At 40.0% G+C, this 72,089-nt stretch overlaps 1 protein-coding gene across 2 annotated transcripts; it reads left to right on the forward strand.

The window, feature by feature from the left end:
* The first annotated feature begins 35,492 nt into the window (after positions 1 to 35,492).
* On the forward strand, positions 35,493 to 57,511 carry map3k7 (mitogen-activated protein kinase kinase kinase 7). Of its 2 annotated transcripts, XM_044048930.1 has the most exons (18): positions 35,493 to 35,703; positions 36,234 to 36,353; positions 36,467 to 36,577; positions 38,218 to 38,283; positions 38,384 to 38,429; positions 39,317 to 39,455; positions 41,000 to 41,124; positions 42,324 to 42,452; positions 42,813 to 42,943; positions 44,367 to 44,448; positions 45,344 to 45,477; positions 45,620 to 45,767; positions 46,373 to 46,453; positions 48,871 to 48,938; positions 52,181 to 52,280; positions 54,166 to 54,227; positions 54,558 to 54,673; positions 55,946 to 57,511. In XM_044048930.1, the coding sequence occupies exons 2-18, from the start codon at positions 36,261 to 36,263 to the stop codon at positions 56,124 to 56,126; spliced, it is 1,812 nt and encodes a 603-aa protein (XP_043904865.1). In that variant the 5' UTR covers positions 35,493 to 35,703; positions 36,234 to 36,260; the 3' UTR covers positions 56,127 to 57,511. The 2 variants fall into 2 exon arrangements, with proteins under 2 accessions (XP_043904865.1, XP_043904866.1); XM_044048931.1 differs by lacking the exon at positions 46,373 to 46,453.
* The last annotated feature ends 14,578 nt before the right edge of the window (positions 57,512 to 72,089 follow it).

Here is a 72,089-nt window from a genome sequence, read left to right on the forward strand (position 1 = left end):
GAAGGCTTTTTTAGGCCAGTCCTCATTTTATGCGACACTTGTGCCTGAGAGAGAGCAACAATCTGTCACAAAAGTGTACAAGCACCTGCAGGATTAGAAATGGACACAATCTGGCTTGGTGATATTATGTAATAGTCACCCTTGGAGTCTGCCAGGTAAAGATAGCTTTGTCATCACTGTAAGGGTAAGGGGTTAGCATATACAACAGACAGAAGTGTAGCTAATTGCTGTGTTCCCAATGCTTGTCTTCCATGCTTGCTTCAACCCTTTTTTGATGCAGTAGCTCACCTCTGCCGTCTCTTGGGCTCTTTTGTGTTCCAGTAAAATGCTCTCCCTTTGTTTGTCCCCGACTGTTCCCAGGGGCACAACAACTACCTACCATCTTTACTTTTTTATGAATGCAGCTGCCAAAGAGATGAGTCACCTGGCAGATTTATAATAGTGCATCTGTCGTTACTTAAATTCCAACTGTTGTATGACGGGAGTGCGTGGCGTCAGCTACCAGAGCTCTTTTAGGCTTTTGTACCAATATCCCAGAAAACATGGCCGTGCGGAAAGTGGGACAGTGTGGGCAGGGCACACCCACACTAATCCCATTAGGGCCCAGCATGGGCAAACCCAATATAATAATGGCAAGCCATGTAATAATATTATTACATGGCTTGATTGAATTTGACCATTCAGTCAAAACTGAATGGTCAGTTACAATACTCATTGTTTCAGAGAGACTGTCCTCCAATAAAACGTACATATAGGTCGTATGCAGGAATTACGACCTACATTTACGTTTTCAAAACATGCGCCCCTAGCGGTTATATATATAACAGCAACCACTTCCGCCTTAGACGCTGTATCTAGTGGCTTCGCTGCTGTCAGCACCGGCAGTCGGCTCAGTAGCGAGAGCGCCGCGCCGGAGCGCGGTCGACTATGGTTCGGTCCCTTACTATACCACCTTTTTAATATATTTTTTAAATTTTTACTACCTAACCCTGTCTTTTTTGCCCTAACCCTACCCTCAGTAACATCTGTGCATATTCGAGTTGGAAAATACTACCTTTACGTCGCATTCAGGGGTTTGAAAAAAACGACCCACAGTCACGTTTTCAGAAAACGACCTATATGTACGTTTTCAGGGGTTGAAAAAACGACCTATATGTACGTTTCAGTTGGAGGACAGGTTGGTTTCAGATTGTGCCGTGTATAACAGGCAGTTGCCAGGCTCGCTGTTCAGATCATATATGGTGGATCAGGTATCAACCTGCCAAAACAGGTCCAAAAGTACAACAACCAGGGTTAACAACTACTTGGATTGAATGGAAAGCAGCTAACAGTTGTCACTGGAACATGTTGTATGCTAATTAGCATATTTGTGACGTTTTCATGCTGTAATTGCCTTTTGCCTGTGTGAATGCCTAGCCATGTTTTCAAGAGTCAGTGATGTTTGGAGAACCAGCTCTCTGCCCTCAAAGAATAGAACCAGATGAAGCTCATTCTTGCGGCATAATTAACGACTTTCTTCCACGGAAAGTAGCTGAAGTTATGCCACAAAATCATTGGTTGATTTTCTTGGAACACCATGGAATATTTACAACAATACCATTTCCATTATAATGACATGTCACTGGTTGCAAAAATAACTCTTTATGAATGGAAGTCTATGAGAAAGCAAGCTTCTCACTTGGATTCTGGACTGTAGTTTTGGATCTTCAATAGAAGATGAAGTAGATTTGTGTCAACTTATATCGGCCAAAACCATGAATCTCAAGCCTTTACAACGGAGTTCACATCCGTATGGTTGATGTCACGACCAGCTGCAAATTGCTGTACGCCAATTCTTCCATCTCATCAAAGTGAAGTGCAATGAAGTGCAGTTAGACCGCAGTGATATCATGGCTGGAAAGCCCATAACAAGACCCCATACCCCCGGCTTGCTTTGGTTGGTTAACAGAAGCAAAATTAGTAGCAAATCATTAAAAATAAGTTTTTTATTCAATAGTCTGAATTATATTACTTTATATAATTTGACTAGGTAGATGGCAATTTATAAATCTATGTAGCCTTACAACCACCTTGATGTTCCATATAACCTGTTACATCATTTCTACTTCCTACATCCTCAATTGGCTTTAACTCCCTTTGATACATACACTGGTATAAACCTGTAACCCGAGAACTTGCACCCCCGACCCTTTCACTCTTCAACTCCCAGGACATAGACAAGACCTTCTTTGTTTCTGAATAACTATTCAGGGCGCCTGCGTCATCACAAAGACATAAAAGCTCCACATCCCAGTGTGTTCTCGTCTCGGTTGCCCACAGACACTGCTGTGCTGTCTGACTGTGCTTTGAGCCCATCTGCAGCTGATTACATGATTATTACACTTCACAAACCTGTTGCGTCCTGGTATGATTTTAACAGAACTGGTGGCGTACCCATTCAATATGTGACTCTTTTGTGTTTATTTGGTTTGTTTGAATTACCATTGACAGACACACGTCACTGCTATAGTAAGTCACGTGCCAAGTTTGAAGCCTTTCAAGTGAACCGTCGGACAGTTTTGCCATTAACAGACAGACGTCTGCATTTCTAGTCTCCTCTCTGTATTATAATGTAATATAAGTGGGATAATTTGCATTCAGTCAGTCATTATTGTGGAAAAAAGGAAATCCGGGACCCTGACGCATCCTAATCATGACATAATATATCTTTTATTACTGTTTAATACTTGTGCTACTGTCACTATCTGTTCGTCATTGATAAATAACTGTGTTTATCTTAGTGTTCTCAGTGTTCAGCGATGTGGTTTGTGGTTCCTTGTGTTTCATTGTGGGCAGATTTTCTGGGTTGTACGTATTTTACCCTTTCTTATTTGCTGCAGTCTTGTATTCTGATCCACCTGGTGTTGGTGTGAGATGTCCAAATGAAACCACAAAAGCCCAAACTTCACTTGAAAATGTCGGGAGTCTAACCGGAGCAGACCATGACGAACATACAGTATCATTTCACCAAATATCAGCATTTAGAGCAGGTAGACGTGCAGGGGCTTGGGTGTGCATTTTTAACAGGACACGTCATTCCATCACACTGATCAGTTTCTGACACCTGCTGTCAAAACCCCCCCGAACACATCTGTGGCTGCATTTGTGTGTGTGTGTGTGTGTGTGCTTCTTTGTTTCATGAGACTCCAGTGTGTCCTTTGTCATGTTTGATCATAGGGATTATTTGGAGGTTTAGTATTTTAAGTCCCATTTCATTTTGCCCGTCTAGCTTGTTAGCATTTAAATGACTTTTTGTAATTGCCTTGGCACATCTTGAAATAACACAAGGCAAATAGGTCCCCCCCCACACACACACACACACTCATCTTCTGCTCTCCTTCTTTGTTGTTAACCTCCCAATTCAGTCTCAATAACAAACAAACACAAAAATCCTCTGGATCCTTGTCAGGAATTCAGTTCATTTCAAATAGTTCATGTTGTGTCTGCTGGTCTGGCTTTGATGCTGTAACAGTTTGCAGGAATGCTTTGAATTTTGCAGGCTGTTCATGGGACCACGAGAGCTGTGTGTGTGTGTGTGTACGTGTGTGCACAACCAAAGCATCCAGCGTCTTGTTTTTCTATTTCAATTCAGTTTTGAAGTATTTCCTGTTTTATTTTGGTGCCACATACTGTTTACCTTTGTTACAAATACCTGCCTTCATGTTTCCTGCCCCACTGATTGTCCACTCCACCCTGATTTGTTGCATCTGTGTCACACTGTCTCCTTTTTTCTCTGTGCCAATTCCAGGAAGCAACTTACCATCACCTCACCCACTCTTGTTTTTGAGGCCTGGAATTTAGTATTTTGGAAAGCGCCATGCTGGCTCTTTTTAAATTCACTTTAGGCCAGCGTTGTTTCTCTGAGTGTGCCTGGTTGACTGCCTGCATATACCTTGACAATCATTTTTGGAAGCCTGTTTTTTTGAGTCTGTGTTGTGCAGTTGAGGCCTCAGCTTGTGGTTGAATTTAAAATCCTGCTGTTTGTTGATAAAGTTCTAACTCAGTATATCAAAGACACGAGTTGTTGTTTTAGCCATCCCATGTACCAGCTCTAAGTGCGGGTTTCTCAAACTGTGGCCCCTATGGGACATAGCAGAACTCCTTCCTCTTAAAATGTTCCACCATTGTTTCTTGTACTCTTGCCTTGCAGCAAGAAGACCCGGGTTCAAGACCCGGTGGCAACAATAGCCTTTCTGCATGGAGTTTGCATGTTCTCCCCGTGTGTGCGTGGGTTCTCTCCAGGTTCTCCAGTTTCCTACCACAGTCCAAAGACATGCAATATGGGGATTAGGTAAATTGGACACTGTAAATTGACCATGAAAATGTGAGTGAATGGTTGTTTGTCCCTGTGATGGACCTGCGATCTGTCCAGGGTGTGACCCCGCCTATCAATTTATGTCAGCTGAGATTGGCACGGCACCCCCCGCGACGGATGGCGGTGTCTTGTTAGTAGTACTTTCTGAGAGAATTGGCTTCCTTTTTACACCGACCTGCACATGCTGAATGTGTAAATGTAAAGAAAAAAAGAAAAAAAACTACTTTTAATACACCCAAGTAATAAATGTATACATTTCAGAATTTGAAATAGCAAATGTAAAATGTATGTAACCTCAAAAGTGAGCACAGTGAATGCTTGTGTGGTCTCAGTGTATTGGTCATGTGACAGGCTCATGTCCACGGTTTAAACTTCCCAGAGCTGAAATCAGCTCCAGCTCTTCCACGACCATCAAAGAATAAGCAGTGTATGTGATGGATGGAAATTTGTGAAGACAGTTCATTGTCACAGTCATAATCTCTACTATGAGACTTAATAAAAGTCTAAGCCTTGGTGGATTCCCTTAATCCAGTGCCTATACATCTTGTTCCTTCCCTCCTGTACATTCCTAAATGACTCCAGCCTTTTCTTCATTCACTGATTCCCCCACTGACTGTCTGTGGCTTCACTACGCTATTGTCTGTGTCTCACACGTCTCCTCTTGTTCTCCTGGGCAGCTCACTCACCTCCCCGTGAATTAAACAGTTTTCAAATGAAAAGCTACCAGCAGCTACTCACCGAGCGTCTCCTTCTCCTTCCTTTTCAACATCCCACACAAAACACGGAGGTGACCTCAGAGACTTGTGTGTAACTCAAATCCAAAAAAGCTGCATGAGAGAAAAACTGTCAAGGACCTTCACAGATGTTTCAAATATCCCAAGTGTGGGTAAAAAAAGACATTCAAAATATTTCTGTGTTTTTGCTTAGTCGCACTCTACGATTTGCCGTCACTTTACTTGAGTGCACAGTGAATGTAATTATAAAAAAAATGATATTGAAATACTTTTCTCTGGTGCTGATTGTTTTCAAGTTTGCTGAAACTTCACTCCATGAAAAAATGACAATCCCATCAGTGTTGCCAATTACTTTCAGTGGAAAGCAGCTAAAACTACGCTAATTTGAATATTTGTGACATGATAAAACAAAAGTCGCTAAACATAGCAACTGAATCCCAACCCTTTAGTAAGTGTTCTGTAAAAAGAAGTGGGTTTGATGGGAATTGTTCAAATCTCTCCCTAGTTTTTTTTTTATTCTTACAACCTAGTCACATTTAGAAGTTAAGACTTTTATTGCACTAACTTTTTGCTCAGAGCTGTGCTGCACCGTTCAGTTTAATTTAACCCTCTACTGATACACTCTTTACTGCTCCATTAAAAAGCAATAAGTCTCTTCAGAATCACAACAGCACACTTTTTCAGATCCTTGTCACTTCCTGTGCATATTAGCATAGAATCAACCTGTACTCCAACTAAAATGCATTTTGGCCAACGCCTGAATACAAGCCATAGATACATTTTAAGAATACAACCAAGGTATTTTAGCATAGGTAACATAGGTATTATTGTCATTCCCCCATATGACCCATAGTTAAGTTTCGCCGTCCAAATAAATAACATAAAAACAAGATGAGATCAAAGTACTGTTTAAGTACATGGTGCATTAACAGTTTCCTGCACATCTGTGTTACGTGTGTCATATACTGTTCTTTAGCCTGGAGCTAACAGAGGGCAGCAATGTAGACAGGTGGACTATAGCGCCCTGAAATGCTGCACTCTCAGGCTAAAGAACAGGTGAACTCTCCCACTCCCTTCCTCCCCCTCCACTAGGATAAAGGATGGTTTCATTCACACAGATATGCAATACGGTGTAGATGCATATGGAATCAATCATATCAAATTAATCAAATTAACAAACAGAGGTCAGATCACTTGGTTTACACGTTGCTGAAGGGTTTCTGTAGACTTGTTGGTCAATAATGTGAAAAATGTACCTTTAAGGCAATTCACTGATGTCAAGCATCATGGATTTATCTACGGTTTCGCCACAGTACCAGAGCAACCTTTGAGTCAATATTAATAAAGGAAAGTGTTGTAACCAGGCTGACAGAGTCTCAGCAGTAATAACTGTATACATTTGCTATTACAGTCAAGATTCAACCCCTCCTCTGAGGCTAACGACACCAAGTGCACGATTTTGAAAGATGCCAAGAAGCGGGTTGAGAGCTGAAGGACACTGAGGTGTGAGGTGTCAGTGGGTCGAGCCTCTCAATCGCTGTAGAGAGAACGTCAACATAAAAACAGGGGGAGGGGTCTGGGACGACAAGTCTCATGCTGATTATGTATCAGTGAAGCTGGAGTGGACTAAGAAAGCACTGGCAAATGTCAAACCTTTACACTAAACTGTGAAGACTGTTAGAGGTTAAATTACTATTTAAATTAGAGCTTTTATAAAACATACAAACCCGGTGTTTGTTTAGACTGCTTTACTCTAACTGAACTATAGCAATAAAAAAATATTCCTTTGTAACCAAGTCCTGGAAACTTTTTTTAACTTCTGCATCAGTGATGCCAGTTAAATGCCAGCGATTCACAAGGTGTAACACATGTTGCTGTCATTCCACAAATGTCATGAAAATGTCATTGTGTACATTAGCGGGTAATGACGCGCCACTCTTTGTCTTGTCCTCCCGCTCTGTCCTCTGACTGGTGTGCGCCCTCTGCTGGTATAAAGTGTAACGACACAGTGTGTGAGGGCCAAAAGAAATGACACGTAGGTTATAAATAATTAATGAACTCTTCATTTAACAAACAAAATCCTGGCACCTTCCAACACGTCTTCACCTTTACTTAAAAATAATACTTTACGGCTGTTGATCCTGAAATTAGATGCATGCAAACGTCAAGTGAAGGATATTAATCAGGGCATATGCAGAATATCATTATGTACACTAATCCATTTTGTACTTCTGTTAAGTCCAATAAGTGTATGGAAAATGTCTTTATTAAGTTCTGGTTATTTCCCTCTGGGCTTTTTCCACTTGGACATATCTGGAAGGGAACCTACGAGGCGTCCTGAGGCAACTCAAGCTCACCAGGAGGCATCAGATGTAACCTTCATAACCTCAGTTGATGTTTTTTGGACATGTGGATGTGTGAAATCCTCACCTTTTCTCTGTGTCTGTGCGTCATATTCCGGTCGCCTGAATCCTTGACCTCAGTCGTTTGATTACTACACGGAGCTCATGACCATTGGTGAGGGTTGGGACACGGATTGACAGGGAAAATCAAAAGTGTTGCTGCTTCACTCTTCCTGTTCACTCCATTTTTGCCCTCAGCTGTAAGCAGGCCTTGAGCGGCTTGAGTTCCTTGACTTGGTGCAGTGACTCTCACAGACCTATGGGAGCAGCTCAGTGCCGTTTGTCAAAGAACCGTGGCCTCTCACGTCAACGTGCTGCTGACCCTCATCCAACCTGCTTGACATTTGACTGCAAACGGGTCATCCCATAATGACTGTCACGGTCTGATGAAGCAGAAGAACCTGCAATGAATTAACTGAGACACATTACTCTTCTTCCTCTTTTCTCTGCGTCCCTTAAGGGGTCGCCACACTCCACACTCCTCTTCTTATAAACTGTTTTTCCCCAGCACCGTAACCATCATAAATTGTTTGATAATGTTTTCTGAAATTACTATAATATATATATATTACTTTGTTATTATCTTCATTGTCTTCATTGGTGCAGCTTGGATCAACCTTTATTTGACTTTTTAATTTAGTTTTGTATTGGTATGTATATGTTTAATGGCATTTGTCAAGTCTGAACTGTGTGTGAGATGTTTTTATTCTTAAATCCATGTATTGTTGTCGCGTGAACATGGGGATACAAAGATTCAGTGCAGGGTTATACTCAGTTCACTTCCGCTTGTCCACACCATGCGTCATTGAGAGCTGTCCTGCAACGTGCGCAATGACGGACGGAACGGAGCGGAGCAGTACCACCGCAAACCATGGGGGCAGTATAGAGTAAAGAGTCTAATCAGTCAGGAATAAGAGTCTATACCAGGGGTGTCAAACTCATTTTTGTTCAGGGGCCACATACAGCACAATTTGATCTCAAGGGGGCCGGACCAGTAAAAATAGTCAAATAATAGCATAATAACCTATGAACAACAAGAACCCCTTTGTTTTTTCTCCTTTGTTTTACATTTACTGAAGGATATTTTTACAAAACATGAAATTTCTTGAGAAATATAAGTGCAATTTCAACAATATCATGCCTAAATGTACTATTTACACAGCACACTGGATCTATAAAGGCACAAACATTTAGTCACAGGTATCTGGAGCATTTGACATTACGTTTAGGTTAGTGTGAAATTTTAACAAATTCATCCTGTGGGCCGGATTGGACCCTCTGGCGGGCCGGTTCTGGCCCCCGGGCCGTATGTTTGACACCCCTGGTCTATACGGTCTTTTAAAACTGGAGCCGGAAAACGGAGCGTGACTACCGGGCTATCCGGTGAAGCATGGTGTCAAAAGTTGTGGCAACAAGTGATTTTCCGCATTAATTTGAATGACACACACTATTTCAGATCAAGCACAATGGCCGCCATGTTTTTGGCCCTCTGCACTGCCCTCTAGAGTAAGTATTGTGTCAAGTCTGAGCAAAAGACGTAAAATAGACGAAAATGGACTTTAAATTATCTCCGTCAGCTCCATCCTCTGCAAGGACATCCTTCAGCATCTGCCGTGGAAACCCTCCCGGACAGAGGAGAACGCAGCAAAGACGTGCAATAAGGAGCGATGTCGACAAGGAGACGAGTGATGTCACCTCGTACTCAGTCATGGGGGAATTCATTTGGGGCGATGGAGGACGTCTAATCAGTCCTGCACGATCACCCGTGGATCCTTTTCTGTTCTCAACAGCGGCATCTGTTCCAGCTGCATGAAGCGTCGCGCTCTCGCCGGCGTCTCAGTGCTGAGCGTCGAGCCCTCGTTTCCCTTTTGTTCCTGTCAAAACACTATGTAATTATGTTGAAAGTTTCAATTTCAGAGAAGTGGCTCGTGTTTGGTTCTGTCTCTCAAGGCCCAGCTGCTCTGCTAATGTCTTGAAAAAAAAACAAATTACCACCGTGAATAATCACTTTGAACACACACACACACACTTTGTCATATGTCCCCGTCTCCTCACAGTTGTTTTGTTTTCTTCTGTGTTTTGCCTTTGACTATATTAAAAGAGATGGTATCACACAATCACTGTCTGAGTTAATCCAGCTCAGAAATGTACTCATTCTATATGGTAACCTATGATCCTCTGATGTTGCAGAACTCCTCCCTTTCAGTATGTTTGATCCGTGTTGTCCATGTGGACGTGGTGAATCTTAGAATATTGTAATCTCTGCAGCTCGTGTTGGAAGGGATTTTTATGAAGTCGCACGTCAAGTTGTTTCCTTCACGTTTTTTTCAGGGATATTAAAACTGCATCTGTTATTTTGTCTCGACTTCCTCTCTGAGCTTCTGTTTTCTCCATTTTCTGTCGCATTTTAGTCCTTTTGTTTTATGATTTTTTTTTTTGTTTTGTCGTTTCTTCACAGTATTCTTTTAATTTCCTGATGTATTTCTTTATTTTGAACATGAACAGCGTCATCGCGATTCCCTCGGTGCGTCTTTCGGCTGCTTGTCCATCTCAAGCTGGGGACACACGACAAGAACATTTGCCATATTTGACCCATGATTTACAGTTGGGCAGAGTCTGCACCAGTCAGCACTAGTCGGGGTTCGTCAGCAGCCAATGAAAAAGAGTAGGTGAGACACAGGAAATAGCATCACAAAACATTGTGTGTGTGTGTCTCCCTGTGTGTGTGTCTCTCTCCCTTCTTTTGATTAGTGTAGTGCTTTTTTATCTCTCTTAAAAAAGGGTTGTTTTTAGCCTACATTTATTTATTTGTACGACCCAAGCAGTAAAAGGGCAAAGGATGATTTTGTCTTGAGGAAAAGTCATTAATCTTCCCCCAAAATGTCAACATTAAGTAAAAATGTGGGCAGATTTCTAGATGATATTGCTTAACTAACAACGGCATTCACTCACCAAACTGGCTTGACAAGGGAGAATATAAAAAACATTTTATAATGTAATGTAATTCAATTCTGAAAGTTTTCATGTGAGTTTCTTTGTGTTTTCACTCACACACTGACCTGTTTGCAGTGGACTTGCTTAACTTGCACAAAGTTATACTTTTGTCACTGACAATCCTTTAAAGGAATATACGTTTTGTTAATATTTAAATGCACTACAGTTTTAAAAATGTGCTTCAACCACTGGTCTTATATCAAAATCAGGTGCATTTGATATTTCACTCCACAGCGGCGTCTTTTCCTCTGTAGAGAAATACTTTTCCGTCCATTGAACATGAAACAAAACTCTGTAAAGACCTCCGTCCCTGCCCAACCACACTGCTCTCACTTCTGAACTTGAAATCATCTTCACAGCTGTATTATCTGTGTGGTAATGGGAAGGTTCCTGGTTCAATCTCCTCCTCCAGAGAGTGTATCGAATCCGTGTTCACCTTATTCCTGGAGGCACAACTGGAGGAATGATTATGGGTGAAACTTGTGGAGTAGAAGTGGATGCAGCAGTAAACGTGTTCTTTCCAGTGGAAAAACACGGTGGTGGCTGCAGAACTGGGCTGTTCCTGCAATATTTGAACACCCTGTAGTTGGAAAATCACCTGATGTTGAGGGTAAAATCCGTGAGACTAAACTCTTTGTCTGTCCTTGAATAAAAAAGATGTGTTAATTTATTTATTATTATTGAGGAAATACAGACAGTGACACATGTTCTAATATGATTATTGTACTTGTTGCTTCACGACACTAAACTCACAGGTGAGTTTTTAAAACAGTGACGATAAAGCAGTGGATGTTTAAGGTGGTGAAATGTACAAAACTGTAGGGGGAGCTCTGTAGAGAAAAAGCCTTCTGTTAGACCTTCTGTTAGCAAAATGTCATCCTTCAAATTGTTCTCTGGATGTTCTCATTTAAATAGGAGTATTCGGACTCACTCAATAGTCCAGTGTGTCACATTTAGGGAGGTTTGTTTAAGTGTTTAATCACTTTAAATGTAAATGTTCATATGTACTTTAGTCATGGGCATTTGCTTCGTGCTTTAAGATGATTATGAAAACAAAGAAGAACAAATATGATCACATGAACCAAAAAAAGACGAGAATGTTTACATCCTGTCTGGGATGTGAAGGCCACCGTCATTTCTTTAAACACTTGAAAAAGGGAAGTCCTTTATTTGTTTGTTGTTGTTGTCTTCAGTGTCTATATTGTCACAATGTCTTTAACAGTGGACGTTTAAATCTAAGTCCAGTTACCGACAGGTACTTTAACACTCCACAAAAGCTTTTTTATGTATATGTATGTATATATATATATATATATATATATATATATATATATATATATATACATATGAAGTCATATAGTTGTTGTTATCGTTTTGTGTGTTTCACATAGTTTTATCTTGCTCTCTGTTTTCCTCACGTCTTATTTTTCATGTTTTTGTTTGTTGTTTTAATCTGGATTATTCGCCGGGCCTTTCACATTTTCACAGTTTTGGATTTTATTTCCCACCTCCACATTTAGTTTTATTGAATTTTGCAGCTAACAGGTCAAAAACAGATACTTTGTCCTTTCCTCAACTCCATCAAAGAAACATGTTCTGAAGAAGAAAAGATGATGTCTCTAAAACAAACAACATGACAAAGGATTCATGTCATTAAAATGTTGTTAATATTATACTCTTCACTTCTCTAGGTGCTCTAAGGTCACTGTGTGGCAGTTTCCACATCCTGTGCTGAACACAAGATAAAAAGCAAATCACTAGATAGCCACATACACATGGTTGTCACCTGTGAAAGTGCTTTAGAGATTTAGTTACACTTTAAAAACACAAGTCAGCATCACGAGCAAAGTTTTCAGTGAGAATAAAATGTTCTAAGGGGAAGAGGTGTGTTGTTGTATTCATGACACTCTCTGTGACCTCCTTCTAACAGCTTTGAACTGAAACTCTGAACTCCCCACAGAATTAAACACAACATCTGCTCCACAACAACAGACTTATCAAGGCAACCGCCTCATGGTAAAGACATACAAACATCACAGCTCTTGCTATATGGACCAAAATCTCCCAGTGGTGAGACAACGCTCTCGTGTTAGGATCCACGTGGAAGAACTATGAACTTCCTAGTGTCGCAGGCTCACGTACTAGATGATATTGTGACTGTATGTGTTGTTCCACATTAGAGTTAATAAAATGTACATGCTGTACTTAATCCTTAATAAACCTTCAAACATTGGCTGTCGCTGATGCGTGTGATCGTCCTTTTTCCCCAAAAAATGATCTCAGACAACAATATCACTTTTATTTGTGGCTATGCATAAACAAAATATTTCAATATAACCATCTTGAGCATGGTTTTTAGTTTTTAGTGAAATATGTCCTCACATTTCTCTCTCACTCACACACACACACACACACCTCCTCTCTGTTTATCTGTCTGTCTGTCTGTCTCTCTCTTTGTTCTTATTCCACAGGTGTCCCTGATTCCAGAGCTCAAATACTACAACTATAACTATATTATAAAGCTACTCATTACGGCTAACGTTAATGCTATCCTTTTCTGAGGGTCACAGCTGCAACCACTCAAGATCATAGTAATCATGATAATTGTTATTATTGATTTCTGAAAATGCTCCTTGTTTTTTTTATTTATTTATTTATTTATTTAAGTCAAGGGACAATGCTTTTTAATAAGCATTAAAATGTAAACATACCAGGTTGTAGCCCGAGGCTAATTTCCGCCTGTAGTCCCTTGGTAGGTTGATGTTTTAAGAAATAAAAATGAAAAATACATTCAGGGAAATAAAAACAGAAGGACAAGATAAAAATACGTTACATAAAAGAGGAAATACATATAAAAACAGCTGTTAATAAGATGCCAGTGACATTGATTAAAGTAAAGTGCTAATGTTTAAGACAGGTCAGTTAGGATGTGACACCTGCTGCACGTCTGTCCGTCCTGGAAGAGAGTTCCCTCCTCTGTGGCTCTTCCTGTGTTTTCTCCCATGTTTATTTGGTGAAGTTTTTAGAGGGCGTCGCCTGCTGCACAGACTCTAAAGCCCTTCGAGGCGATTTGTGCTTGTGATGTTGTAAGGTGCTATATAAATAAAGTTGGCTTGATGGTGACTGAGCGTTGGTAAGTCTGCATTCCTGATGAAATATTGGGCGCTCTGTGCGTGACTGCACATAACTCGTAGGCACACAAGTTCTGAATTAAAGCTAGGGTTGGAGATTGTTGTGTTAGTTTTAGTTCAGTGTCACTTCCTGTTTTATTTTGGTAAGGGGTTTCCCTACTTCCTGTGAGCACCTTGTCTGCCTTGGTCTGTGTCTCATCTGATTCCGTGATATTTTTCACCTGGTGCTCCTCACCCTCACTCCCTATATATACTCCCTTCTCCCATTCTCTGTTGCGGGTGTGTCTTACGTGTGTTGTCAGCGTTTGTGCCTCATCAGGTTTTTGAGCCAAGTCAGAGATCTTTTGTTGTGTTAATCTAGTTTATGTTCTTGTTTGTTTTCTCAGTTATTTTAAGTCAAGTTTAACTTTTCTGAGCTGTTCCAGCTCCCTTTGTTGTCTTGTAAAAGGAGAAACTCTTTAAACCAGTCTCCTGTTTCTGGCCTCGTGCATTTGGGTCCAAGCCTGCTGAGAGTTCCAAACACCGTTCTACAGTTAGCAGCTCGATTGATGCATCACCATTTAATGGATTTGTTCAGTATATGATTGGATGGTGTTTTACAGGACTGTCTGTTCCACAGCTGACTGACATTTGAAATCTTTGTTACAATGTGGTTGTGAAGAAGATTTTAAGCAATGCAGTAAAAAAAATGCTCCAGAAAATAATCCCCCATCCTACCTTTAATTTAATTTAATTTTGTCTTTTTAAGTTTGTCAACCATTTTCTTTGTTGAATCAGCATGTTACAAACTGCACATACTGAAATACACCGAACCAAGACAACACCCTGTTTCCTCTTTGCTTCATTCCAACAGGATGTCCACCATAAAGGCTAACATTATAAAACTGTGTCCAGTGTCGAGTGGAGGTCGACTCTTATTGTTTTTTTCTGCTTTCTTTTTGTTCCTCCATCGGATGGAACAGTTTAACAAATGAAAAAAAAAAATCAAATAAACAACACTGTGTCTCCAATTTGCATTTGTGTCTGCTCTGCGCTCCACTTACATATTTTTAATAAATAAAATAATGAATAAACTAGATATTAAATACATGGAAGGGTATATTAAAACTATATGAAAACAAAGGGAATTTGCATTTATACTCAAGAGGTGGCCGACAATCGGCATCAGTATTTTTAATAAACTGGTTTAACAGTATTTATACTTCCTTATATGTAAGTTTACATTTTTGTTCTCAGAAACTTCATAAATGCTATAAAGTGTTTGTGAAGGCACTTTGTCAGAGTTGCCACTACAACCCAAGTTTCTACCAGAAGGGGCAAAAAACTGGGCAATCATGTGGCGCGTCCCAATGTTTCACACAGATAGTGTTTTTGATTGTCTGGAGGGAGGAAATTGTATTTACTCTAAAATTGTCTTCCTCGATCCCATTTGGTGAACAAGCAAGACCAGACTAAATATTTTCTCTCTGCTGTGCGCCTCATATCCTCGACACAAGCTTTCTGTGAGTGAGACGCTATTAGAGGTGGAAGTCGACCGGCCGCCTCTCAGTGAGATGGCTGTATCAAAGGGCTTAGTGGAAGTACTTAAACACAGCAGGGTTTGAACACAAGACGTCTCCATAAAATGACTTCTCTGTGTCGGGATGAGCTGGAGTTTAGCCGTTTGAGTCCTCTCATCACTGACCACCAATGGGGGGAAGGATGATGGCTTCAGAAAGGACATTTTGTTTAATAAAATATCAATTAAACATTAAGATAATAGATATTTCCCATTTGTTTTCATTTCATGACACAAATAAATCACCACAGGTTTAAAGGGTATACATTAAAGTGTGAGTATTGAAATTATTAGTCGAAAGTACTGGATCTCCTGCCTCGCTGGTCAAACACCAGCTACAGCATTCAAATGTTGCATTGAGCTTTTTTATGCTGCAGTCACATAGTGAATTTTTCACAACGCACAAACAGAAGTACGTGCACATCTCGCACTGAGGCGGCATGAATGGCACAAATAGCGTGACAGGTCGACCAGTGAAGAGGTTATTTTAATGTGCTTGAAACGAGAAGCACAAGCGGATACCGCAGTAATGTCAGACTCTGTAAGACGAAGTTTGTCTCCTTCTACCTAAGTCATGCAAGAGTGTCTTACGAGACTTTGAAGCAGCAGTGAGGACGTAACAGCAGCTTATGCAGATTTATGGCATTAAAAGGTGATCATTTTTGGGTTCACGTGCATTTAGATTAACAATTTGTCTGGTGTCTGATTTCAAACTTCTGTGGTCATATACAGCATCACAGAGCATCTGTTGCCGGCGTGGACAACCAAGTGTGAAAATGTTGCCGTTCAATGGTTGAGTAAAACTCCAAAGGACAGACGGAAAAAAGACGCTGAATCTATGTCTTCTTCTTCTTCTGGCATCAGAGCTCAAGATTTCAGCAAGGGTAGAAAACACATCCCTGAGAACTGATCTGACATGATGACTGTATTTGGATTGCAAGCGAAGTTCCCTTGAAATGTCAGCCCATCGAATTTTTCCGAGCTGGGAGACCATGAGCAGAATATTCTGTCTGAAAAAGCCACGGAGGAGGAGGAGGAGGAGGAGGAGGTTGAGCTTCCTTATCAGCTAAATTGCTCTAATAATCAATGTCAATAAGCTGAAGGCTGCACGAGAATATCTGTTCTTCTTAACACTGTATCCTTCCACAACAAATGGCAATTAATTCCTAATTATGTACAAGAAAGCACCTACACATATGACGGCTGCTGCTGTCTGTGCACATTTGGTTGTTAATGAAGCTGTGTAAAGTGTCATGCACTGTTACAGTCTTGCACATTGTTCAGTTACAAGCCACCATGTATAATGTACTGCATTATGTATGCCAGGTTTTATACTTTCATGTAGTAATATTATTATAGTTATTTAACATTTTTCCAATATTTCAATGGCTAAATATTGACATTGTTACATCTGCTTTAACTGTTATATATATACTGTCATTTTATTTTAGCAGGAAAAGCACAGCTGTTACTGATCACAATAACAAAATCAGGTATGTTTGTGTTTCATAAAATGAGGTCAAAACCCTAGTCATGAGGCGGTCACACATGTCCATCCCATAAACAGTAAATACATACAGTAGCTGCATATTTTTTGCAGGAATGTTCCCTAGTGACTGCAGTAAAAGTCAGTTTGTGCTTTTTTAACAAACTCTGTACATTTATCCGTATGGAACCACACAGTTAAACACAATCTCATGACGTGGGAAATCATAAGGAAAAGCAGATTTATTTTTAACCTGCATGTAATGCATTCACAGTGTGAGACAGGGAGATAAATAAAGTGAATCTGACGCTCAGAAGAAAAAAAAGAAAAAAAAAAGGGGGCCTAGTGGGAAATCTTTTCCCAGTGATATGTTTTTTTATTATAGTCAGACACAGCCCACATACATGTGTGGCAGCTTGCAGTTATGATGACATACAGTAAGAGATAAGCAGTTATTGGCCATATATTTGCATTCATGATCATGCTATCTAGTAAATGCACATAAAAAAATGTTGCATGGAGGAAGCTCTGGGTTTGCATGCTAGTTTACGTATGAACTTTATATAAAACTAACGGCACTAGTGCTGGTTTCAAGCTTGAAGAGATCACTGCACACTTTAAATCCACAAATACCGCTCTGCGAAGCGGATCGGCACTTCCTTAATTTGATGTCGTCATCAGAAATCCTCACCACACTAGTCCGGGCACATCCGGTTGCGTACATTCAACCGCAGAAGAAGAAGAACTACTCTCGTTGTAGCTGCTTAGATGCAGAGCATCCACCGTGCCAGAAGGGGGAGCTGTGTATCTGAGAGCTGGCCTATCTATTACGTCACTTCCAGGTACCTGGCCAATCACAGGACAGTGGGAAAGCTCTCGTTGGCTGGCCAATCACAACACAGTCCACATTCTGGGGGTGTGGTTTTGGTCTGAAACAGCGCGGCTGACGAGAGCGTCAGTGAGGAGATATTTTGTTTGGCTCGTTTGCAGCGATTAGGAGGTTTTTAACCATGAAAACAAGTTAATATATGTAAGTAGACCTCCATAACTAACATATATATGTGTGATACAAGCATTCTATGTCACCTTTAAGAATATGGAAATGATTACAAACCTACAGCATTACGACGTCGTCCACTTTCTGATAAAATTTCACCTCATTGTCGTCGACACTGATTCATCCAGATTTGCAGCTTCCCAGTCTGCAGTTAAGGGGAAACAATGATCGCGCTCCTAGTTTTGTCATAGAAAATAAAGGTTTGAATGATATTATCGAGTGGCTTAAGATGCAGTAAAACTTTACATACACATAATTTAACATCAGAAGTGTAAAAATGATGACAATGAATTTATGTGATATATTGCCAGCTATATACATGGTTATTGCATGTCAAGAGATGTGAACAACGTCATTGCCCTGCCAAAATGCTGTTACAGGCTGTCGATATGGCCCCACATGGGCTTCCCTTTCAGGGCCCATCCATCCATCTTCTACCGCTGTATCTTCCACACAAGGGTTGTGGGGGGTGCTGTGCCAATCTTAACTGACATAGGGCAAAAGGCGGGGAACACCCTGGACAGATCGCTAGTCCATCACAGGGACACATATAGAGACAAACAGCCTCTTCAAGCCCAGGTCCACTTAGTACCCATGTAGCCTGGAAAGGATACTAAGTGGGCCTGGGCTTGAAGTGGGCCTGCTTTCATAATGGGGCCCACATGGCCAGGCTGGCAGGGATATCATTGTCTTGTGTATCTGATGGGCTTAGAGTGGACTTAAGGTCCTGCTGGACCATGTGGTAATTACTTCAGGTGGTCTGATGTGCTTCTGGGTTGTATGTTTTGAAAAGTGCACATTTAACTGTATGTTATAGACTATATGACAGTCAGGAAATGTGCTGATCTACACGCTCTTCATTCAACATAAGCCCCAGGAATAATTAAGGGGAAATATTTCCTGTGCACACCCACACTCTTGGCTTTGCTGTATCTCCAGCTGAACGGCAGTGGAGACACACACAGCCTCGGAGGCTGCTGACTGTCTCCAACACCCTGCAAACATGCACACAGGATGATAAATGGTTAAAAATGGTTTTAAAGAAGAGTGTTGGTCGTGAATCATATGAGTCCTTGACTGTATTGTGCGTCTGCAGCGCGTGTGGGCGCTCGTATACGAAGGTCCGTCATCTGACAGGTAAAGGTGAACTTTGAGCAGGAATCATCAAATTCATGGCGTTTCTGCTGAGCTCTACCTCCACTGTGTTTCTACACACACAGCATAGCATTATACAAATACATTGTGCCAGATAATTTTATTTCCTGTGTTTTCAAAAGCAAGATGAAAAGATCAATATCAATCTCATCGCGTGTGCAGAATCGTGGAGGTGGTGTCGAGGTTGGCATAAAAACTGAAAGCATGGGGGGGGTATTAAAATAGAAATGGAAAATAAGCATTCTATAGTTTTAGAGAGTTGCATCCTGTAACTTTTTCTGGTTTATTATGAGTGCAGCACTTCTGTATTAGGCTAGTCACTGTATATACATATGTGTATATATATTTGTATCTCTATACATATGTGTGTATATATATACTGCATGTATCTCTCTCTCTCTCTCTCTCTCCCTATATATATATATATATATATATATATATATATATATATATATATATAATCATGAGGATTATCAGCTGAAATCAGTTTATAAGGTAATTCATTTTGTCAAACATAAATATTAGTTTTTGTCATCTGACAAACTGAAGTGTTTATCCAGTTTCAAAAGGAGGTTTTAGAAACTGTACCGTGCCTTCTTGCCACAGGTAAATAAATATCTGTTTGACTAAAGTGCAGCACAGTACAAAGCAGATTATTTTTTTTATCAGCTTCTCTGTCACTCACATTGTTGCAGAATAGATGAACTGCTTTAATAACAGTTTTTCGAGTGTCTGCAACTAAGAAAACAAGTAAGAATACATTTGATATTTGCAGTGGGTCATGTCCCCCGGATCAATTTAAAGTTGCCCACCGGCTTCAGTTATGTCGTCTAATGAAATGAAAAATTCAATTAAAGCTGTGCTGAATCCAGGAAGAGTAAGGCAAAAGTTTTCATTTCATTTTTCATACTGTAACAGCGAGACATGCAGGAAATGAAAAGGGAGGATGAAAATGCTGACTCCAGCGGTTGAGGGGGGGAAAATACTAAGGGAAAACTATGATTTCCTTCGCATTGCTGTGATCCTGTGGTGCATAAAATATACACTGACTGGTCTGGGAGAACTTCTGTGTCTAATACTTGTCATCAGGCGCGGCTGAATGTGGCACCAAACTGAGACGTGGATGAGAAACAATGATAGTTGTGTCCAATGACCCAAGAGGGAGCCACTCTGGGGAGAAAATGAAGCCTCTTTGGGCTCATCAGGGAGGCAAAGATGGATTGTTGGTGTTGAGGGAAATGACTTTAAAATCTATTATTGACCAAATCACTAAAAGGGAATCAAATGACAGTGTTGTGACTCCTAGTGCAGCGCAGTCTCTCAAGGTAATGCAGCTTAAAGTGGTGTTCCATGATACTTTATTATAGTATTAGAAATGTAACCTTCACTCAGTACAGTAAAAAGACCTGGACACTGTGCTGCAGTGTCTGGATAACAATGACCATGAGCTGTAGGGTGAATATAGATCAGTGTAGGAGTGGCCTTGAGAAAAGGAATAATCAATTAAAGGGATATTTCAGATAGAAACAGTTAATCGATTATTAATCGGTTACTAAATTAATCCACAACTATTTGTCAGATCTTTTTATTTTCCATTTCATTTTTTTATTATATTTGAAAGGGACCATGTGCAATTAAAAACATAAATGTCACCATTGGATGCATTACACCAGACTTAGCCTTGGGCTAATTTACATCTGCGGTCCCTACTTTTGAAGTGTATTGACACATATTCCCAAAATCACTGCTCAGTTTTATCCGTAGCCATTAGAACTGAGTTAAAATGGGTAGTGGATAAATTCTAAGCAGACTTGACATGTTGTTAAAATACTGTTGCTTTATTGAGTGCTTGTCTCATAGGAAACAAAAAAAGAAAAATGTCTTCAACGACTGGGAAAACATCTGGACCAGACTCTTCAAACAAGCATAGCAACACAACATGTTAATCTGTGTTTGTGTCATTTCCTTGGATTCTGTTAATCTGGGGGAAAATCTCGTTAGAAATTAAATTCAAAGAAGAAATTAAAAAGAAATTCAGCCCAAGGTTACAGATGCTCATAAAAAAGGAAAGTGTTCCTTAGAAAAGTAATTTACATGACGACTGCACATTTCATGTTTGCAATTTCACCACATGAATTATGTTTTTATTCATGCAAATCATTTGTCAAAATGTAATTATTGTGGGCAATAGTTGCTCATTTTTAAAAACCAGAATGGTACATTTGTGTGCTTTATGGCACAAAAATAGACCTTGACAAACGCGTACAAAATGGTGTTTCAAAAAGGTTTTCATTGGCACTTGTGTTGTTGAGTGAGTACGCCTACACACGTCAACACGCAAAAAACTGAAGTTAGAAAACCACTCTCTCTCCTGCAAAGTCCCCAGAGAACAGTTGTGTTTTTAGCTCATAGGGACAATTCAGCTGCTGGTCAAGGTCACAAAATAACACATTTCATCATTTGTCTTCACAAGTACAACAAGATTATTGTATTACAGATTATTATTGGTTATTAAAGGGCTATTCCAGCTTATCATGTTCATTCAACGCATACTCATCTGAGAGCATCATATACACTCTGTCAAAGCGTCACCTTGCAGATGCACAGTTGACTCCAGCGTAAACCCACAGCACAGGCGACGCCTACTGCTGGTCACAGAGAAAACTACAGCAAACTGTTAGAACTGCAAAATAAGTCATGTTCTTCTTGGCACGGAGAGCGTCCGCTGTAGGAAGCGTGGACATACGTGAAACTTTGCTTGACAGATTTGCTGATGTGCATGCTGAGGCCGGTGTGCAGAAATAAATCTCCACTTCTGTTATTCATTTTTAACGTCACTACAGCTTTGCTTGACCCAACGTTTCAGCTCCTTCACCACACAAGAGGTGACTTCCCTCACACACACACACATTATTTTTGGCTCCTTACATGGAGTGAAAGCTGGTTTTAAATCGTTTTTGTGGGTTAAAAATAGGATTTTCTCAATAACACATTTCATGTATCAGAACAATACAGAGTGATTTATGGGGGATTTAACAAGGAAAGAAAGAAGTGGGGGAAACAAGAGCCATTTGAAACACACATACACCATTTTGAATAAATGAAAGATCAGATTTCTTGGTGGCAACCAGAGAGTCACACCAGAGATCATGAGGGTTTCCATCCGTCTGCGGTCTGGGCAGCAAAATCCCATCGGTTCAAGATTGAGAAAAGACACGCAGTTCAAATGAAACCAAAATAAACGCATTGTTTTCTGAAGTTACAGCAAACATTTTCTGTATCAAATGAGACCACAACCTCTCTTTGACCTGAACCAAGTGTCGAGTGAGCTTAAACAGAACCAGATGTAAACAACATGGATGTTGTAGCACGATGTACACATCACTGTCTCTTTCACTTTATAGAATAGAAGCTTTATTGCCTTTGTTGTATAAACATCACAAGGGTGCGTGTTCAAATCATTAGATCATTAAAAAGAAAAGGGCAGGGTACAGTATGTCAGTTCTACAGAAAAGAAAAAAGAAATCCATACTGCTCCACATGTTTAGTTTATTTTTTCTTTTCTTAAAATGTCTTCTTTATATTTTGTCTATCTAAGACTATAAAGATAAAGATAAACGATATTGTTATATAAGATATTAACAATACAACTATAAAAGTTGAAGCAGAATGTACATTATAGACAGTTTACAGAATATATACAGTATGGGCTTGATATTTACAGTACAAACAAGGATTGAACATGAGATATTGTATATGTATATTGTACATATGTAAAGTATCTATCTATCTAACTCGTTTTATCTTTTTGCTGTAAAACATATTTGCAGCTTGCACATAAATAAACGGATATTCTGTTCACTGAAACATTATTTTTGTACGGACCCACGGACTCTGGGCACCCGCCTTCTCCAGCGGCACCACTGGGGATGGAGACGTGCTGGTCAGTCAAGGTCTGCCTTAAACCACACCAGCTTCATCCGCCAGTTGCAAGACAGCCCTAGTTCCAAACCCGGGTAACCCAAGGGCCCGCTCAGTTTTCACACACTGATCCCACTCCGCCTGGATGCAGTTTAGTGTCATATCCAGGACCTACTGTAATTACTCATTATTTCTTGTTTTACATATCCACCCTCTTTTGTCATTCCGGGTAACTTTACTTCCTAACACTGGTTGTGGCTCCTCCTCCTCCTCGTCTGTTGTTCCTCATCAATCACTCACATGTCAGCATTTAAACCTTTTTTTTAAGACACCATGCCTTTATTTGCCTATCAAATCATTTTCTTCCACAATATTACCCTTATCAAGCTTGTTTGCCAAGATGAAATATAACATTTACATCCAGTTTAGCTTCATCATAACACTTTCTTTTTTCTTTTTTCTTTTTTTTAACCAAAAGTTAGTTTTTCTTCTTTTTCTAATTATTTTTGAATCCCTCGGAAGTTCCCCGACTTCCTAAAAGTGCAGCCACTAACATCTAACTGTGATACTACTCGTGTGCATGTGCTTAATTTTCCATGCAGGAAAGTACAAAGCTGGCAGTGGAACAGAGAAAGTCTCTCCAACCACAGTAAAGTTGCTTATTAGTGAGTTTTATGCAACTGAATACATTAATGGTATAATAATTGAAAATATTAGTCATACAAGCTGTGACATAGCTGAGGCAACCTTAAGCCATTGGGGAAAGTATAATTTCAATTATAGGACTCCAAGAAATAGTTCTATTGTTCTCTAAAACAGCAAAGTCTGGCTTTGAGTTTGTTCCACCTACACGCAGCTGCCAAGCAAAGCGATAGTGGAGGCCAAATTTTGCATTTTCAAAGGAATTATGTGATGTTAAGAGCCACATTTTTAAACACATCCCACCTCCCAAATAATAATAAAATACACAAAACAGAAATAACCCAGCACATGACAGCCACGGGCACACTGAGCCTGCCAGAACCGGTGTGGCCTCGGCAGAGCATAGGGAATAACTTTATCTGAAATATGATGGCATCTGTCTCTCAAGCTGCAGACTCCTCATTACAGGCAGTTTCTCTGACTGCTTGTTCAGGCATCAGCTGTCACAGTTCATCAGCCATGCCAAGGTAGGGGCAAAATAAGCACCTGCCACAAGTCTCTTCAGCTGAGAAGGAGTCATGTGGAGGTAAATGCTGCTGGGCCACAGATTTCTGGAAATTCCCCAAACCCCCAGTCACTCTCATGCACGGCAAGACCACATTTCACTGGAAAACACGTCTGCAAATGAGATGGTGATTGTTATTTTCTTGTGTTTATGTCTAACATCTAATTGGGCTGTTTCTACGGTGTACAGACATTCTTCATAACAATAAAATGTATATTTTAATATGCGATCACAAATGTTGGGTGGGTACATTGGTGATACACAGCAAGAGGGTTCTGGGTTTGAATCCCAGTTGGACCACTGATTTTCTCAGATTACCAGCCTCATGGTTCAAACTGGATTTAAACGTTCCAATATTGATTACATTCTTAACTTCATGTGTCTTCAATCAGAATGTGACAGCCCTCTGTGTACCTTTTTTGTTGTTGTTTTTTAACACCACTCAGTCTAAAAAAAAAGGGTTAGGGTTAGGGTTCTAGAACTGAGGACCTGAGTTCTGATCTGGCCTGGATTCTGTTAATGTTAGAACACCCAGACCAGCAGATCTGAGAGGCCCGTTTAGACAAATCAAGATTGGTGTGATGTGTTTTCATCAGCACAGTCTTTCGCTTCTAATGTCGTGTTTGTGTTTCTGCAAACCCCGGATACATATATGCTCACATTTCTGAACAATCAGAATTTCTTATTTAATTGCATACAAATGTGATAATGTCTTACCTGCTTGGCAAACATTAGGAAGTAGGAAAAATATCATGTTTTTTTTTCCTCATACTGAAACACACCACAATGTCCTCACAACCAGATGTGTCTGTACACGTGCTACACACAACAAAAGCTCCTTTCTTGCAGGTGGTAAGATTAAGTGGGAGTCACAAGTAACATGGTCTTGCCAAATAATGATACTATATCAACGTGCAAAAATATTTTACACTATATTTTATACAATTTATGTAACATCCTGAGTGGTCTTCTGTTCTGTTTCCTGTTTTATTTTGAAATAATTGCCATTGCCTCTTGTCTCAGTGTCTGCTTCCTGCAAAGTTTCCCTCCTCTGTGATTAGCTGCCCCGCCCTGATGTGTTTCACCTGTTTGTCATTATCCCTCCACCTGTGTATATAGCCTGCATGTTTCCTGTGTCTGTTGCCAGTTTGTCATGTCTGTTGACCAGTAAGTGTCCGTGCCTGTATTTGTTATTTTTCTATCTTTTGTTGCGTTGGTTTGTTTTGGAAACCTGGTTTTGTTCAAGACCAGCTCCCTCTCATACTGCAAGGAACCTGGGCGTGGCACTGGACGACCATCTCTCGCTCTCCCTCACCGCCAACATTGCTGCAACAACTCGATCTTGCAGATACGTGTTGGATCACATCAGGAGGGTACGGCCTCTTCTAAACCAGAAGGTGGGACAGGTTCTGGTCTAGGCTCTTGTCGTCCTGCAGCTCCCTCCTGGCCGGTCTCCCTGTGACCTCTGCAGCTCATCCAGGATGCAGCAGCTCGACTGGTCTCCCTCTGCTTCCTGTAGCTGCTAGCATCCGCGTCAGGACTCTGGTGCTTGCGATCCATGCTATAAACGGATCTGGCCCAGCCTACATCCAGGACATGATCAAACCCCACACCCCAGCCCGCCTACTCCGCTCGGCATCGGCAAACCAGCTTGCTGCCCTCTCGCTAAGAAGATTGCAGAGTCACTCGTCAAACTCCTGGCTCACAAATGGTGGAACGAGCTCCCCGTCGACGACGAGACAAAAACTTTATAGTTTATAAAGTTTGTAACTCTTGTTTTAACCTATATGTTGAAATGCACTTATTGGATAATGTAATGTAAAATGTGTTTTTCTAATTTACCTGAGACTGGAGTTGTTGTTTTGAGTCCACATCCTGTGTTTGTTCAACCTGATCATTTGTTTATGAAGTGCGTACAAACAAATTAAGACCTAATTATCAACCGTTTAAATAAAAATTTTCTGAAACACTTTTGGTTATTATTTCTTTTACATATTTACCCTCTTTTCTCATTCAGGTTAACTTTACTTCCTACACTGGTTGTGTTCTAGCACACATCATTTACACCCAGTCACATGCCGCCGCCGCTGTCAGGAACAATGTCTCAGTGACTCTTTTATAACCATATTATATAATAATTGTCATTTATCCTTATTAAGTGGTAGTGAATCTTGAACTTTTGTGACATACTTTAATATATAATTCACACCTATGGTCAATTTAGAGCATCCATTTGACCTCGGCATGTTTTTGGACTAATGGGGTGAAAAGAGAACCTGCAGGAAACACACGTGCACGCAAGTTCCACACAGAACGACACAAACCGGCAATCTTGTGTAACAATCAAACATCAAATGTAACATTGCTGTGGTTTTGTGGTGAAGTCCAGTTGTTTGAGCACTGGCACACAAACGTGAATCACTTTCCCACGGTCAGTGATAGTGATACACGTGGCCAACAGCTACACACTGGACCTGGATAATGCCTCCAAATGCCAAAAGATCTCAGTGAGCGAAGATCGGTCTCGCCTCAGCAGCACCTTTCTCGTCCTCCTCCTCCTCACGCCGCTGCTGCATAACCTCATTATATTCTGTGTTGTGATTAAATCTCAGATGCTTAACAAGGTTTGTGGCGTTGCCACGGGACCTCGCAGCCCTCCCACACACCTCACATACAGCGCCACTGCTGCTGTGAGAAATAAAAAAGAAAAAGGTTCCACACATCTGTGTCTGCAGTCAGCCGTCACTAATGTCAACACTCACTTCAGTGGCTTGTGCATTTATAGAGCGGTACTTGGAATATGACGATGACATATTAGAACGGCCATTATGACGGGCAGAAGTATAGCTTTTATAAGTTAAGGGTTTTCTTTAGATCACATTGCACGGTTATCGTGTTCTTGAAATACACGTTTACATCCAATTACAGGACATCAGTCGGTTAATACAAGAATATAAATTGCAATCAGAGGCAGATATTGGAGAAGTGAATCACCAGCTTTAACTGATTTGATGTTTGATTGTTTTTGAAACATGTTTATCTTATTTGTTATACAGTCCTCTTCATATAGCCATTAATAAACTGAAACCTCGGTGATACTGTAATAAATATGGCCAATCATTTCTTTCTGTCCGTCAGTAATGGTGCTTTTCCATCATAAAGTGGACTCTACCTTCTCGACACGTGTGGGGTCGTTACAGCACGCAACACACACTAGTGATGGACAAAGTTATTTCCAGTGTAACTGAATCATTTGGTTTGTTCACCAAGTTGTTCAGTACTTCCTGCATGACCGTCTGACACAGTCACTGAACTGAAATATGTCCGAACGGCTTGTGATTCGGCTCACGATCGCCGGCTTTCAGCAGTGCTGGCACTAAATGCACCAGACTCCTCTTGTTAAATATTGAGATTTTAGACATTTCCTTTAATTTAATATTTAAATGTTGGAGATTAACGCATGTTTCATGAGTTTTAAGTCTTTTTAACTGACTTACAGTTCGGTATTGTTCAGTTTGATTCTTGTGTCGGACGTCGTGCTCATGATTCTTCCAGTGGCGACATTTTCTGACCAATCAGTTGCCGGCAGTCTGTTCACATTTTCGGCTCAGTCTGCTTGGAACCTCATCTGAGCAAGAACCAGATACCATCCCTATTGGAAAAGCAATAAAAAACCATTTTATCTCTACCTGTGTGCATCCACCAGCAGCAGACAGTCATGGGGAAAATATCAGGTCAAAATTCAGGCAGCTAAAATTCCAGCCTGATCAGAGGAAAATTAAAGATTTGAATGTAAACTGTTGCCAGTGTTTTGTTTGTGTCATGTAAATATCTGTGAAGAGACTAGTTCTTAAATATTTGAAGGAAAAATTGTCATCAAGGGTTTCAAATGCAGGAACTTTGACCCACAACAAGGGATTTTGCCAGGAGCTGTTTCCACCAAATGTAATCTTTCATCACAGTGGAAACTCAAATGATAGTGCAGGAATATGTTACCATGTGTTCACACATGAATTCAGTCACATTTATCTTACAATGCCTAATGCCAAATTGTGCAGGCGTGTGTACAGCCTGCATATTTTCTCCTGTAGAGAAGAAAGACTATTTTTTTTTCACCATCAACCGTGTCTCAAGTTTGTCAAATAAGTAAAGTTGAAGAAAGTATGCCGTTGTCGAGTGCCGTTGAGCTTCAGGTGACCACATAAAGCAACTACATTTCTGGGAAATGTGTCAGGAAATCTTGATTGGTTGTCACAACAACACCTCCCACGACAATGCATTTAAAGCAACAACGCATCTATCTTGTCATGTCACACCACTTTGGGGACATGTTGGTTCCTTTAAACCCAGCAACATGGTGTTTTCTTCACAGAGAATGATGGCACTGTCAGGAAAAAATGATGATATTTCCTGTGCCTAAACCTAACTGCAGGTTAGTTACTGTACCATAACATAACATTCACGACATGGAAATGTTTTTGCCAAAAGCACCACGAGAGGTTAAAATGTTACCTCCTGAATATGCACAAACGCAGCTTCATCAAGGGTCAAACGACAGATCAGTGGCTGGCAACAAGGTGAACTCATCCAAGTTTGCATGTTCTCACCATTTGTGTGTGTGTGTGTGGGGGTTCTCTGGGTACTCAGGCTTCCTCTCACAGTCCAAAAACTGTAGGTGAGAATGGTTGTGCATCTCTGTATGTTGGCCCTGCGATGGACTGGCAGCCCTATGTCGGCTTGGTTTGGCTCCAGACCTCTGCAACCTTTATTTGAAAGATAAAGCAGTAGAAAATGAGTGAGAGCCAATGACAAGAGGGCCAGCAGGAGGGGTCGGGATGCATCAGTTGCTTTTCCACTGGAACAAACCTGACCTTTAAGTTATTCTTTTACATTGTATGTAACATTGTAGTTCTCCCTTAGCAACCAAACACTGTCTATACTGTACATAAACTCAACATGACTCTTACTCTCTTACTTACTACGCCCTGAATGCCAGGAACAGGTCAAGTATCAGTGTCATGTCAGCATGCTGAACTTCCTGTACGTGTCATATGGATGTTCTCTGGCGTGGAGCACTTAACACATGCCAGCGTGGAAATCTGTGGTCAGGCAGAGAGATGGTGTTCAGGAGTGGCCATAATCTGCCTGAATCCCTGAGAAGCTGTACGTCTGACCCACTGGCACTGAAAAGAAATTAGTTCCTCTCACTGTAACGATTTCTCATGGGGCGCCTGAGTTGAGAAGGAGCAGCTCTAAAAGTCAGTCTCCCTTTCCTTGCTGTTTCTTATCATCCCCAAAAGCGGTCCTGGAGATAGCATATAGGAGGAATTATCACAAATAACAAGGACGACCTTGATCTCTCTCTGACTCCCACCTCCCCTGGGAGAATGCCACACACTGTTCTTGCCTTGATACTGTCAGCCTGCTCAAGGGTATGGACATTACTTTATCCAACTCCTCTTGCCGTTTTAATGCACAACACCGATGTGCTTGGCACACGGGTTTTTGTGTGTCAGAGACAGCGACTAAACGGCTAAATGAGTGGTCCAAGTACCAAAGGACAAGATGCCAGGAATAACAGATTGTATTAAAGTGTCTCTGATGAGGAAAACAGCTGCAGCGTGTGTAAAAACAAATTCTTATCTTTCATTATGGCCTTTTACAGTTACTGTCAAGGACACAGTCAGGTAAAATAGGTTTGATAAATGAGGCTTTACCTGGATCTCTGTGGGAACAGTCATAATCTCATATAAGGACTTTGCTAACATACATTCCTCAAGATGATGTCACGAGCCCTGTGATAACCTCTTAAGTTTCCAGGAAAAACACAGGGCTATTTAAACGAGTGTAAAACCACTTCAGCTTTGAACCACTGTGCACCAGTGACTCCTCTCCGTAATCATACACTCCCGGGCCAGAACATGTCCGCAGACGGGCCTGTCAAGCTGGTGGCTCCACATGAAATAAAGCCACTGCACGGACGGATCCCATGGGAACTCTTCCAGAGAGCGCTAATCTACAACTTTTGATAATATCCAACAGTTTTAGCAGTTTGTCTGAATATGACTGATTTGCCAGGAAAAGACATACCGGGCTAAATGCGAGAGGAGGAAAACACATGAGAGAAGAAAACAAAGTGCTTTTCAGGGAAGAGTTGGCGGATCCTGGTTTTACTCAAAGAATCCAGTTTTTTTTCCCCAGAATGCTCGACATTCAAGTGGGGATCTGCTGGTGTGATCACACTACATGTTTGCTGCATAGTATCTTGATGAGATATTGCCCCATGTATTCATAATGGAGGGGGAAGGTTGACGTAAAATTGGCAAAAGTGTGAGCAAATTGCGAGTAATTCCCTCACAACTGTATAAATATGAAAATGAGCCTTTAATTATAATCATTCATTGGCATGAGTCCAGATGCCTCCACACAAACGCATGTCTCAGCGAAAAACTCAGTGATTGATATTATGAAGAAAACCATTGGACGAGAGACTGAAACAGAATAGTCTGCATGCCGAAGTGTCTCTGGGCAAGACACTTAAATCACACGTCGCTCCTGACGGCTGGGTGTGAAAGACATGTGCTGTGAGTGAATGGGTGAATGTGAAGCGGCTTTGACTAGAAAAGCTCTATAAAGACCATTTATCATTCGCTTTCCCCAGCAGATTTAGCCTGAAAGTCATTTACAAATACAAATACAAAACATTCAGTGTTGCTTATGCGTTTATGTTTATCTTGTGTAGCTAGTCTATACTTTGTTTATTTTATGAAAAACGTTGCCCCATGCAGTTTTTAAAAGCCCCTCAGTCACCCGGTGACAAGCCTGCACTGTTGTGATAAGGCACGAATGCAGCATAGCTTTTTTTAAAAGGTATTTTTTTGCCATTACTGATCAATATTTCCATAATAACCTTTCAGTGTAATGAAATTCAAGTGATCTGAGAGAGAATCACACATCTGCACCTCATCTGGACTCTGTTTGCAATCAAATCATAGGACACTGACCAATCACAGGCAGTTGAGGGAGAGTGAAGTGTCCTATTGGCTGTACTACACCAATCTGCATTAATCTTTGATGGAGAAACTGCATCGTCTGCCTAAGCTGCAAAGACGCCTCACAAAAACTTGGACAATAAACACAATAAATCAGAGATATGAGAGATTCAGAGATGGATGGATTACCTTGAGTCTTCTGTCACGTATGAAGTTGGTGTGTCTGAGGACAGAGAGAAGCATTTCCTGTGAGTAAAACTCAACAATCAAACAATCAGCTCATTGTCTTGCAATTCTTTTAAGCTTTGGGTCATTAAAACAACGCATTTGAACATTATAATATAATTAAATCTCATATAAAAACACAGATGTATGCAGCTTTAAGATTCCTCACTAATTGTGTTGTTGTGCCCTACGTTTTTTCTCTTTTCTAAATAAGAAATTTGAAAGAAAATTGGGAAAAACTTCAGTGACCAGTGCGTTGTTACAAACCAATATTTTCTTAACCTGCATTGACTGCATGCCCTGTTACCCTGTTGGTAAACTACACCATTGTTTTTGTCCTCATTATAAAGCAAAATGGAGGCAGGTGGCAGGCCATGCTGAGCAGATACATGACACTACACAGTCTGGTAAGTCATGAATCGGAGTATTTTGTATTCAACACCATCAGGAACGTTATAAGGAGCAGGTACAGCTGCATGTTTTCTGCTCTCAGACATTGTAGTCGCTATAGCTGGAAATAATTAATGTCACAACTCCACTGAAGTGGTGAAGTCACCGTGAGTGAACAGAACCATTTCAATTCTACAACAGTCTTTGGGATTAAGCCATTTAATTGTGTCATGTACACACTGAATGACAGACACGCAGGGAAGGCTGGGGAACAAACACGCGGATAAAGTATTTATGGAGTTTTTGACGATGAATTGAATAAATTTACATTCATTTCTGAAGTAAATGAAAAACAAATTAATTGATTTCATTTCATTTTTTCCCTTGTCTTTGGCTGCTCATGTGGGGGGAGACATGAAGTCATCCCTTAAATGTGTAGCTGTGCGAGTAAGTGCCCCGTCTTGTGGACTAAATGCAAAATCTCAGCCCCTCATGCTACACACAGACAAAGTCAGCGTAAAAAAACATTAAAGTGGTGTTAAAGTATTAAATGTCTCCATAATCTCTGAGGGAGGAAAACTTGTCAAAGTGCTTTAGTGCAATATAAGTTTAGTTTTTCAGGAGGAAAAAAAAGAAACACATGAAATATTATTCCAGTACTTGTGACATCAAAAGTGAGCATAATTTGCCTCCAGACATTTATCTTTCTTTAATAAAAGTAAATTTCATAGTAGAAAGTAATGAAAGTTGAGGGCAGCTAAGCATTTTCTTTTTTTTTTACCTGAAATATGACATAAATACACACACACACACATGCACACAAACCCGACACGTCAGAGGCTAATCCACCAGGCAGGTTTTCGTCTTGTCCCCTGCTTATACTCATGCTCTGAATAACAATCAGATTCAAAACAGCTCAAGTGAGAACAGACAGACGGCAAATAATGCATTCATTTTACCTGGGCTTTGAACATGCTTGGGCTATAATAGTCCCATTGCTGCAGCCTTCTATAGAGGTGTAAGCCAGTCTTTGATTCACACTGTGTGACTCTGCTGCAGAGGCCGTTACTCAGACTAATACTAATTGCTCTGTGGGATTTTCCAGGTGATGTATTTCGTCTGTCAACGGAATTCGGCATAAGTGAACACAGCATTTAGATGAAGTTTAAATGATATTGCAAAATGACTTTGCAGCAGTCCCAAGTGTCTACGGTGTTTACTTGTTGAGGGTGGAGGATGGGGTTGTGTTGCTCCACTTATAGAGAATGATTCGGATGAATACTTGCAAACACAGGTCTTTTTTTATTTTCCTCCTCCACTCTAATTAAACATTATAAGTCTTATCGGGGACAGAGGTATCCATAACACCGACACGGAGAGCTTGTGGCACTTAAAAGCCATAAAAATAAGACAAATGTTCATCAGCTGCACAAGTGAACCATAATCAATCATACAACTTAGCAGAGCAAATGTATTATTTCCCATGTATAGGAGAGTGCTGATGCTGACATAAGAATATAAATGAATGCATTGTAATTGTGAGACATTTCTGTGTATAATGGAGCGCAAATAAATGAAATGCACCGGCTTAATATGAGTGGAGAGAAAGAGGGGAAGAGTGTGTGTGTGTGTGTGTGTGATCACTATCGGGGCCCATTTGAATGTGACGCCAGCTGTTGGAAGTGCAACAGCAACACTCTGTGGTAATGAGGAGATATAACAGCTAATGTGAATGAGCCATGAGAGTTCCAGGCTTCACACGACAAAACAAAAAAATACAGATATGATAAAGATATGGTCAGAAAATTGAGAAACCATAACTGTAAACAAATTTACCAAACAAATTAGAAGTTATTACAGACCCACTGATCATTTAGGTCTAAAGTAGGGCTCTAATGACTGCGAGTACTAGACCATGAGATTTAATTGGATTTTCAATTCAGTATCAGGCCAGAGAAAAAAACCTAATTTATAGTACAGCATGTGAGATTCTTCACACCTTGTATATAGTTGTGTAGCAGTGTAGACCACATGTTAGCATTCAGCATGTAAGAGAGGATAGTTAAGAATTTAGGCAAGATTATCTGTAAATTTGAGTGTATGAAATCATTTCCCCTGGGGCTCTATGTCTGCGGATATGAGGAAGATTGTTTTTTTTATTACCATGAGGATGAGAAATCAAGATCCTTATACATATATATATATAGATATATATATAGATATATATAAATAAATATATATAGTTTTTACACATTTATTATGAATAAAAAATATTAATTAAACAGTATTCATATCAACATATTTTCTAACATGTCATGAATCTTTGAATATCCTTTGTACACCACTAACACCTAAGAAAATTGAAAATATTGAAAAACACACTAGGAACCAGTATCGAGCCTTGAGGCTCATCACAGCACAGATATTTGGATGAGAATGTTTTGTTGTGGGGGTCCAGTGTGTAAGAATTAGCGACATCTAGAGTGACAGAAGTTTTTTACAGATTTGAAAAAGCAAGTGGCAATATGTTTCTACGTGCAATAGAACTTCTGCACTTCTTTTTGTATAATAAATTTATACGCAACTAAGGAATCTTAATCTCTTAAAAAACATAAGCAGGGGAAGAACCTCATGTGTAAGTGCATCACTGTGAATGCCGTGACTGTGCATGATTATTCCTGTTTCTAGAATTCCCTTTTGTTAGTGGCAGAATCTCCTGGATGGATAATACAACCCATGGTGACAACTTGGTTTCATCTTAAATGTACACTAAACCCCATTCCCAGCGGGTGGATGTTTGTTTTTGCGGGATGTTACTCAAATTCATCACTCTCATCACATTGCAGCATGGTGATGTGCTGCAAGCAGACCATGTCACCTGTCCAGGAGGAGCATGGTTCATCAGGTCTGACTCCTTATAGATTTCAAGCAGCTGAGAGAGTAAACAAACATGCAAATTCCTGTTGAACCACTGGTCCCACACCATATGTCTGTGCAGGTAGATGGAGGAAAAACTGCCAGGTGAGAACATTTTAATCACCTTTGAAATGAGCGATTAGAATAATTATTTCATGGGAGGGAGATGGCTCCTGCTATTAACAACCCTCTGTTCAATATCACAACAAATTAGTCCATGCTCATTAGTATGAGTTGTGCTTGCCTGGTGGTTTGGAAAGCCTCCATTGGGAACTTGCTTATTACTCCCTAAGTGTGGAGCATGTAATTAGCATTCATCAAGTGCAGTGTTTATATAATATCCCTCCTCACAAATGTAATTTTTACATTATATTAGTGTTACCTGCCTGATCACTGAGTGTCTTGCCTTTGAGGCCAACTTATTACATCAACGGTCAGCAGAACTTCCTCAGAGCTCAGAAGTCCATATAAGGCTCTTCTGGGCTGCACCAGGAAGAAGACAACAAGATGTACTTCACCCGAAGTCATGTCAGAATTGAAGTTTAGAATCTCATTCTATAGACCCATGAGGACATGCAACAAATCTTTATTGGCCTCTTTAGAACATATAAATAAAAATGATAATTAACAAAAATACCACACAAAACAACACATGTATGTATATATATATTTATATATATATACATATGTATATATATATATATATACATATATATATATTATATTTCAACATTAGAAGTACTTCTGGTCAGCAAGTAAGTGTTGAAAAAGTAGGTATCAAACTAATATTTTTACAATGATTTAAAGTTGTTTCAAATATTAGACAATTTGGGAACTGTATTAAACTGACTTGTTAATGTTAGGTCAATGTTATAATACCTTAAAAACAACAACAGGGGAAAAAAAAGAAGGTTGAAATGAGAGCTCCACCAGTTTCGTGTGCTGGGGACAGAATTGCAGTGAGCACACACTTCCTGATGGAGCTGCTGCTGTGAGGAATAAAAATACACTCCTAGCAAGCCAGCTAGACGAGTTATGAAAAAGTTATGTTTTGCTATCAAGTGGACAGAGAAAGAATGTTTTTAGTAATGGACGCTATTCCTCGGGTTTCCATTCATGAATAGTCGGAAAATATCCCCATGTCGAGAGAACCGGCACTGGTGACAAGTCAACTGCGAATGGTTGGATTTTTAAAAGCTAACAAGTCCCGTAGCTAGCGTTAGCAACCAGACCAGTCAGCTAACACTAGCTGACTAGCTAATACAAACTAGGCCTTAGATATCTTCTTTTTACTCTCGTAACTGTATTGCGGTATTATAAAACTGTGCTGTTGTAGGACTGTGACTTAACGTTACGCATGCTGAAAGCTTATTACACCCAACTGAGATTCTATCCAGCGGAGATACAGTTAGCTCTGATAGTTAAGCTACGCAGTTAGCCAGCTGGTTGACTGCATCATACTACTTGACAGAAAGCTAACATTATGTTGCTCTGCCTCGTTTGACAGGTCGGGACATTGTGTGTAACTAAACGTGTTGCTATTTTTAAAGCGGCTTACATACTTATTATGTTGTCAATCTAATGTCCCAGCGTAACAAGTTAGTCACACTGTCCTATCATTAAGAGAAGTGTCTCCAAGTATGTGCATATTTGTAGAGAAAGTAACGGATTACACGTCAGTGCATTACCTGTGTTTTTACGTTCTTTTCAGTGAGTTACTAGCTGACGTGAGCTGGTAATGTCAATAACCTTACCACCCGCCGATATGATTGAAACGCCTCCTGGATACCCATTTGAAGAAATCAATTATGAGAATATTGAAGTTGAGGAGGTAGGTTGTGTGTATTCCTGTGGTCTGTCCAATCTGTCCAACTTTGAGAGGCTTCTGTGTAGAAGCTTATTTACCTATGAATACCTGTCTTGGTGTTATGTCATTTTTCCCAGGTGGTGGGAAGAGGAGCTTTTGGGGTTGTATGCAAAGCCAAATGGAAAGGCAAAGATGTTGCAATCAAGACCATCGAGAGTGAATCAGAGAGGAAAGCCTTTAGTGTTGAGGTACTGTTTTTACTTTTCCTTAATAGTATTTTTCTTGCTGCTACCACACATCAAACTCCACATTATTGTGTGCTCTCTGTTTCACTTCATGTCAGTACCATCAGTTGTGCAGCAGAGGTTAGTGGAAATATGCTGCGGTAAAAACTAGTCTAGGATAACAACATGATGATTAAATGTCAAAAATGCATTTTGCATTATGTTTCTTGTGAAGTATTTTGTTCAGCACAGTATGATGAAAACCAAAAAATGTCCCATGTGTTTAATGGTTGTACTGTTTGCTGTCTTATGGTTTAGCTGATGTCCTGTATTTGTACATGAAAATGACAGGAATATCTGATTATAACGCACTACAATGCACAGTACAACCTCAGAAATAAACACAGTTTAGTCTCCAAGCCCATCTCTTTCTGCTAGTGTCAATGACATTTGAAAAAAATATATAAATGTATAATTTATGGTTGAGCTCTTCAGTCTGTAATTTGCCTGGATATCAGTAAAACAGTAAAGTTGGCGTGCTGTACGAATCACTGAGATTATTTTGAAACATTTGTAATAGTAAATTAAGATACCACCAACCAAACAGTTATGTCCCAGCCACCATTTTCAGCCCCTCATAAAGTCAGCTCACCTGTCACTGAACAATCCTCTGGTAGTGCTCGCTCCTGTTTGGCCTCTGAGTGAGGGGACAGGTCAGGTGATCTGCAGGTTGGATTCAAGTGTAAGACTGGCGCTGAGCTGTGACTAGTGGTTATTACACTGATTAATAGTGTCATGATTAACAGTAAGCGTTAACTGGTTAAAGGTGAGGCTGGACAATATGGCATGTTCATTATATCTCAATTGTTGTGCTATATCCTGATATATGAGATATATTGGGACATAAAGCTGCCCACGTGAAAAGGTTTCTTTTGAGATGTTTGCGCTTCTCAAAGGAGAGTGGCAATACACTGTAAATGCTCTCAATTAAAATATCTGCTGTTTATGATCTGTATAACATGCATAACATATAGGTATTACCTTTCGTTTCAGACAATAACAGTTAATTTTGTTGTTTTTTTAATGTTTAATGAAGGATATTTATGTGTGTTTGAAACAATGACATTGCCTATAAATATGTCCATGTAATATTAGGCTTTCAAAGTGTTAATACGTGAAATAATTAAATAAATAATAATACGAAATAATTTTAAATAAAATGTGGTGATCCCGTGCATTTTTAATCAACATATATATATTTTTTATATATATATTAATTAATTAATTAATTTATAATAGTGTATTTTACAAATGTATTCAATAGAATAAATATGACGATAATCAATGCAACAGCCTGTAAAACTAGGAAAAGTCACCACTAAGACGATATCTTGTCTCATGTCAGGCTATAGATAGAATATCAATATATTTCCCTGCCCTAAGCATTATAACAAAGACAAATACATTCTCATGTAATCCAAAAACAAGATACCAACAAAATAGCAATAAAATGATATACTGTTTATTAATCAGATGTTATGTGAAGTGTTTATTTTCTGCTTATAAAGAAGTTCAAGACGTGATAAATGTTTTCTTCTCTTTTTTGTTTGTTGAGACGCAATCAGATGGTTTTCTCTCTAACATTGTCGTCTTTCTTTCTTCAGCTTCGACAGCTTTCACGCGTGAATCACCCCAACATTGTGAAGTTGTATGGTTCCTGCAAAAGTCCGGTAAATTCACTGGAACATTATTATATGTTATGTTCTCATTATGGTGTGGTAGTATTGTTTTTGTTCGATTAACTTTCACTTCATTTTCTTTCACACTCAGGTCTGCCTAGTGATGGAATATGCTGAAGGCGGGTCATTGTACAATGGTGAGTCTCCATGTGCTAGAAAACAGTTAGTGATGTCTTTTGTTCCTCAGTGCTTGTTTTGAAATGAACACAGTCTTGCATAGACATGACAAGCAGCCATGTTCACTCGACCCTCCCACTGTGTGCATGTTTAGTCACTGGTCCAAACCATTTTGCACAGTGACAGTCTGTACAGCTTGGTTTTTCTTCCTGTATTATAAATCAAAATGGACCTCAGAAATTATAATGCAAAAATAATATGCAGTAAAGCTGTAATGTTTTGACACTCGAGCTGAGGGTATTGCAGGTGACAACAGAAATTAATTGCATTCCTGGGTTTGTGCTGTCACCACTTTTCATTCAAGAAAGTTTAAAAACTGCTGCACTGCTCCTGTGTTGTGTCAGTCAGCGAAAATAAAATGCAGTTAGTCATAGAAAGTGAGTCACCTCTGCATCTTCTCAACTTACAGGATGGCAATATTTTTTTTTATTAAAGAAAAAATTGTTTCACTGTTTGTTTTAACAGGAAATATATCTTTATCATGACATTACATTTTTTATATTTTCATTTTGTGATAAGATATCTGTGCTGACTTTTCCAAGGCTGTTGCATTGATATTCATCATAATACATTATATCATGTTCATCAATTGGTGAAATGCAATGTGAAAATAGGATAAATTCAGTATGATACATTCATTATAAAATATATGAAATTGACAAAATTATATTAAAATGGTCAAGTTCTTTAATTTTAAGCCTAATTGTTTGCGTTCTCACGTAAATGTCCTTCATTTGACAATAAAAACTAAAGAATAAACCAGGTATTATCTGAAACGAGAAGGTCCTTTTTTCTTCTCTGTTGGTTGTGTGCAGTGGTGGTTGTAACTGTGCTCTCTTGTCCACAGTGCTGCACGGCGCTGAACCCCTCCCCTATTACACTGCCTCCCATGCCATGAGCTGGTGTTTACAGTGTTCCCAAGGCGTGGCCTATCTCCATGGCATGAAACCAAAGGCTCTCATTCACAGGGACCTCAAGCCACCCAAGTATGCTCCTCCTCATCTTACACTCTGTCTGAGGGTTCACTGTGCCAACAAAGTGCTTTATTCCTCTTCACTTGATTGATTTTATGTTGTTGGTCAGACTTATCTTAAATTTAGCCATATGTTTCACACGCTGTGATGTGTTAATGTACATCTTCTTTTATTTCTCTATATTAAACGTTCAGAAACGATGTGATCAGAACATCCATGAAAGTACTTGATGCACAAGGCTGAAGCCTTAAAACAACTCGGAGACAAGTTAATGTGGCTTGGCTTCTCTCACAGATCATCCACTGCACAAACACCGACAACATATCCACGTTTTATCCTGATTTGTTTTTGTTGGTTTGTGGTTTGTTTTGTTTAAAAACCATTGACAGCAAAATACCTTTAATTTAATTGGATTTATCTAATTCAGATGTGGTTTGAAATGTGATTGAAATCAGATTTCTACTGATGTCTTTAGTTTGACAGTTCTGCCTGCTCGAATTGGACATCAAATTGTCTCTTGCATCGCACTTAATTTGACACACAGGGACAACATCAGAACTACTGCACAGGCAAGCTGGTGACAACAGCATGGAACATGACAATATGAACCTGTCTGTCCATTGCCAAGTTTTTCATGTGTTGCTTTTCTTGTGTATCCCTGAAAACGAAGTTTTGTCTTCATAACAGAAATTACTTTTTTACTGTTAAGAACTAGGGAGGTGGCTTCAGGATCAATATTAATGTCAGTTTTGAACAGATGAACTTAAAGCAGCCCACGTGTGTGTGTGTGTGTGTGTGTGTTGCTATTACTACTGTTTTGATTAACCACACAGACTCCACAATCTCAATCCCCAATTACCTTTTTTTTAAATATCAGTCAGTTTTCATTTAGGCCTCATTAACAAAGTTTCACTGTGGGATACCCAAGGGATATCCAAATATCAGATTATTTGGAAACAGCCAGCTGTTTTAGAGTGAATAACACTATCCACTGGGTTATGTTATGTGAATTTATTAAAGTAGAAACTCAAGTTAATGATTCTTCCCAGTTACTACTGAGTATGTACTTGCACTTCCTTTCAGTCGTTCCAAAAATGTTGTGTTTTTAGATTGTCAAGTTGATTAAAGGAGTAATCAACTTTGCCTCTTTTTTTATAGTTTGATATATGTTGGACACTATTCGGGCTGCAATTATTTTTTTCTCGATTAATCAATGTTGCTAGGGCCAGAAAATGCTTGAAAATGTTAAAAAAAATAACGATCAGTGTTTCCAAAACCTCCCAAAATGATGATGTTATCTAGTGTCCACAACCAAAATTATACATTTGTGTGTGATTTCTTTGTTATATGAAAACTGAAAAATCTAAGTACTTGTTTTCACTATAAAAATCTAAATATCAAAATAGTTGATTAGTTAAGGAATCGATGAATAACTGATTATTTTAGACAGCTAGACATATTTGATTGGGATATCTGTATCTGATACAATTACAGTGCTTTTGGGTTGTGTTGTAAGCATCTTATGTTGTGTTTTTTCCTTGCTTTGTCTGTTTCAGTCTGCTTCTCGTGGCAGGCGGCACCGTACTGAAGATATGTGACTTTGGAACAGCTTGCGACATCCAGACCCACATGACCAACAACAAAGGAAGTGCAGCATGGATGGCTCCGGAGGTGTTTGAAGGCAAGTATGAGAAACATTCCAAGTATTTATTTGAGTGACCTCCCTGGCATTTGTTTATTTTTTTCCTTTTTCTTGCTGAAACATGTTTGTATACAGTGCTTTAAAATTAGACCACCCAATGTAAGGTTAATGCCACAGCTGCCTTATATTCACAGTGATCATCAGTTTTTATGTTTCTGTAATGGTTAATACACCAGTATGCAGAAGCTCTTTAACCAATTTTTAATGCTAAAAGCGAATTATTAAATTTATCCATGAATTTTCAAATGTAATGTTTTACAAAAATGATTACATTATTGTTTTGTTGATTAAGATGTCAAATTATAGTTACTTTCATTCCTAAACAGAAACATTAGTTTAAGTGGTTGAATGTTATGCTTGATTAATTTCTGTCTTCCACCTGCTTAAATTTGGGCATAAAAGGTGAATTCAGTTTATTTGCCAAATATATATGATTAATTTGAAAGATTCTAAAATATTTATGTTTTCTCGTCTTTAAAAAGACCTCAGAATTAACACAAACCACTAATTTGTTTGCACCTGTCTGTGCCTTTGTCACCTTTCACCTTACTGTCCCAGCATGGAAGTATTATTTCTCGATTCATCATCAAGGGCCACACTCTCCTGCTTTACTGATGATGGTATAGTCTTCTGAGAATAGTTGGAAGATAAATGGAGTAATGCTGGTAGCCTTATTTCCCTTGGGACACAGCGGAGTAGTTTAGTTTTTTTTTCTCATTGAGCCAGAGCACATTTCTACATGATGAGACATGTTCTTAGAGACGGGGTCAAGAGGAATGATTAATTAATCCCGGGCGATTATCTTGTTTTTGGAGGCTCCCGTGCAAACAGAGGCTCACTTTTGCCCTCTGTTTGAACTCTAAAACAACTCATTTGCATCAGTGTGAACTGCTATCTTAATGCTTCCACACAGAAACTTAAAATAGGTGTGTGATGTGCACTTTATCGCTTCAATAATGGTGCCAGTAATTAAGCAACAAAGGAGTTGTTCCTTGGTTTAAAAAAAATAAAAATGCTTCTTTATTTTCCTCCTGGTTCCCTCTGAAAGCTGATCGGAGATAAATCCTCCCTCTCATTCTTAATGTGCCACAGAGAATTAACTTAAGCAGTGATGTTAAACTGTTTTCTCTGTTTGGATGGGGTTTAAGTGTTGCTGTGGGTTCCTCTTGTACTTGCAGGCAGCAATTACAGCGAGAAGTGTGATGTGTTCAGCTGGGGGATCATTCTTTGGGAGGTGATCACTCGCAGGAAGCCCTTTGACGAAATCGGAGGACCGGCTTTTCGCATCATGTGGGCTGTGCACAATGGTGAGTCACCAACTTGTTTTGGGTGATGGTTTGGATGCAAAGGCCATCATATCCAGCTGTCCAGTCACTGTGAGTCCTGAGGCTGCCAAACCCACCCAAGTCTGCAGGGAGACAGTGAAAATAAAGAGCCTGGCAGAAAAGGCCCGGCACTGCTCCCTGCAGTTTATTCTAATAGAGAGATCGATGAAGGAGTGTTAATACCTGGAGACAGGTTTGTTAATTTTCACCCCCTGAATCTTCCTGCCCAAGTCATTACTAATTGTAGCAGTGCTTCCCTTCTGTGATGCCAAATGCTATTTGTTCCCTTGTCCTCTGTGTGTGTGTGTGCAATTTGTTAATTTATTTCCATTTTACATTCAGGGACAAGACCTCCTTTAATCAAAAATCTGCCAAAGCCCATTGAGAGTCTGATGACTCGCTGTTGGTCCAAAGACCCATCACAGCGGCCGTCCATGGAGGAGATAGTAAAGATGATGAGTCATCTAATGAGGGTAATGTGTCTCCACTTTCTTTATAAGGCTTCTATTACGCTCGAGTGAGTGAATCGATAACCCTGACCCGCCAAAAAACACCTAAGGTTTGAGGTGGAAAAGGTTAGAATTTAAAGCTACATACATTCTACAGAAAGTACTTTGAGCACAGCATCTCGCTCTCTCTCACTCATGTATCACTAGCTTGAGCAGCATCGCAGAAATGTGAACTGTGATATGTATTATATACAGCATGGCTCTGTGCAGTGAAGCATGGTTAATAGAGTTAACTTCAGCTTATATGTTGTCATTACCTTTTCTACATCTTACACTACATGACCATATTTGCAAAAGAACAGAATAACGAATTTCAGTCATCGTTAGTCACGTGCGTCACAGTGGCAGCCTACGGTGCTGCAAAGTTGTTTAATTAACATTCTATTGGAACACTACAGGCAAAGTTAAATGCTGTCAAAAGGACAAGCTGTCTGTCCTTTTCCCCAAAAAATATTTCTCTCTCTTGTCTCATTTAATACATCTATGTTCAGTTTTCCCTTTCATCAATAAATGCTCTAATTTGTAAGAATAGAATAATAAAATTAAAGGTTGTTATGCTATAATATGCTATAAACCAGAGTCATAAAAGTTGTGTTTCCACCAAGTGGAATGGTTCATTTCCATTCTTTGGCACCCTTCCCTTGGGGTACCAAGGTACGGTACAGTCAGGGTGGAGCTAGACCAGCTCCACTCACGTCAGTCTGATGATTGAGCAACAGAAAAATGTCACAATTGGTGTAAATGTTCCATGAAAGTTGAGGCAAATGCCTGTAGTCTATTCTCATACAAAACTTGACCTCTTATTGAGACAAACAGCCACAAACTGAACAGAAAAAAGAGCTGCTGACTAACCATTGGACACAGCCCACACACAAAGGAGAGAGGTATATTTTTGGATTGTGGGTTTAGGTAAGAGCTGTATGGGGATTGCCAGCTTTCAGACCAGCAATAACCAAGTGGATGAAAAATGGTGTTAAATTTGCCTCATTCTGACAACTATTATCTGACAACCCCTGATAAATGTGCAATGTCAGAACTGTGCAATACACCCCATAATATGCCGTATATCTGTATATGCTGTATATCTGTATATATTTTACTCTGTACAAACTTTAATTTGAGGTCTACTTTTATAGTTTTATATTTATATTTATACTTAAGTGTGTTTCTGTCTCCTACAACTGACTCGGAGAACCCGCACAAGATTTCCAATGTGCCTGGACTGTCTGTTTAAGCACAAATGGCAAATAAAAACCTTGAACCTTGAACCTTGAACCATTTCACATTATCTTCCATTTTATTCCGAATTGAATGACCACTCTGTTTTTGTACACGGTGAGCTTATGAGCTCAATAACTTATGCTTCTCTTCTGACTTTTTTTTGCAGTATTTCCCAGATTTTAATGAGCCACTGCAATATCCATACCAGTATTCAGATGATGGGCAGAGCAACTCTGCAACTAGTACAGGTACAAGTGTGGTCTTAAAATGTCTGTGGTGCCGATGTAGGAAATGTAACTGATTAAAATTCATTGTTTACCTGATCTTACTGGGCCCAACACTGTGGACACTACTCTTATTAATGTTAATATTAATATTAATGTTGTCCCTTGAAAGCCAGCAAGTTGATAGAGTTGTTAAGAGGAGTTGACTTTGTGAGTTGACTCACAGCAATTAACTTTTTTACTTTACACACGCAGTGTCCTCTGCGTCCACAAATGCATATTTGCTCTTCTGACGCACAAGCGAGAGCAATGCTTGTCAAATTTTTCTAAAGCAGCAAGAGCTTTCAGAGAGTCCATAGATACCCAAACCAAGGAACTAGGTCAAACTGGTATTTTTCTGCTCTGAAGTAAGTTTCCCATTATGGCACCAAAGCTCCTGAATCAGTGAAGGAGAGGATGCACCAAGACACGGGAAGTGTGTTTTGTTTAGTTTTTTCATACACACATGAAGCAGTAGAGCTGCTCCGAGGGAATTTTGATAGTTTAGCATGTTGATTCAATGAGGCAGCAGCAACTTCACAGTTATCTCAGACAGACGCAACACAAACCCAACTCTGAAGTGTCTTGGTTAACACCTGTTGCCTCTTTTGTGTATTATTTGACACTGTGATTGAATGGTTGTTAATGTTACAAGGCAGTTTTTGTACTTGAAATGCCAGGGATTTACACAATGGACTCACAAGCCAGGGGGTGAAAGTAGTGGCAACAGTAACATTTTAGTCACAATACTCTACAACTCTGGTACCTTATGTGTCATGAAATATATTCAATCAGAAAATGATGTCCACTATTAGAAGGAAGGCCCCGCATTTGATTAAGTGTGAAACTTGTCTCCTGTCCTGTTTGCTGGGGGAAACAGGTTCATACGTGGACTACACCGGCACCAGCACAAGCAACAGAAGTGATGCAAACATGGAGCACAGTGATTCTCAAGGGAGCAGCAACGACACGATCAAGATTACTCCTCAGTTTGCACCTCATTTTAAGCCAAAGGTATATCCATCCTTAACATTTTTTATAAGAACCAATTCATTTAGTCTCTAATCACAAATGCAATGTCAGGCTTGGAAAAACATGATGCAAAATAAGTTTCTGCAGTGAAACTGCAATGACAAATTGTCCCCCGTTCTTTTAGGGAGACCCGCTGCGGACTCTTCCTCTGTCCAGAGGGGGCAGTGTTGAGAGTCTGCCTGCTCGGACTCAGTGCCTGGCATCATCCGACAGCAAAAGAATGAGCGCTGACCTGTCAGAGCTGGAGCCTAAGATGCCCTTTGCACCTACAGGTAATGCCACACATTACTGCACATAGTCCAAACCTCAACATGAAGGAAGCAAGGAAACTTATAAGTGTGCAAGTTTATATTTAATAAGCAGAGTTGTACAAGAAAGGTTTGCGGTGTCACTGATGAGGCCAGTCTTCTTGGAATGAAGCCTTTCTGAGCCGATGTGAAGCTTCTGCCCCAACTGTCAAGTCAGATTCTCTGCCAAGTGTCATTGATTTCTCATACAAGTACATTTCAGCTTGTCAGACTTGAGCTTGTCAATCATCTCCCCTCGTTCAAAGACTCCGAGAGAAAGCGAGTGAAGCGAAACCTCAGGAGTCCCCTTGTTTAGTCTCGATTTAAATTAGTTTGAGCACAGCACAGAGTTCATGTCTGTGTTTATTTAACCGTAATGATGTCTGTGATGAGAAATGTCGTGCAGTGGCTTTTGGCTGCTCCAGTGTCTGGAATGGACGAGGTGCATGCTGCCCTTGCACATATCCTGTATGCTCTGCATGTGTGTGACCTACATTTCCAGTCCAGTCGTGGGCCTCCCCCAGCCTGTCTCAGTCTGCATGCTTGTTGTGTACGCAGCTGTATGTGTATGTGTGTATGTTTTTCCGCAGCACCCCCACAGTTTAAACGAGGCCACCGTAAAACCGCATCTTTCGGCACCATTCTGGATGTCCCCAAGATCGTCATAACAGGTACCACTTGGACCATTGGGCTTCCTGATGACTGGGTGCAGATGTCTTGGCTCAGCCTGTGGGTTGCTGTGCTCCTGTGTGTCACTCCATGTTGAAACCCTTCCAGAATTCTTATCCATACTACATTTGTGTGTCAATATGGTCAAATTTATGAGAAATTAAGCACAGAATCATGCAGGTCTTGGAGTTACACACATCAGAGTTGCCTTTTATGTCTTTCCTGTTTTGTGAATTTAGTTGGCAGAGACAAATTGGAGCTTTCTCATCTGTTACCACCTTTTAATATGATATATTTGTAGTCCTAACTATTTCATCAGCTTCTGTGGCTGATTGTCTTTCCATCAAGAGTGACATTAAAAGCAAAAACAAAAAAAGCGGAATCCAGTCAATCCACATTTCATCACATCAGGTGTGTGACACATGAGACAAGCATCCTAACTCATGGCCCTGTCATCTCTCTGGCTTGGCTGCAGCAGATCATGGGCAACACGAGTGAAACACAGCGCACTGCCTCTCTCCATTTGAGCTCGTCCTTGTCTTTTCATGCATAGAGGACAGTGAGAAAGCATGGCACGCCCCCACCACCCCCACCCCCTTGCTCTCTTTACATCCATTAACTTTGAAAAAGTCATTTTGATTAATCTCTCTAAGATTGAAGGTCAGAGCTATTATTACAAGCAGAGATATGGATGAAAGGACTGGGGACAGCTCTGAATGACAGAAAAGGCCTCTATTTTGGAGCTGCGTCAGACACAGTGAAAGAGAGGCTAATTTAATCCAGTGGCTAAAGGAGTCAGCTGGTGCATGTTATTAAAAGTAGGGCACCTTAATAATTGCATGTGCACACCTGGACACTGGGCCTTCTTTTCTCCTGCACTCAAATCTCTGGTGGCCTTTGATCAGGATCAGGGGTATACAGTACAGCTGGGTAGGTATCTGTGATATCAAGTCATAGTATAACACGACAATGAAAAGAAACTCATAAAGACGTGTTTTTCTTTTGAATTAATTAAATGTTACCAGGAAATTGAAGTCCAATCCAGTTCTACATGCTAACATATCATTTTGTATTTATTAATTTAGCGGTGTTGGCAAGTCAATGCAAGCCACATTTGATAATATTTTCAGTAAAACATTTAAATAATCCAGCTGTAACAACAGTGACACGCATTTATGATATAAGGATGATGGATAGTGGATGTCAATTGTGTTTTCTCTTTTTATTTAAGTCTATCACATTCAATTCAATAGTTTTCATATACTGTGATATGTGTACTGTAATAATTTTCAACAACTAAAAAAAGTCTAGTCTATCTTAGGAAATATCCATACCAAACAGTATTGTGCTTGATATCTGTAGATGAATACATGTATCATTACACACCTGCTAAGCAATGGCTGTAGAATAATTGGCCCCACATTTAGTAGCAGAATAAGTTGGTTAAACCTTCACATATTAAAATGTTAATGCAGAGATTCAGTTTGGATTAATGGGGAAGAAGTATTGGTTGCTGACTGAGCATTGCACTCAATATATGACAGCAGTAATAGCAGGTCTAGACAGTCGAGAGCCAAGAAGTGTTTGTGTCGTAGACGGAGCATTTAGTCAGCCTAGACCAGATAAGCCCATATATCTGTTTCAGTTGTGTGAGTAAGTGTGCAGTGATCAGTTAAATACAAGGGGGGGGGAATAATAATTGTTTTTGGTCTTCAGATGAACAATCATGTAGACTGAAATCCTGCAAAAATGGCTTAGCCATTCACTTAAAAACTAAAAAAAGTATAGAGTTTGATTTGAACTCAAAAACAATTCACATTTCTACACAGTTATATGACCTTATAAAAATAGGAAATTTGGTATTTATCGGAACACAGTGACCGACATTGATTAACTGAGCCTTTTCATTGATATAAAAGCTTATGTACGTTGTCATCTTTGTGTGTGAGACTATAAAAACTGCAGAGCAAAGTTTATTTTATTTCAGGTAGTGTGTTTTGACTACTGGTGAGAGCTCAGGAATGTTGGTTTCACGCTCAGCAGATGAGCGAGTGATGACGTGGAAGTCCAAGGGACCTTGTCCTCGCCTCACCACTCGCCTGTAACCCAAACCAGCCAGCCAGTGCAAAACCATCGCCTTAGCAGGCTCAGCTATCTCTGTATATAAAGTTTCACGTCAGTGATTGATGTGTATGTTTGGCGTGCAGCTGGGTGCTCCGAGCACCTTGGTCGCGTTCCAGTCATGCCACGGCACATGTCGACAGGCCAGAATGTAAATGGTTAAATCAGTGCAGCTGTCAGTCTGGATCCTCTTTTACCCACAAGCAAACACCAGAATTGACTTCCCACCCACTGCTACTAACCGCAAAACCATCTCTTGATCCCATTCTCTCTGCTGTCCTGTCCATCCTGTCCACAGCCACATGTGAGCCACAGAGACGTCGCTCCGTGCAGGATCTGCCAGGCATCAGCTCAGAGTCCAGTCAGGTAAGACACAGGCAGGCACTAGAAATGTACAACGGCACAGTTTTATCTGCTGGTACAAGGACATTAATTGTCTCATCTCATTTTTTAAACATTTATTATAGCTCTTACTGCTCTGCCTGTACAGGCATATCATTTCATTTTTAATGTCTTTGATTAAGTGGTTACAGTCACTAGTTTATTATTAACTGACAGTGACACTGGCAAAATGTGGATTAGCTGTGACTTGTGTTAAACACCTGTTGGAGTGGGCATTCTCTTTCTACTCATAACCGTAACACTCTCCCGCCAAAATTGTATCATCTGCAAAAGGCTTGACCTGCCTCCTTCTTCTACCCTGGGAGCTGCTTGTTTGAGCTGCTGTGAGCTGCTTTTGTTCATGCCCATATCGGACAAGCACCAACATACTGATTTGGTAATAATCAAGGGGTTTTCTAGATTTTTCTAAAGCTGCAAGTCTCACTCTAAGTGAGAATTTCAAGCACATTATCTGAATGATATAAAATCTCTTGAGAATAGGCATTGCGCAATATTGCAATAGCTAAATGGCCGGTGATGCGGTTAGATAAACAACACTGGGACAGTGGAATTTACTTGAAAATTCAAAGCTGTTTAAGCCACCTGATGGTCTTTTTAACACAATTATGGTATTTTTGGAGTTTTTTAGCAAACGGGTATATTATGTACTGGCATCAATTTGGTGTTTTTATGGGAAAACAAGACAGACCATGCCGGCTAAAGTAGCGTAAAGTAAAAAGTAAAAGCAAGAGGGTGCAGCACCCCTGTTACCCAGTTAAGTAAATACCCAGATAATATGTAACATTTCTGCATTAAAATATCTGAAAACAATGACACAAATGTTGTCTATTGTGTTGAGTAGTGTTTGTACTATAGCTACAATGTTTCCAACACTTATATAAATCTATTCAAACTAATGGAGTGCTTACTTCTTGCTTCCATTTGATGATTTTTACCCGTCTCTGCTGTAACTTCTGTGGCAGACATTGTCAGTGTGAGTAAGTAAATGTTCGGTATGACTAGTAAGCCAGTGTGTTGTCCTGAGTTTTCTCAGTATTTGTCACTAATAGATCATGACGACTCGTTGCCATTTTCTGTTGCCGAAGTAGCTCTCCCTGGAAAGTGCAAATGCACAAGAGAACCAGGAGAGACAACAAGAAAACAATTCCCATCATCCCATGTTGCTTCCTGATGTAGTGAAATTAGGTATTTTGTTATTGTTTTGATTCAGAGAGCCAGAGGCAACAAAGACGTATGGTGCATTTAAATAAATGCCTGCAAATTGGTGAATTGGGATTCTGATTTATACTCTTGCACAACACATTTAAATGATGTTTTATACTGTTATATACCGATCAGCCACAACATTGAGACTATTAACTGGTTTTACTATTGTGGCAGATCCATTAATTTTTGACTTACTCGAGTCATAAAGATGCATTATCACATTACTGAGACAGAAAGTTTTCAGAACAGGTACAGCCATAGAATTAAAGGCAGTTAATGGTCATAATGCTGTAGCAGGTGGGTGTATTCTCCATGTTGCCGTCTCGTTGATGCACTGACCGTTGCCGTTTCTTGCGCTCCTGTAGAAGTTAAAATTCTCTTCTCTTCAGCTAACTCAGCAGCTTCATCAAATCCATCCATGATCCAAGCAAAGTTAAAAGTAACACCAATCTAGATACAAATGCACAATACAAATGTGCGTTAAAAGGGTCCAGTAGGTGTGTGGTTACCATGGAGACGACTGTACCCTCTCACTGACACACAAATAGAAAATGTTGGTCGACTGAGCGACTCTTACAAAATGACAGTTATCAAAACTGGCAAGTGATGGAGTATAAATGAGGTTTTAGTCTTCAATCCCATTACACTCATTACAGATTAGAGTGCTGTCTGTTCTTAGCTCACAAAGCTGCAGTTACCAGCAGAGGTATTTTGTGGTTTCAGCTGTCAGTGAACATGTACACGCCCACTCACGAGGCCCTATAGGAGGAAGCCTTACATATTTTAAACTTGTTTATGTGTTATCAATTATTTATAATAGCAATAGATTTAGGTCAAATCAGTGACCACCTTGACAGTTTGGTGATACAATATATTAAACCCAGATCCGCCCTTTAAAGGATAAGTGAGGTCATACTTCAGTCTGCACTGACACACACTCTACTCTCTCTATATGAATTAATCAACACCACACTGGTTTATATTTAATATGTCTCTCAGTGAGAATACAAGAGATCTGTGCGTGTCACATGGAGGAGGAAGAATGAACGCAGCAGCGGCAGCAGCGTTGCTCACTGTTGTGTTCCTCGACTCCTGTGAAGCTTTGCCGACGTTTGATGAATGCTGTCTTTTGAAAGTGTGATGTTTGATGTTGGATGCGTTCTCTGTCTAGAGAAAGGAATCCTCAGGGAAGCGTGTGATTGATATGTCAGAGGCAGGGAAATGAAGACATCAGTTGGAGGAACAGCTCAGTGCTTTCCTCTCCACACACACACACATGCACGCACTGATTCCCATGGAAGTGACAACGCCATTGATCATGGATTTTTTTTTTTTCCTGTAGTTTGTTATGTTACTATTCTGATTCTAATAATGAGATCTACAGAGACACTGATTTGTGTGTTGTACAATAGGTAGAGGTCAAATGGCATCTGATTTAGGTCATTTTCTTTTTTCTCTATCTGATAAAAAAATTACTAATGGTCTGTAACTCCAATCTGCATATTTTGTCTACACTGCAGTACAATTATATACAGTATTTTAAATTAAATTAATCGTAAATTAAATATTAAATACATGAAATGGGTCTTTAAAAAACTAAACTAAAATTATATTCTGGATGCAAAAATAGAATTTGAGTGACTTAACAACACTTCTGAGAACAAAAATGTGTCATTTATAAGACGTGGCTGATTAGTAAATGCAGTGTATTAAAATAAATGGCAAATATCACACTACCTCTACATGTTGGTATCCTAGATTAATTTTAGCGTCATTTGGATTTGTATGTCATGCTGTGTGCATATTGTTTCTCTGGAATTTTAGATTGTTCATGGTTTCAAATAACAATAATTGTCATTGATAATCAATTTTGGGTTTTTATCTCAATATCTCAAATGTGCATGATCAGCTGATTTTTTTTAAAGCTTTAAAGCTGTGGTCAGCTTCTGAGATGACTGACAGAGTGTGTGTGTGTGTGTGTGGTGTTGTTGATGTTGCAGGGGAGCAGGAACAGCAGCCGTTCCTCCAGTCCTAGTGTGAGGATGATGCCACCTGATAAGACGAGCGGCAGAGGTTACTTCTCCCCCGAGGACCCCACAGGTGCTCATGACACATTAACCGAATTGCACACGCTGTAGTGCATGGGAAGAAATTGCATGTACTATTATAATTGAAAGTATAATTGAAATTGATGAGTACACACACAGCTGTAGAAACTAAAACATCTAAACCATCTCTTATGTCTAAAGGAACATAATATGTTGGCATTTTAGTCAGTTCTGCTCTCTATTCATACATAAAGCATCACTGTATTAAAGCTTTACATCTATAAACTCAATCCATATTATCTGTTTTAATATAATGTAAGATCAAATGTAGATGTCCCTGAAGGGAAATTTCCTTCACAGCTATATAAACAACAGACATAAACTGACATTGATGATTACTGTTGTAATAAATTACAATAAGAATATTATTACGTCTTTAAAAGGCCATTATCTTAAGGTATAAAGGACGGTCTGAATCTTTTAGTGCTCGTTTTAGGGAGACTAAACCTCAGCTTTTACTTGGCATGTAGAGGATGCTGAGGGTCAGAAACAAGAGAGTGAGCTTTTGAGATAGCCCTCATTTAATACAAGTGCTGACGTTTGAGTTTGTAACCAGTGATTTTACAGCACAAATTGTTCTGTTCGTGAGACTTAGATTGGCAAACCAGCAAATCATGGCGAAAAGAGAACACAGACTCAGAGAAAGAATAAAATATCTTCAACAGATTTGTGTCCACACTGAAAGTATGCAACTTAAATTATGTTCATTTGGCAGAACTTGAAGCTAAAATTATAATATTTAATTTTAACTGTACAGTCACCTGGGGTTATGGGTTGTTGTTTTTCATTACCCCAGATTGAGCCTTTTATATTTATATGAGGAGCCGAGTGAGCGCTGTAGAGGCGGACATTTTGACCATCATGTTAGTCGCCCACAGTGGACATACTAAACATCTTTGGAGTTTTTATGGGACCTGAAGGCTACATAGGTTCTCCCACACACTTTAGAAGGATTCTAAGGTGAAGGATTCTACATTTTGCTAGATTTTACACACCTTTAAAAAAGAAATACAAGAAAAAAAGAAATAAAAACTTTTTACATATGACATCTGTAATAGTGTCAAAGCCCAAGTCCTGTTATTGCTGCACTGCTGCCACAGGTTCACACAGAGAGCAGCAGCAGAGGGGAGAGAGCTTGGTGTCAATTCTTGTTAATTATGCAGTGGTAGCAGCAGCAGTCCGTATTAGTCTTTACTGTAAATGAGTTGACAGTGTCTTCCCTCTATCTGCAGCTCAATATTAGTGGAATTGTTGAAAAGAAAAATTGGATGATTTGACTATAAAATAGGAATTAGTTTTAATCTACAGTAGTAAACACACACACACACAAGCCAGGCACAGGTGTGGTTATAGTGGTTGTGTGCCTTGCTCAGGGACACCCCAGGCCTTTGCTTGTTCTGAGATTTGAACAAAAAAAGGCAACACTCAGCACTTCCACTTGCAAAATTTTGCATGAGACTAATTATAAGACTGACAAACCAATAACCACATGTATGTAAAAACAAATGTATAATAATTAGTTTCATTATTTGACACTATTTGTTTCCGTGTTGTCAACTTTCACATCAGCCATAATGAACTAAAGTAACCCAGGAGCTCTGTTGAACTCTACTAAACAGATACGATGTGAGAGGAGTAAAACAGACATACATTTTGTTCTCTGTCACTTCTGAGTTCCGTGTATTGTTATCATAATAAAAATATAACACTATATCTATGGAACACTCATGATAGTCACCCTTTAAACAAAGCTGTTATAACAGGTTGATGTCACTGTGTCAGGTGATGTAAATCTGCATTGTGGACATGTAGTGTTGATGAATGACTTGCTCAAGTGACAAGTTTCACACCTGTGATGCTCTCTCCTCTTTTCTCAGACACTAACGGCTCAGACAATTCCATTCCCATGGCATATCTGACCCTGGATCACCAGCTGCAGGTACATCATCTAGTCAGCCCCCAGCAAACAAAGCAGCTCGTTTATGTATGCATTTAAATAGTGTCATCTTAATCATCATGGTGTCACACGCGACCTCTTTCCCTCCAAGAGATTCACTGTAAATAACTGCTGAATTATGAGGGGGTTGACGCCGAAAAGATTATGCTGATGTGAATACAAGTACAGTGTTAATCATCAGTGTCATCGTCCGCTCGGACTTTATGTGCTGCAGATAACAACACAGTCTGCAGTGATGTACGGCAACTCATTTAACAGCATTGTGTGTGTGTGTGTGTGTGTGTCTGTCTGTGTGTGTGTGTGCGCGTGCAGCCCCTCGCTCCCTGTCCCAACTCCAAAGAGTCCATGGCTGTGTTTGAGCAGCACTGCAAGATGGCCCAAGAATATCTGAAGGTGCAAACAGAGATCGCCCTGTTGATCCAGAGAAAGTAAGAACAGCTGCACAAAAGCTGCCTTCTTTTTTTTATTATTTCTGTCTGTTTTTAGCATGTGTGTGTGTGTACACAGACTGTTTGCTTTATGTGTGGAGTACAAGAAATGTAATTATGTGCTTTGCCACTGGGGAAATGGCCTTTTATGCATGTGTCACAAGACTCTGTAAACCTGCAGTTACAGTGTTTACTGCATATTCATTACAGTGCGGCTCAGGCCACATTTTTCTGTCCGAACCTAACCGAGCACAACACTTGTCCTGTATTTTTTTGTCCCAGCCTGACCCAGAGCTAACAGTTAGAGTAACTGGCTGTCATGCCGGTGGTTGTAGTCTTTATTTATGGTTATGGCAAGTGACTGAAAAAGTTATTGTTACATCCAGGAGGAAGCAACTGCTAACCCCATGAAAACAAACACACATGCACAGAAGTCACACACCCTGCAGCAGTAATATCAGTTCTTTGTAACTCTCGTTGAACTGTAATCACTGATAATTGTTCACATGATCCAACCATCATGGTTTGTTTTGAGTTGTTTCGGAGGAAAACAGATGATATCGACCATGGGATGGCTTCAATAGCCTGTGTGTTGTGTTCACTGTCCCGTCATAAATAGTAACCCGTGGTTTTTAAACAGAAGCAGAATCAGTTTATACTTATTATCAGTTTATACTTATTATCACTTATTTTTTACATGTTATCCATCTGTTTATTAAATGTTTGTATATCAAATATACTTTCAAAGAAAAAATTTAACATAATAATAATAATAATAATATTGATTTGAATCCAATCCAATCCGACTTAATCTAATCTATCTAAAACAAATAAAATAAATTAAAAGACATGGGTAAACATGGGTAAAAACCACAATAAAAAAAGATAAAATAAAATGGAATTAAATGGAAATAACATCAACAACTTAAACATTGTCAAAGGCTAATGAAAAGGGGTGAGTCTTAAAAACACACAGGGAAGAATTCAGAATTTACATTGAAAAAGGAAATACAAGTGGGATGCACAGGATTAATGCTAGACTGGATAAATTCTGTATTTAACAACACTATTAGAGGCAGACTAATAAAAGTACATTCATCCCAAACTTTTAAATCACCAATAGAAGAAAATCAATGATTTGAGGCATTAACGTGTGTGCTTACACCACGTTTTCAAAGAAACATTGATAGTTGTTTCATAATCCTTGTATAAACGAACGCACAAATTAATGGGTTAAACTGTGTGTGTGTGTGTGTGTGCGCGCGTGTCCAGGAAGGAGCTGATTGCGGAACTGGACCAAGATGAGAAGGACCAGCAGAACACATCCCGTCTGGTGCAGGAGCACAAAAAGCTGCTGGAGGAGAACAAGAGTCTGTCCACGTACTACCAGAAATGCAAAAAACAGCTGGAGCTGATCAGGGTCCAGCAACAGAAGAGGCAGGGCACGTCGTGATGACGCCCACAGACATGACATGAGCCACTACTGTCCCAAACCCAATCCCCCCTCCTCCCTCCTCCCCCTCTACATGCTCACCCCTGCACTATAACACTACACACCATCCTCACTCACACATACACACACTTTTTTCCAGAGACCTGCATTCTACTGTGTCCTGCATGTTGACGTTCTCCTGTACATACATTTGCACAACTGTCAGTGTGAACTCTGTGACCACAGACCAAAACAATCACTGCACCCCCGTCCTCCTCCTCCTCCTCCACCCCCCCTCACTTCCTGCTTCAGGACCCACCTGTAAGCGTTTGGCCCCCCCAGCGGAGCGACAAGTGCAGGTTTTTTGGTGGTGTGGTGGGTTTTTTTTCTCCGTGTTTTCTCTCAGGGCCTGTGAGTGCTGCCTCCTACTGGTCAGCGCAGCCACACCGTCCTCTAGAATGTGAAAACCACGACGAAAAGCGGCTCTTCAGCAAGAAAAAAGTGTGATATGCAAAAACACACACACACACACACACACACTCACTCCCCTTCCTTTACATGAACCTATTTATCTATAACCCTCCCCCCTGTTCTAATCACGAGCATGAGCCCATCCACAGCTTCACCTCCTCTGATCAGAGAGGAGATGCACTTGATGTCAGAGGAGTCGTCTGACGTCCGTATGAACCTGAACGCAACGTTCAGTAAACAAAAAAAAGGACGTGAATACAGAGATCTGTGGAATACCATGTGATTTTGACTCCAGTATTGTTTTATTTTGCGTGTCAATGTTTTTGTCTTTTCTATTCAGTAGTTCACTTTGTACGGTAGCTGCGATAGGACATATTTTATCTGGTCAGGGGGCTCCCCTCCCCCCACACACGTGAGAAGAGACAGGGCCTACGCTTCTCTCTGTACGGAATCTAGTTTTGATTTTAGTTCACATGTTGCCTTAGGAGTTGCCTGCATTTTAAGTGCTTGTTTTATTGTAACATATAGTGAAAGCTGAAGGAAAAAAAAACAAACAAAAAAAACACAGACGGACATTGAATGCAACAGGAATGTATGTCTGTAAGATGACAATGTAAACGTTTGCCACCAGCTTCACATGCAAACCAGTGACAAAAGAAGGATTTGATATCATACATGTAATGTTGTGTCTCCGGTGTTTTTTTTGCACAGTCGCCATTTCTTGTTTGGCCGCGTACAAATTTTATTTCTCCTTTTTATCATTAGACAATATTGTGCTTTTAAAAGTTGGACGACTGAACAGTTCAAAACTGTGCAGGAGGAAAGAATCAGCATTTTCCTCATCACGTGCACGCTTTTTTAAGTCATCGGGAAATGAGGTGCAGTATATGCGACAATGGGCGAGGCATTATGAAATAAACTGAATAGTGAAAAGATTTAGGTTTTCATGTGTGAATGTTGTTTTTTTTAATGATGCATGTACTACGTATAGAGCTCTGGGCGTCATGTGACTCGGTCTGTTTACACCGCCATGTTGGCAGGAAAAGCTTCTGTAAAAATTGGAACAGCGACATCGCCGGTTTTAAGAGGTCAGAGGTCGCTGTGCACTTTGAATCCACGGAAATGGTGCCATATATGACAGACTGAAAATATGTGATCTTTAAAAGTATGGAAACAGTCAGAGCTGACGTTATTCCAGACCTGCTGTATACCCCACATCTTCAACTCTCTGATGAACTTTCCCCTCATTATTCTCTACTCCAGAGAACACTCACATATCACAATAAAAGCATGTAAAATAAACATGATATTGAAGTTAATTAGTGTTTAAAAATGCTGACATTGGCAAGTGATTGTCTGACAGGAGCGGATTCAGGTCCACTGCAGTGCATTTAGCCTGTAAAAGCTGTGTCGCTGGGCTTTTATATGATGTGTTTCTCCAGATTAAATGTGGTCCCATGTCATAATGTGCAAAAACCACATGATAATGATGGTATGTCTTTGGTTGGTACTGTGGAAATTGCTGTAATCAAGGTGATACACAGAGGTTTTTTTTTTTTTTTTTAAATAAAGAAATAATGGGTTTTGCAATTATAACTATTGCACAATATATCACTATATCTTTTTTTTTTAGTCTGTTATTATTACTACATGTAAATGTAGAATGTAAATGATGTGATCTGCACACATTACTTACACCTGTGCTTTTCCTCCTGTCAAAAACAGGAGTGTCACACACTCGCGCTACCTTTGCATTTGTCTTTTCATTTAAAATGACACTATAATCCTCAGGCCTTCTCCATGGAGACACGTTGGTGTTGAAGGGGTGTCGTTGCTGCCAAGGTGAGGTTATTTGTTCACTCAGTTTGACAATTAGATTCACTGTTAAATACATTAATTAAGATATGAAATGGCTTCTTATTTTAGCTTTATTTAATGTTGAGAACGAGGTTTTTATTCCGTTTCATTAGAGCTTTTGTGTCCACATTTTTCAATGTGTTAATATATATAAATAATAAATACAAATTATACAATCAATAATAGTAGGTCTTTAATAGTGAGTTTTTAAAACGGGTCATTTCACAATTACTGACCTCAGTTTTACAAATATGATGATGCACTTTTGTTGTTTGTAGGTATTTATGGAATAAGACAACAATGGTTGAGTGTCTTTGGCATCTTTAAGTGTGTGCAGCTGTTTTACAGCTGTCGACCTCTCTGCTCTCACCTGTGTAGAGAGGCTTGATGAAGTTTAATTAACACCAGGTGTGGTGGGGGGGCGGAGCCTATGTAGAAGCCCTGTAGACACAAGAGGTGATGAAACATCAACTGAAATCTAAGAAAAAAAAGGTATAAGAAGTCGACGTGTTTTGAATTTTTATTCAGTCAAAATGATCTGCCATGAAAAATGCTTTTACTTTGAAGTTTTTCAGTTTTCTCTGCTTAAATTTAAATTTTGTCACTATGATGTTAACATGGATTGCACAGTGTAAACACGACCATGCTTGTTTATATTAATGCCCTATAACAGTGGTTCCCAAAGACTGGGTCGGGACCCACTGATGGTTCACTTGAGATTTCTTTGAGGGTCTCCAGTGGAGAATTTTCCCAAACTTTAGTTAATGACGTGAGCGTGTGTGTGTGTCTGTGTGTGTGTGTGTGTAGGTGGATCCTGGGAGCTGTTTGGTCCTGCACAGGAGGTTCTGACCTGATTGGACTTCCTGGAACCACTCACAGTCAGACTGCCGATGGAAATGTTGAGTATGTTCGAATACATTTTTTAAATGGTTTGTTTCGTGTGTTGCTGCTGGTTTCTTGGAAGTGGGGAAGATGGAGTCTCCACACTAGTCGTAACAAAATAGCATGCAAGAAAAGCTGTAAATTCACAGATAGATAGATAGATAGATAGATAGATAGATAGATAGATAGATATTAAGCCTTTCTTTCTATGCATTATTCTGTGGCGACTTGTTTTTTTTTTGTGCAAACAGTTTTGGGCTGCTGGCTGTTTTTGTTTCTCCTGCTGCTTCATTCTTACGTTTGTGAAAGCCAGGTGTCAAACAGATGTGTGTTTACATGTAAGTGCCTCATTTTACGTCTCATTGTTTGCACACTTTGCTTAATCTGCAGCCAACGACTCATAATTACTGTGACATTTTTCCTACTTTACCTCAAAGTAAAGTCTTTTTAGTTATTCCAGTTTACGAGCACAATCCAACAACATGCAGATTAGGTAAACGGGACACTCTAACTTGACTGTAGGTGTGAATTAAGATTATTTGTGTCTGTCTGTCTTTAACACCAAGTGTATCGCAGACACGTCTGCCCAAGCGCACTTTGTATTACTGTAATTACACAACGGTTTGTGCTGTCGAAAAAATGATGAAGCCAGAGAATCAGCGTCTTTGTCAACAGAGAGGAGAGAGTTGGAGTCTGTACATAGTTTCCATTTTGGCCTGTTTTCGGACATTTAGACTCAAACAAATGTTATTTTAAATATGTTTCATACTGTTCACATTTCAAATAAACTTTGTTTTTCTTTTTAAATTATTAATACGCTATTTTAACATGCAGTAAATCATAAATAACTGCCATATATTGAAAGTTATTCTGGAACAATGTGCATAAGAACTTGGTTAACTTGGTTAACTTTTTATGGTTAAAATAATCAAAAAAAATAAAAAAAAGTTATTTTTTAAAGTTAAAGAGTTAATAAACTGGTGATCCATCCAGGTTATAACACTGGCTCCACACCTTTTTTTTCTGTATTTCATAAAAGCTGCCTCGTGATTGGCTGAAACTATGCCAGTTTTAAATAATTCATATACATTTTCCAGACTTTATAAAACTGATCAGCTTTTTAATGCAGGATTAAAATGGCACCATAAGCACTGCCAATGTTGTTATTATTATTATTATTATTATTATTAGTTGTAGTCGTAGTAGTAGTGCTTATTTAAAGATACAAAATGTCTTAAAGTATATAAAGATTTGAATATTATTGTTAATCCACTGGTAATTAGATTACAGTGGATTACAGTCGTTTATCAGTTTGTTTAAAACCATAACGTCATGTAGACTACCAGATTACCTCCATAGTCTCCCATTTCCCTTCCAAGTGTTTAAGAATGTTCTTTCAGTCTGAACAGGATTATGTCATCAGTGTCTGTGGACGGTGCAGTATATGCATCAGCCAGCAGGTGGTGCTAAACCTCCATAGTCTTCATCAGTGAGGTTGTTTTTCCACAGACAAAGGAGCACACACACACACACACACACACACCTTCAGTGTATCAGTGTCCAGCGTGCACGTGCGTGCTCATGATGTCATGCTGCCGCATCGATCGCGTGAACACAAGTGAAATGATTTATCTCACGTACAAATGGACTCGAGTGACATCAGCGGCCTGTGATAGAGCGTGTGGACGCTGACTGGTGCTGGTGCTGATGCTGGTGCTGATGCTGGTGCTGATGCTGATGCTGATGCTGATGCTGGTGCTGGTGCTGATGCTGGTGCTGATGCTGAGGGTCAGTCACTTCCAAAGGTTCAGAGGTTTTACGTTTCACATCAGAAACATGAGGTCCTGCTGACAAAGGCCTTTTTTCTGTCGGTGTTTGAAGTTTGCAGCTAAATGGGGAACAGTGAGTCATTTTCATTGTGGAGGAATGATGTAATCTTCCCTCTGCAGCCAGGTAGTGTGTGTGTGAGTGAGTGAGTGAGTGAGTGAGTACACTCTCTCTCTCTCTCTCTCAACTGGTGGAAATGAAATAAGGAAGACTTGTTTGGTTGCCAGATTTGTCCTGAGCTCTTTTGTTCTCAAAGGAGGACACAGCTCAGTGTGTGTGTGTGTGTGAGACCAGGGAAGGAAGGGTTACCATCTGGCCTGTGTGTGTGTTGTTTTTCACAAGGACAGCTAAAGTCCCTTCATGTCACATTTGACTGCCTCACTCTCTCTCCATTACATTAGCAGGTAACACTTTACATTTTAAATATTCTTGCTGTTCTGATTTAATGCTCCAGCAGCTCTGACTGTGTGAAGCTCGTGTCTAATGTAACGTGTAAATCAAACGTGGACAGGAGCACATATCTGACCAACTCAAGGTTATTTTTACACACTTATTGATTGATTTCACTTTTATTTAACCGGGAAGTTCCAGTGGGATTTAAACATCTCTCTTACATGACAGTATTTAAAATGGAGATGTAGAAATTAAATTTATGTGAAGATTCTGTTAGCGAAGGTTCTGGTTTCTTTTTTTAATCTCCATGTAGATGACAGCTTAGATTTTATTAATACATTATTATGTTGCCTTAATATGACACAAAAACTTACTGAATTTAAAGCTAAAATGAAGGTGAATAGATACAGTAGACGTACATATTTATAGACATTAGGGCTGCATTGATTAATTATCATAATCATTTGACTGATTTTGTATTACTGTATTAATCATCATTTCCAGGTTTGGGAACCACTGATTCACATTTTCTCACTTTTAATCACATTTTATGGATCAATCATTTACTCAATTCATCGAGATAATAATTGACAAATTAATTGATTATGAAAAGCCCTAATAGATAGATATAGATTTCCTTTTATATATGGAAATTAATAATAAAAACTTCAAATGCAACATACCATAATAAGCTCTATGCAAGGGGAGGCAGTGTCCCAACAAAAAACCTGCTTGCTCTACCAAAACAATCCTACTCTATCCCAGAATTCAAAAACATCTAAAAAGTCTAAAATGACTATATCACATATCAGTATCAGTACAAACTTAAATTTGTGATTTTAATATCAAACAAAAAAAGTGACTTCCTGCTGTCCCGAATAGAAGACCCGGACACAAAGCCTGGCAACTCTTAATCATCATCATCATCATCATAATTCAACTTTGTTATCCCATTTAAAGGGGGATGTGATGTGACACAGCAACATAAAACCACATCGTACTACACCAAATCGCAATATCGGACGTGCAAAATTCTGCATGCATGATATTCAAAATGACGGTTAAAAGAACAATAAATGTTAAATTCTGTGCAGATGCTGATGGAGCAGTGCAGAACCTGTATGTGCTCCTGGAGTCAGTGATTCATCATAACAACAATAACACACAAGGTCACATTTCAGTCTCTGACTCATCAAAGTGAGTCAGGTTCAGAGGCCAGATGTTGCTGCAAAACCACATTCGTATTCTCTGTGTTTTCTATTGTGTTGTTTCAGGACCTGCTTGTGTGTGTGTGTGTGTAAAGAGAAGCTGGCTAATATAACGCAAATATGTCAACATTAGTGCAATAATAAGGTTTGAGTTCTAACACTGGAACACTGTGATCAGGAATTATACTTAACGTGTGTGTGTGTGTGTGTATATATTATCTCATCATCATTTTTGTAAAAAAACTGTATGACGTGCAGTAAACGACATTAAAACCAGAATTTAGCCTCTTAACAAAAAGGCTCACCTTTTGTATCATCTTCAGAATAAGTTTGGTGCTTTATCTCGTTTGTCTTGTTGCTACTGGAAGCTAAAGTTGTAACGCTGTTGCTCTCCTGCACCAAAGTCCATAGAGAAAATCAGCTTATTCAGTTTGCAGGGCCATGGAACCTGCTGCTCTGCTGCTGCCACAAAAGGTTTAAAACACCAAAGTCACAAAATAACACATTTGAACTCACTCGTGGAAGCAGCGGTGGATCAACAACTCCCGTGTGCTGGGATATAAAATTGTTGATTTTCTCCGTGGACGTTGGTGCGTGAGAGAAAGTGGTTTAGAAGACGACACAAGCGTCAGTTTCCAGTCAGAAAAGTCTTTCTAACGGTGAGATGAAAGGGTGAATATATTCTTACAATATCATAGAGGATTTGATGAGGTGGAACTGTTGTTCTTTTCTTTATTTCTAGCTGATAAAATCTCACAGGACTTCCAAACTACCCCTTTAATCGTTAATCAACGACCTTAACCTCAGCAAGAAGTGTCAACTCTTATCCTCTGTTTTCATTTTCACACGTTTAATAACATGAACACATTACGTTTCCTGTAGATTCTGCCTTTGTTCAGTGTTTGTTTGTTTTTAAACGAAATGCGATGGATGTGCTGTCGTTCCTCTTCGCCCTCTTTTGCAACGCAAAGTTGATGTTGCACTTGGAAACCTATGTGTGAGCTTTAGATTTTATCTATGGCATGGTAGCCATGGAAACTGGATGACATAAATAGGCTAGCTGTGGCAGTGAGAGAGAGAGAGGAAGAGAGTGAGGGAGAGAGATGTTGCCGTTTTCTATAATGGACAGAATTTGGGTCATAATATCTTGCATGTTGGTCTATAAATTGCTCTGTGTGCTAGTTAGAATCCCATTAATCTGCAGGAGTCCCTGGTCGCTTTTTAAAGTGGCTGCAGGCAATTATTTAACAACGATACGCTTTCCCCTGGACGGTCAAACGCGTTAGAGGAGAAGCGGTCTTTACGTGAAAGTGGCATCACTTTTGTTGTTTACTCCACTTCACGCAGTATGTAATTACACATACTGGCATTTTAGCTCGTGGAGTATGCTAATTGGGATCATGAATTCTTGTATTTGGAAGAGAACACCCCTCCATTCATGATTTCACTGCGGGTTCTCTTCACTAATGAGGCTAAAGGGAGGGAGAGCGAGTGAGAGCAGCTGCTCCTTTTTCTGATGTAACAATTTTTTTGACAAATTCATATTTTGATGATTCATTTATTCACTTTTTTTGTGGCGTATCGCAGTCTGCCTGAGCGCGGCTGTTCCTCTGAGTCATAGGAGAGAGGCAGAGATGTGACATGATACTGGCAGAGGGTGAGAAAGGTCAAAGCTCGCTGTGCAGCCAGCTGGAACCGACACAGCAGAGCAGGTACGAGCCGATTGGTGTGTGTGTCCTGTCCACACACACACACACACACACACACACACACACACACAGTGATGAGGAGCCGCCGCCCACTGCAGAAACCAGCTCTCCCACTGTGAAAGCTCTGGGCTAACGCACATATTAAGTGTATTAAGGGTGTGTCCAAACCGCCAAATAAGAATAACTGTGAGTTTATCATTCCCATCCACAACTTGGACAGCTGGGTAAGCAAATGGAGCGCACCCTCGCTTGACACCGTGACACTGTCTTCAGACCACGTTTCTAATGGTCATTTGTGTAAAGATACGAATGCAGTTTGACCCATTTTGACATTTGACAGCAGTAAAAATATCCTTTAGTTCAGAATTTGATGAATACACAAAAATGACAAAACCTTTTCTTAAAAGTGGAACAAATGTTTACACGTTGATGTTGTTCCAGGTCATATTTGACTCCTATCTGCTGCTGATTTTGATTTTAGATTCACCAGTGAGGGTCAAATCAAGGAAAAAGAAGATGACACTGAGCACTGAATCCATGATGGTAGTTATAAGGATTTATTTGTGTTGCTTTTTACAGCGTCTTTTGATCAGAGACGAGGTCACAGCTGACTGTGGGAAGCAACGCTGCGGCGGTCAAACTGACGACAAGACACTTTGTTGACGCGCAAACACGAACCTGCAGTTCTCAGGGGTCAAAGGTCACAAGCGGGTTTATTTACTCGGCCGCTTTGCCTCGGTCTGGAGTGTATTTGTGAATTCAGTTTGCTGCTCAGAATGGAAGCTCATAATAACAAGCCTCATTTAAACTGCAGCTTCTGAGGTCTTCATGCTGTGTGTGTGTGTGCGCGTGCGTGTGTGCGTGTGTGTGTGTGTTTGTGGTGTTTTGTCAGGACCAGTAGTCTCATGGTGAACAAACGAGGGCCTAATGAAGCAGAACCTTATTTCTGGGGTCCTGGTTAAGGTCAGAAGTAAGCTGTAACCAGTAGTTAGGTTAAGGTTAGGGTTAGGCATTAACCTGGCATGGTTAGGGTTAGTAGGCAAAAGGTTTTGTTTAGGTTATCCAAAAAAATGGATATCACTCACCTGTTAAGCACTTTGTATTTTGTACTTATGCACTATTTACCATAAACACTGACCTTGAAGTGGAAAGGGAACTTGGCTTGTAACCAGAGGGTTGCAGGTTTGAGTCCCCACCAGGTCAAAGGGCTGAGGTGCACCTGAGCAAGGAACCCGACACACATTGCTGCTCCTAACTTCACTTCTGAAATCCAGATTAATGTACAAGACTGAGGTTAAGGTTGAAGTTAAGTGTGGACGGGGTATAGTTAGTTGATTTTGTTAGGATTTTCAAATACTTGGGATTAAGTGCTGTATCCTAACAACAGTTACCTGAACCTTGTGTGTGTGTGTGTGTGTGTGCGTGCGCACATGTTGCTGCCTTTCTGGGACTTCTGGTATAAACACTGACCTTTTCAAAATCTCCACTCCTGAGCTCCTTGTTAGTGTTTTTCTGTCCTCGATTAGGTACTAACAAGGATACTGGTGCAAACCTGTGTGTGTGTGTGTGTGTGTGTGTGTGTGTACATACGTCTCTAAAAGGCTGTGAGGACACATTTTCTGTCAAACTTCTCTTGATGAGGACATTTTGGCAGTTTTCCACCATTTAAAGAGCTTTTTGAGGGTTGAGCATTGGGTTCTGGTCTTAAGATAAGGTTAAGAGGCATACGTCTAAGTGTCCTCACTAAGAATGCTGTGCAAACGTGTGTGTGTGCATCCTTGGCTGGTCGGCTAGGCATTGCTGGTGAGTGAGTTTGGAGTGGGACAGTGCGACAGCCTGTTATTACGGCCCATGTGACTGACAGTGTGTGGGCGAGAAGGTAATTGCTGAAGTATGCCTGTGGTGACGAGGGCCTTCAGGGGAGCGGATGTTCAGCAGACTGAGAGACAGAGCGAGAGAGCGAGAGAGAGAGAGAAGTGATGAGTCATCGCTTACACCCCAGTCACTGGTGTTTGTTTACTCCTCATCTGCAGCCTGAGCGCTGACAGACAGGGAACTGTCACTCTGTGATTGGGCTGTCTTAAAGGATTTCAGCTCCTCAGACTTCAGGACAAAGCTGCTTAGTTTAAACCAGGTCCTCTTCTCTGTGTAAACAGCCTGCAGAGCTGACATACTGTAAACATGCACTTAAATAGGATCTTCACACTAACGCTCAGTACGTTTCCACACTTACTGTAAGCTCGACTACGCCGTTCATTTGGACTAGTACTGTCCTTGACCCGTTACACAGGTACACTAGTGTTTAGAATCAGTTTATTGACTCTATTGACTTAGCTTAGGGCTGGAACTGTGGCGCAGTTCATGCCACACTCGGGTCAGCATGAGTCCGATTCTGGTTCTGCTGAAGGTTTACTATACATGGAGTAGTAAGTTGACTCCCAAGGAGAGTCTACCGATGCTGACCCTAGCGGACCTCTGTGGATGTGGAAGTTATGATCTGGGTCTTAGTCTGACTTGTTTTCTATCACTCACTCATTAGATTTTATTCCTAACATCGTGCTGTTGTGTTTTTACTTTTACTTTTTTTTCCACATGGAGCATTATCCATGTAAGAAGCTGGTAAATCAACACCGTGAGCAACGAGACCGACAGTCTTGATTGAGGTTAAAATGTGTTAAGAACACCCCACACACACACACACACACACACACACACACCATAACACCAGCCATCAAGAGCCTGAACTGTGGACACAAGTGACAGTTAATGTCACGTCTCTGGTGATTCAGCCGAGCACAGTCACTCACATCGCTGATATGCTGAGTGCACATTTGGAAAATGCAGTTGCATATTGTGTGCAGAGGATTTATTGGCAGAAAGGGTAAATGTCTCTATCTCTGAAGTGCTTTTCTATTCTTGATGAGTGGAAAAGTATTTTTCGCATGTACACTCAGCATATCGGCTTCTTGTTTGAATGTACTTCAAACAAGAGCCCTATCTGCCCCCACCACCACCCCCATTTTGTTGATAAGAAACACAATTGAGAATCTGAACTAAAATCAAAACCAAAATCAATAAAATTCAAACAATACCCAACCCTATCACCACAGCTGTTATTGGTTTAGTTGACCTTTTTATGGGTTTAATGCCTATTTTCATCTTATCCGTCTCCATGGTTACCATTATTGACACATTTTCCACAGTGAACGTTATGAAATTCCAGATTATGGTTTCAGAGGACCAAAATGCTTTTACTTTGAAAGTACAGAACGTGTTGTGTTTGCAGTTCAACCTGTGTTTACAGATAATTCTCACTGACTGTTTTCCCGTGAAGTGCCTTCACAGTGAAAATAGGCAGGGACTCTGTTTCTCAAGAAGTGCATATCAAATGTGACCAGTGTGGTCACTCCAATCTGGTAACTGGACTCCTCTCAAAGTGCTGCTCATGCATCCACCACACATCAGCTTAGAGTTTCAAAGGAATGATGGTCCTGAAACAGATCTCAGCCCCACCCACTTTTTTCAAACCCTCTGAACACTGGACAGGCTCAAGATTTCATGGGTCAGAGTTCAATCTCACTCATCTTAGGGTCAATTGAAGAGGTGGTAAATTTATGACTGGACGTGAATGTGGGGAAACATCTTTTCATGTGACTGCATCACAGAGGTGGTAGTTGGCTGGTTGGTTGGTTGGTTGGTTGGTTGGTTGGTTGGTTGATTAGTTGGGTAGATGGTTGCTTGGTTGGTTGATTAGTTGGGTAGATCGTTGGTTGGTTGATTAGGTAGTTGGTTGGTTGGTTCGTTGGGTAGATAGTTGCTTGGTTGGTTTGATTAGTTGGGGATGGTTGGTTGGATTAGGTTGGTTGGTTGGTTGGGTTGGTTGGTTGGTTGGTTGTTGGTGGTTGGCTGGGTAGATGGTTTATTAGGTGGTTAGTTGGGTAGATGGATGGTTTGTTGGTTGTTGGTTGGTTGGTTGGTTGGTTCAATTAGTTGGTTGAAATCAACGAGCACAAAAAATTGGACAGCACGTTCCAGTATGCTCTGCAGTTGTGCGTAGCGGAACTAATTTAGCCTTTAATAAGCACCAATAATCCAAACAGTAATTAAATTGCTAAAATTGAATATTTCATATTATCATATAAAATATTCAATTTTAGCATAAATAATCTAAATGTTAATGCATATAATTACCAAAAAAAGAAACACAGTACATACAAAGCAAATAATCCAAAGAAATAAGTAAATAAACACATTAAGGCCATATCACAGATAATAATAATGTCATGTGTATATTATTGTGATGCTGTGTGTATAGACGTGTACTTTTGATACTCATAGAGTAGCATGACTGGATGTTAGCAGTCACATAGTTGTGAATGAGCCCATCATTAACCAGAATGTTGGCTCAGTTTCTCACAGTATCATTACAGATAAAGATCTATAGTGAATACAATTTCATTTCCTGCTATGAAATAGTTTATCGCTTTATAATCAAACCATTTATAGTCAAATGACCATGCATTTTAATATAGAGCATAAGCAGTGTGTTGTGTGGGATGTACACCATAGAAAATAACATTTTAAACTGATATTTAAGCTACTGAAGAGATCTGAAAAGTAAAAGTAGTCAAAGTGAAACAAAGTTTGTGTTTGTGGCTGAGTAATAGTGTGTGTGTGTGTGTGTGTGTGTGAGTCTGTGTTTGCATGTTTTCCTCTTGGATGAACAGGGAGCTTTGCCGAAGGTAATCGGAGCCTGACAGGTTGCTCTGTGGCGTCCTCTGTTATGAATGGCGGTTACATGTTTCCCTGAGGCGCCGTCAGCCTCGCGGTAATTGATGTAATCAGAGGCATTTTGCATTTGGTCACACGCCTGCTCACTTGCAGACAGAGGTGCTGTATTTTTTGGTCTGGACTTGCCGTTCTCCAGAGGCTGCCATGCAGATCAGTTTTTGGCTGGTGCTCCATGTCTCGGTGACCACAACTGCTGATGAATGACTTGGATATGAGTCATCTCCATCTCTTGAAATGATGACTCTTTGACCGAAGTGTCTCTCGCTCTGATCACGGCTTCTCTCTCTTCTTTTTTTGTTTTCATGCCTTTGGATTTGCTTTGAACACTTTTCCTGTGAGTCATCGCTTTTGAGCGAATGCAAGATTATACATGCACAGTACAAATGCACTCAACTACGCTGGTTATACACTGTCGGTTAACCTCATGAAAACCCCCAAATATTGAATGAAGGAAAGAAAACATGCACTCACAGAATAGAATAACGGTTGTCATTGGAGCTTTAATAACAAGACGACGTACCTGGATGGAGTATGTGTGCATGTTTTTGATGAAACGAAAAGGAAAACCACTGTTACACAGATCACGTTTCAGCTAATCCCACTTAAATTGCAGGCTGTTACACTAATCTCACTTTGTCACTCAAATTTATACCAACTGGGCTGCACCCAAGAAATGTAACTCGGTGTCTTCGATTTTTCTCTTGGGAGTCTTGCATGTTTTCTTGATCGATCCTGATCCCTGACTCAAAACAAGACCACTTGGTTTGGAAACCAATGGATTATGTTCATTTCAAAATAAGGGATTTTAGCCATAAAGGCGCTCCAAATAAAATTGATACCATCTCGAGTCTTCATCTCATCTTTAGACTTTGCCTTTGCCAACAAAAACTGAAGTTGTCAATAGTAAACAGCAATTATACACCATGGCATGCAGTCAGGAAGTTCAGATGTGTTATTTTGTTTGAAATAATTCATTCAGATTCACCAAAGTGACACAATCGTAACAGAAGAGGCGCAGCAGCAGTGCAACAGTGTGCTCGAATCATTGATGTTCTCTATGGACTTAGGACAAAATACTCACCTGAGTGAGTCAGTTTTCTCCTGCCGGTTATGGTGTCAGAGTGCAGTCAGCTGTATGTTAGACGCTGACTATGTGTCGACCTGAATCATCTTTTAAAGGAGCTGTGAAGAGGACGGAGGTTTTCACCACAATGGGCATAAACTGCAAGATTAGCGCAGGACTGTAGCTGCACCACTGTATCTGAGGTTGCATCACAGCTTGAGCGATAAAGGCATATTTTCCTCTGTCACCTATCAACCAAACAATAACATTCCACACGTGTTGCACAATCACCGACGCGGCCGTGTCCTTAAGCTGAGGGTTGCAGGGTTTACACGGAGCAGCCCTCCCTCTGCGCTCCTCTACTTCCTCTTTCCTGTGACGGAGGAACGCCTGAAAGCGCTTGACATGTTGCTTGTATGAAGACTAATTAGTCTTCCTGACAGGGGAACACGCTGTTTGTCAATAGCTGTATATGGGATGTATATGGTTAATGCCGTGCTGCTGCTCTGTGGACTCTCTCCCTCACCCACAGCACCACGGCCCCTCCATTACGCCCCCCCCCCACCCCAACCCTCTTTTTCCACCACCCAACTTCAGCCAGCCACCTTTGTTGAAAGGGCCTGGAGGAGACTGAGGTCACTGAGTACAGGAATGCCATTCACTGTGTGTCTACGCATGTGTGGGGACTCTATACTCTCTAATTAAATTCTCCTCATGCGCTCTGTGCATCGGGAGCAGGACGCGCTGTGACACACTGGTCAAAGCTCGTCTCCCAGCTCCTAACCCCCCCTTGCATCGCAGCCCAGCTTTGGACCTCCACCACTTCATGTTTTTGGAACTCAAAAAAAAGAAACGCCTCACATGTCCTGGGGGTTTCTGCGTGGATGCATATGAATATGAATACCTTCGCTAATCCGGGGGATTAGCTGCTGGATTGTCAAACTGTGTCTTTGGGCCTTTAAGAAAACATTCCTTGACAGGCTGAAATTCTTCTTTCCTGCTGCACTTCTTATTTTTTTAGCATTTCCCTCCTCGATTTAGGGCCACCTCTCATGTCTCTCTGTCACGTTTGGCTTTAAAACTCGTGATTATAAATACAATATATGAATGCATGTCAGGGTCAGCTGATGTGGGCCCACCAAAACCTTTCGTCATCATTTAAATCATTTGTTTCATTAATTCTGCTTAAAATGAGTTCAGTTTGTTGAATCTTAATGATCTAAATGTGAACATTAATAACCTACAGGAGTGGAATACTAGTACTCAGCTGCAAGTATTTGAATGTTTCTACAGATGAGATCATAGTAAAGTGCAGTGTTATTTGTTACAGCTTGGCTCCTGCAGGACATTTTACTGTGGGAAATGTTGGATTTGTAATTCTGTACAGGAACAAATGTTGGAGTTCAAAGTTTTGCCTATAATTGTTTCATGACATGTGAACATATTGTCATAAATATCATCATAAAGTATTTCTCAAGCATTTGAGGCATATTTATGATAATATTATTATTATAAATTGGTGGAAGGGTTGTTGGTGGTGAGTAACGTAGTGAGTGACGTCACTTGACATCAAACACTGCAGCATCTTGGTTTAGATGAATGCAGTTTAGTCATGTTTTGTTTTAATGGTCTTATGAAGACATGAGGGTGTGTTTTAACCCTGTTACAAGTCATTTTCTTATGGAAAGAACTCTGAACAAAAACAATGCTCTTTCTCAATCCCAGACCAGGTGCTTTTTGTGCCATCGAGTTGCTTATGGCTTATTACGGCTTATTTTGTTAC

Source organism: Solea senegalensis, linkage group LG17, assembly GCF_019176455.1.
Source record: "Solea senegalensis isolate Sse05_10M linkage group LG17, IFAPA_SoseM_1, whole genome shotgun sequence".
NCBI lineage: Eukaryota > Metazoa > Chordata > Actinopteri > Pleuronectiformes > Soleidae > Solea > Solea senegalensis.

What these genes read in the sequence shown, in the direction of transcription:
- map3k7 (XM_044048930.1), top strand. Translation starts at nt 36,261, where the DNA reads ATGTCAATAACCTTACCACCCGCCGATATGATTGAAACGCCTCCTGGA. An exon ending in GGCTCCGGAGGTGTTTGAAG is followed by an intron (nt 41,125 to 42,323) that starts GCAAGTATGAGA and finishes TTGTACTTGCAG; the next exon opens with GCAGCAATTACAGCGAGAAG. An exon ending in GATGCCCTTTGCACCTACAG is followed by an intron (nt 45,768 to 46,372) that starts GTAATGCCACAC and finishes GTTTTTCCGCAG; the next exon opens with CACCCCCACAGTTTAAACGA.